The sequence below is a fragment of the Lathyrus oleraceus genome, chromosome 4, assembly GCF_024323335.1.
Source record: "Lathyrus oleraceus cultivar Zhongwan6 chromosome 4, CAAS_Psat_ZW6_1.0, whole genome shotgun sequence".
NCBI lineage: Eukaryota > Viridiplantae > Streptophyta > Magnoliopsida > Fabales > Fabaceae > Lathyrus > Lathyrus oleraceus.
The window spans coordinates 206,479,629-206,551,717 of NC_066582.1; the positions used below are offsets into that span (position 1 = coordinate 206,479,629).

Genomic DNA, 72,089 nt, shown 5'->3' on the forward strand with positions numbered 1-72,089 from the left:
TTTCAATTTTTGAAAATCATGAAGTTCATATGAACACCACAGAATTTCCACTCCTGATTTCTCTCAATCTAGAGATCTAGAATGGAATTGAGTGGTACAGGGGTGATGTACATCACCCCAACTTTCGAATGATGCCTGGATCGTGCATTTTGGTTGCTATTTTAAGTTCTGCATTTTTAGGCTTGGCCAGAGAAGACGGTGGCGATGGCCACCGTCTGGTCTCCAGATTCAATCAGGAGCGTCCATCTTCATTTCTAGATTGAATCTCGTGCATCCATTCTTATGACTTTATTAAAGGCTGAGTGTGTCTCATTTGACTAAGGAGTTTGGTGAACGCGCGCTTCTAGGTCGTGTGATGATCCACGTCAATTAATGAAGGATCATCCAACGCTCCACGCTTTTTCTCTTTTTCTAATTTCTGATTTTATTTTCTTTTATTTCTTTTAATTCTATTTTATTTCAAAAATTCATATCTCTCTCATTATTGATCCAAAAATTATGGGACCAATTTCATTCTTCTCCTTTTAATTTCTACTTTCTAAGAATGATTTTTAATATGTTTTATTTTATCATTTTATATTTTTTAGTAATTTTCTCTTTTCGGTTTATTTTTTATTCATTTAAAATAGTTTTTGATATTCAAAAAATACCAAAATATTTTCTTAACCTCTTTGAATGATGATGGATCTATGAAAAATATTATCATCAATTTATTAATTGATTTGAGATATATTTGAGATTTTAGTTCAATTAAGTTATTTTTATGCATTTTTAATTGATTTAAAATAGTTTCTGACTTTTAAAAATGCTGAAATTTTTTGTCAAACTTTGTTTGACCTTGTTGAACTTGGGATAATTCACTTGGACTTTTCAAAGTTGATTTGAAGTGAGTTTGAAGTTTGACCTTTCTTTATTATTTTAGTTCAAGTTTTATTTTAAATATTAAAAATGCCAAAAATATTTTATTTGTTTATTGACTTCTAATTCTCATTTTGCTTCTGTTTTCTATTGTTTGACCTTGATCTTCTCTATCTTTGGTCAACACTTGTTGATTAATACATACCATTTCCATTATTGCACTTTAATTCTTCATCTTCTTCTTCTTCTTTTTCTTTTTTGATCAATGAATTAAAGATTGGTGGTTAGCATTGATACATGGAGGTTTAATCTTCCTTGATTCAAATCTAATTCATCTTGATCATGGATCAAGTGAATGGCTTTGCATTAAGGATAGATTGCTTCCTAAATCATGCAAAGAACCTAAATCAATACAAGATCATTTCTCATCTTCTTTTTGGCATGGCAAGTTGTTGGAGTTTGATTCACTAATAAAGACCTCTAACTTGTGTTGTTGCCTACATTATTATTGACTGGCCTCAGATAGTTGTGACTTCTACATAAGTCCAATTACGATTGCTTAAGCGCTAAATTTGCCTTATGGCACACTAACTACTAACATTAACCATTAACCATTAACATTTACTTCTTGCACTTTACATTTATGCAATTTACTATTCTTGTACATATTATTTATTTGCTTTTCCCTCTTTGCTCATTTGAGCACATGTTTATGTTAATGCAATTTTCCTTTTGCTCACTTGAGCACATAATTGTGTATATATTATTGTGCTTGTGTGTTTTGTTTTGATTGTTGTGGACCAAATGCAAAGAAATGGACAAATGGACTTAGTTTCTAAGACATTCCTTATGCAAAATTGGAGTAAAAGGACCTTAATGTTGAAGATGGATTAGAAGGACCAAACCTCTAAACTCACTCTTGTCCATTCTTGATTTGCTTCATAAAACTCTTTGATGTGTGTGCGCTTTTGTGCTAGGGGATCCTATGTGAGCTCAAATTGAAGAATCATTGCCATGTTCATCCAAAGTGAAAGATACATGAAACTTTGGGGGTCTTCTAAGAGCTTGTTGATTATGTTGATTGCTTGAGCTTACATTTATTTTTGCTTGCATATTCCAAAGGATGGGAGCTACTTGGATCATCAATATGATCTCAAGAGAGGAACTCCATTTGTGGTCTTCTTTCTTATCCCTCGTCTCTTGTATGATTAACTTTAGCCATTCTTCTTCTTCCCTCCACTCTAACCCAAGCCAAAACTTTTGTGCAAACATTTTAACATCTGTTTTCAAACATTAGAAACCTAAGCCTTATGCTTTTGATTTTCAAACTTTCTTTTCATAACACTTATTTTGAATTGAACTTTAAAGTCAACTTTGACCATATTTTGTAAATGCTTTTCATTGGTAAATATAACCCATTCAAATGTTTTTTTGTGGTTTCAATGGCCACTTTCTCAATCAAAACTTTTTTCATAACCTTTAGCTATTAGGTTTGAGTTATCCTTGAGGTAGATGTAATACTCACCTATATCCTTAGTGATGGACAATGAGTCTTCCATGCTCATTATAGGGTTAACCCCTCACTAGCGTGTTGAAGTTATCCTCACATGGTGGATTTGTGGTTTGAGGTTGAGTTTTCTCCCTTGGATAAAAAAAGAACTTAAGGCTTTTGAACCAATCAATTCACCAACTCATTTTGAGATTTTTACCCCGAACTACGAGGTTTTGATCCTAATCTTTTTTAAGATGGTACGTAGGCAATGGGTTTATCCATCCAAACGCAAAATGTAAATAACTTGTATATTCTCTTCTCATCTCTTCAATCATGTTTGCACAAACAAATTTTCACAAAATACCAACCTTACAACAAATGTGAAAAGGGCTCCCTAGTGTCGCATTACGCGAAAAACCGGCGGGAAACGAAAACAACAGAGCCGCCACCGTGCGTTATTTATCCCAAAAGAGGGAAAGGAAACGCTCAAAGTAAACCTGGGAAAGACATGGTCTCGCGACCAGAGAGAGATGGGATCGGGAGTCGGTTATGCGAAGGGAAGGTATTAGCACCCCTACGCATCCGTCGTACTCGACGGGATCCACGCACAAAAGGAAGGAAAGGTTGCTAGAAACTGCTCAAACATCAAACACAGGCTGAAAGAGACACAGAAAACAAAAGAAACTAACTCGGCAGGATATCGCATCCTGGGCCTACGTAGTCTATCAGGCATAGACATCAGAGTCGACGTAGTTCGGACTAGGGGGAAACGTGCTCGCTAGGATGTCGCATCCTATGCATATGTATCTTCTCGGACTGGAGAAGAATCATAGCACTCGTAGCTCGGCTAACGCACGCCAAACAAAACCCACACAGGAAACCGACTGCCAATCGATGGACTTACGTCAGACTCCACACAAACAGGCAAACATGGAGGTCGAATGCCAATCGCTGGACTTACATCATACTCCGAACCAACAAACACGCACAAAGGAAACCGACTGCCAATCGCTGGACTTATGTCGGACTCCAAGCAAAACAAACCAGACACAGGAAACCGACTGCCAATCGCTGGACTTATGTCAGACTCCTAAACACATAAAGGGGTTACAAAAGAAAAAGGGCGCCCGGAGAGATCAGCTCATCTCCTGCCTACGTACCTCATCTGGTATGAGGATCAGGGCGACGTAGTTCCCCTACGCAGGGACAAAGGACTAGCCTAACCAGATACAAAGGGAAACACAACTAGGGAGACTACGACTCGAGCCTAGATGTTATCATGCATATCATCCCTAAGTTAAGGTTGTTATCTAACTTGCACAGGGAGCAAGCTATCCTAAACAGCACAAACAGTCAAAGCAAACAATCACAAATAGCACACACTATATACAAACAAAGTGGGCTCACACAGGGTTAGGCTTTAGTCAAGGGGTCATGTCAACCTCGACAAACAAGCCACTGTATCAGGGTGAAGTTAGCTCTTAACCCTAACATTGAGAGTTAGGGTGAAGCAGATGAAATGGGAAGTGAAGATAAGACTTCACAGCTCTTATCCCTGGCCTGGGAGAGCTTTAGACAGATGAATGTGTGGGTTCAGAAAGTGGGAACCCTTCTACACATATGACTGACACAACTGTACAAGGATCTTGGGTTAATATCCACAATGCGTCAACACAAGTTGTGTGAGCAAAGGGATGACTCAACTGAATAGCAGGAGATGGATTGCACATCTCTTGTGTTCTGCCAATTGCCTTATCAAAGGTCTTTTCCTGCTTAGGGACAAATATAAACAATCACAAGCATTGCCTCTTAAGGAGGACTTCAGACAGGTGCCTGGCCAAATAACAGGCCAGGTCTTCCAGACTACATGAAGTTAGAGACATTATACCTCAATGCTCAAGCTATCAAGCAAAGCAAAAGCAAGTTCACCAAGGAACTATAGCAACTAAGGTACCTGAAAACAATCCAACATAATCAGTACACAACTCAAACAAAAGAAAGTCAACAGACAGACTAGAAGTCAACAGTACACAAGCAATGCATCAAGCAAAGCACAAGCTCGACTCAAAGGAGCTAATCCACCTACAAAACAACTTAATGTTAATCAACATCAATCCAATATCAATCCAAATGAGCAAATGAATCAAACTCCTCAAGGCCATATGCTTCTTGTCCTGAAAACACAACTCAAACATAAGCACCAACCACTAGGACAAGGCCTAGGGTCAAAGAGGGAGAAATAATTCAAAACAGATCATGAAAATTGGTAAGAATCAAGCTTAATCAATTAAGAACAATTTCCAAGTGATCTCATATCTATATCATACACCAATTTCATTTCACAAAACAAATAGTGCAAAGCATGCAAGTTCAAAGCTCATAGAAGCAAACAGAACGAATCAATCCACATCAACTCAAAAACAATTTAATAAATCCCAAGAAAACTCATGGCTAAACAGCACTCATAACATGATCAGCATACCAAAATTCAATGCATTTAGATAAGTGGAAGCATGGAAAATAAATTCCCTAAGGCAAGGCAAGGCAAAACAAGCTCAAAGGAAGCACCATTTCATACATCAACTTCACTCAAGCATAAAACAGAATCCACACATGATAAATGACTCAAATCAAAGCCACAATTAACTTCAAAGTGTCTAGAATCAATGTGCCAAATTTCAAGCTCATATAATAAACATCAAGCATTTCACAAATCATCTAAATTCAACACTCATCAAAAGTCCAAACATGACCAATCAGCAAAGAAAATCCGAAACAAATTGGAAATGCATTCAAAAATTCCATAAAAATTCACAAGCATTCCTAACATCAATAAGTAGCATCATGCAAAAATTCACATCAATTGGCATTGAAATGGCATGGCAAATAAAATCAGGAAGTCAAGCAAGCAAAGGTGTGACACACATTGTCACACCTACCTTAATCATATCATATCTCAACATCCAGAAATGCTAAAAATACAAACACTATACCAAAATGACCATTAGGATGTCTATTTTAAGCACACAAAATTTCAAGAGTGTTGGATAAAATCTCATCATTTCACAATCAAAATGGCAAGGCATGTCAAGAAAACACATGTATACACAATCCCTAGCCAAAATAAAAATCCATGCGTGCACAATTTCTGGAAAAATCATCAAAAAATACTAGACATCATGAAGATCATCATGCAAAAAATCCCAGCTCAATTGGATTAATATTCATGGACTTATGATTTTTTTTGAATGAAGGAAAAAAATTAAAATCACATGAAAGCATGGTATATGAATGGCATGGCATAAAGAATAAAATGCAAAGCGCTTATGTGAAATTGCTCCAGCGGAGGATCGAACTACGTTAGGATTCAAATTGAGCGCTACTTAAGTGAAACTCTGCGTTTCACTTAAGTCTACATGGCAATTTGAGCGCGCCTGGACCAATCAAATGGACACGTTGGATACAAGTGGACCACTACATGAGCATAAACAAGAAATCCATGCAAATAACGCTCAAACAGAATCAAATCATCTTCTAGAAACGCAAACCCTAATGTTCTTCACGTTCTTCAACAATTTTCCAGATTATGAACAAATGTTCCAGAAACGCAAAATGGATATACCACTAGACTCGTCTTAGCACGCACATCACTAATCTAAACTCGATTTACCCTAACTCTCACTAAAACGCCTGGATCAAGCAAGATAAGATTCACATGCCAAACTTTAAATCACAATAACTTCTTTGTTTCTTGATGAAATTCAATGCTACAAAGCTCAGACTACTCTACATTCAAAGATCTATCAAAAGCATATCACGATTTCATGAATTGTGAGGATCGATTCCTGACCTGAATTGAAGTGCAGAAGTGAGTTTGCTTGTTTCAAGTCCTGTAAGGTCCAAACAGAGGTTCTTCAATGCTTATGTGAGTGAATGAATGAAGAATCGAGGCTCAATTGTCCTTGATGTAGCTCAAATCCGCAACTGCCATGGATGATGCAACTTGATACAGTTCCAAAATATGCACGAAAATGATGGATTCTTGCTTCAATCTTCTTCAGAAATGCTTGTGGATGGTGAATCAATGAAGAACAATGCAAGGTTTGTGCAAAGTTTTGCAGAAAAGTTGAGAGAAAAAGTTTGTGAGATTTTGCAATTGGATCTAGATCTGAACCAAATGAAATGTTAAGCACGAATTCTGTTTTGATTATCCTTATATATGATGGATTAATGAAGTTACTAATCACAATTAACCAAATGCAATAATAATTAGGGAAATGAAGGTGTAATGGCCAATTTGCAATTCACCTTGCATGCATGAAAATGAGTGCTACAGTACACGAGTTTATGTGTTAATTCACCTTGAAATATCATTTTTAGCCAAATGCCAATGTTAGAATGCATGGACAATGCTTATTTTTCAAATTGCAATTTTCCCTCCAAATTCAAATGAAAAATGCAAAAAATTTCTAATAGAGATGCATGGTTTTTGATGTATGTTTTGGATAGCTCATGTTAAAAGAGAAATGTTACAAAAAGAACCACATCAATTGGCCTTATGGTGTGAAAGTTATGCACTTTCGAACTTCAAATTTGCTTGACCAAGATTGATCCATAACTTTTCAACCATACATGAGAAATTCATGTTCTTGGACTTTTTGAAAATGGGAGAACAAGATCTTCAACTTTTATGTTGGACAAAATTTCATTTGAAGCTTTCTTGATGATGTAAACTTGAGGAGAAGACCTTTCCATTTTTGGCAATTTCAAATTACAGGTCACTTACTATTTTTGGAAACCTTTTCATCTGACCTCAAATTCATCATTATTGATCTTTGAAATGTCAAATGAGACTTGTATGGACATGAATGAGGCCTCTCTAACCATCTCCCACCTTCAAATCCATGATTGAATACACAGTTGACTTTGGTTGACTTTCTAGGGTTTCAGATGAATTGCATCTTGACTTATGAGCTTTGGACATCCAACCTTTGGCCGAACCACTTCAAAATGATCCCTAGGTCATATGAACTCAAAGAACCAACCCTAGGGCTTTGCTTCAATAGGAAATGCACTTGCTTGCTTGCACAACTGGATCTCCTGACCAGTCTTGACTGATGACTTGCACTTGGGCAAAGGACAATGCAATGCTATGCAGTGGACAATGTTAATGTTAATGTCCTAAAATGAAAATGTATGTACAAAATGGGAGGTGCAAATTTGAGGTGCTACACCTAGGAGTACCTAGGATGCTTTGGGTGCTTAAAACCTTCCCATTGCATAACCAACCCCCTTACCCCGATCTCTGACATTTTTACTAGTTTTTGATTCTATAAAACTTTTTGGTTTTTATTCGCTTTCTAACCATTCCTTTGGATAAATAGAAGTGCGGTGGCGACTCGACTTGTATGGTTTACCTTAGATTTAGTCAATATCTCTAATGGTAACGAATACCCCGCTACACTCGCTAAGTTGAAAACCTGAAAGGGCGGCTTAGGCAAAAATGAGTGTCTCGGTGTATTGAAACCCGAAAGGGCGATCCAGGAAAAAGTTAGAGACATAAAACAAAAAAGAATTATCTCGATAAATTGAGTACCCCACCTTGGGGAAATTTACGAAAAAATTAGGGATTATGGCAAGTAACTGCATCTTGCTGATCTTCGGTTTTGAAGACATTCTTGAGCACAACGGTTGGTTTTGATTCATTATCCCCATTAGAGTTGCCAAGATCATAGTGGATATGAAGAGTTGGTAAAAGGATTAGTAGTCATTGTACTCAATGTATCCCTTTTCCATGTAAATTACCATTTTCAACTTTGTAAAAATCTATGGAGTCTTGTCATTTATAGGCTACCATTCTATTTAATAAAGTTGGGCTTTTATCCAATTGTTTCTACTCTTATTTATTTCAGCCGAATAGTTTTAAATTTTACTATGATCATTTTGAAATTAAAGTTTTTTAAAATTAAAATCACTTTTCTTAAACATATAAAAGCATGAATTTTAAGCAATCAATTTCATTTAAAAAAGAATATCAACAATGGTTCAAAGCAGTAAGCCCTAAATGTGGAGCGTTATTGGTTCTCCTCGAGCAGTAGGTGCATTTCTCTTTCATCCCTGAAAGAATTGATTCAGCGATCGGCAGTTGTCGAATTTTCTCCGAACATTCTGGTTCGCCATTTCCCCAATAAAAGGTGAGCTGAGTTGATTGATCAGTCCCCTGCAGAGTTGAGTGTTTATTCCCCAGCCGATTTTGGTCTCCAATAACATAAGAGCAAGTTCCCTCAGCAGTTTGTGTAGGTGCGGGAGAACTTCGGTTTCCCCACCAATCGCCATCAGATTCGCTCCTAGTCAGAGTTTCCTCCTGGTTTCTGAGCAGCTACTTGTGTTTATCCTCTGCATGGTTGTCTCCCATTTGATATGGTGTTGACCTAAAATTCCCCGCAAACTCGATAACGATTCTTCTCAGCAAATCTCCTCCTTCCCCAGCTAGGGTTGAGCCTTTGGGATGTTGATCTCTCTTTTCTCCAGCAGTTGTTTCCCTCTTGTGCGGATTGCCCGAGAATTGTATCGATGATTCAAATTTGCGACACCTTTATATCCTTTGCGATTGTTTTGTCAGCATAATCATCTTATATATATATATATATATATATATATATATATATATATATATATATATATATATATATATACTCATATAATTTCATTATTAAATCATCACAATTGTTGATTCACTCCTGCAATTTTTCTTTCTCTGTTATGGTGGTACTTTATCCCCATATAAGTTCGGTGTCTGTCCTCTCTCAATCGTAGAGTGTCAGCCCCTTAAGCAGAAAGATTTTAACCTTTCTTCTTTCCCCATGGAGTTATACCCTCGTGGACGATTATTATTTCAGTTTCCTCCCCAAATGATTATCTGGGTGGAATTATATATATATATATATATATACACACATATACATATACTCATATAATTTCATTATTGCATCATCACAATTGTTGATTCACTCCTGCAATTTTTCTTTCTCTGTTATGGTGGTACTTTATCCCTATACAAGTTCGGTGTCTGTCCTCTCTCAATCGTAGAGTGTCAGCCCCTTAAGCAGAAAGTATTTAACCTTTCTTCTTTCCCCATGGAGTTATTCCCTCGTGGATGATTATTATTTCAGTTTCCTCCCCAAATGATTATCTGGGTGGAATTACTCCCCTTGAGTTATATCCTCATTGGGTTGAGTCTTGATTGACCGTTTCTTTCTAGATCTTACCTAGATAGATGCTTGGGTCCCCTAAGAGTTTATTACCCAGTAACTGGTAATATTCTTCTTAGTTTGCAGTTGTTACTTCTTTCCCAATACCCGGCAAAAGTAACCTTTTTCTCCCCAGCAGATTAATTTTTTATGTTTCCCTAGGAAGTATATCCTTGATATGTTCATCCTAACCGGTGATAGATAACTTCTTTCCCTGTCTGAGTTTATCCTTGATATGTTCATCCTAACCGATGACGGATATTCTCATCTTCGGTATTCTACCCAGTAAAAAGGTAGTTGTAATCCTTATTTTGTTCCCCATAGAGTTAATCCTTGATATGTTCATCCTAACCGATGACGGGTTTTCTTCTCTTTGCGGTCTTTTGCCCAGTAACCTGAAGTTGTAAATCCTGCTTTTTCTTTCCTTGCAGAGTCTACCCTTGATATGTTCCCTTTAACTGGTGACGGGTATTCTCTTTGATGGTATTTTATCCAGCATTCGATAGATGTAATTCCTACTTTTTGGTCAGTTGGTTTATCCTTGGTATGTTCATCCTAACCGATGACGGATATCCTCCTTGACATCCCCAAATAAGTCTATCCTTGATATGTTCATCTTAATCGATGACAGATTTTCTTTCCTTTGAGTCTATCCTTGATATGTTCACTTTAACCGGTGATGGATATTCTCATCTTTGGTCTTCTGCCCACCAACTGGTAGTCGTAAATCCTATTTCTTCAGTTTTTCCCCAGCAAGGCTATTCTTACCCAGTAACCGATAATGAATACTCCCTCCCGGAGATTCCCAATGAGTCATCCTTGATATTTTCATCCTAACCGATGACGGATGTCCTCTCTGTCAGATCTTTATTATCCCCTTGCCCAATAATAGGTAATGGATAATAAATTTATGCTCCTCCTGTGTTGAAGTTTACTTCTTCCTCAGTTGAGTTTAGTGCGCATTTCCTTAGTGAAATCATTTTTCCTGCATGATTCAAGTACTTCAGTTTTATCCTGATCTACTCGTTTCCCCCATGCAGATGTTTTAGTTTCCCCGGCTAATTCTTTCCATTTTTTATGGAATTATTCTAGTCCCCCAGCAGTTTTAAGTCGTAGTCTGGCATACACATAACCCTTGTATCCCCTCGAAGTCTATGTCTCCCCAGTGAGCTTTCCTTACGGAATCTATTATGCTCCTGTGGACATTCGGTGTCTCTGGATTCTTTTCCTTTGTGGCGATATTTCCCCAAAGAGAATTCGTTTTTACTTTCATATCATATGCATCATGAGGTCTCTTAGGGACCAAACTTTATTTCAATATGTTGTTATTTAAGCTCATTCTACTGAGTCGATATGAAGATTTTAACCTTCGCCTCCTCAGTTAGAATGTCCTTAAATAGGGGCAGCTGTAAGACCCCAATTTTAAACCTAAGATCCCTCATGTAATTTCATCATATGCATTAGTATTGGGATCATACATTGGCATCCTCCTTACCCGTCTTTCATTGGGTTTGTTTTGGGAGAGATCACCAAGCACCATGTGATTGTATCATACTTGTATATTATCATTTTACTAACCAAAATACCAAAAATGTGTCTTTGTATTTTCCTAACTCTTTTGTAGGTAGAACATGAGCACCATTGATCTATAAAGTTCATATCTATGGCTTAAGACCCTCACGGCTAAGAGCACAACCAAGGATTGATCCGTAATTTCTATAAGCATCATATATGAGTCCCAAATGTTATTTTGATCAAATATTCTTCAAGAGTTTGGAGTTGGTTGGCCTTGGAAACCCTAGTTTGTCTGGGTATCCTGAGTAACTTCTTCAACAAGCTTCCTCATCAATTGATCAAATTCCTCAAGGTACACTTCAAATTTCATCATATTATGCATATATGATCTACCATGAGCCTAAAAAGTCAAGATAATTGAAAGTTAGCAAGTTGGTTGATGGTGGTTGGCCAGATGAATTCATCTGATCAAAACTGGGTCTCCCTAGACCTTATCTCCTACAATTTTCATCATATTAAAATGATCCCAAGAGTAAGGCTACTCTAAATGACATTCCAAACAACTTTCATGTTAAGGTCTATCACTAATTTTGCTTGGAAAGTCATCTCATATGTTGAAACATTATAGGTCATTTTGTCTAAACCCTAATTTGAAAGTCAACTTCCCAAGGCCATAACTTGCTAAATTTGTATGATATGAAAGATTTACAAGTTTCACAATAAAATTCAAGATGTCTACTTCAAATTTTATGTTTAGAGTTAGACCTAAATCAACTTTTTTGAGCATGTGATATGAGAATACATTATAGGTAATTTTGGACCAATACCATTGAACAAGTGATTTTCCTCAACTTCAAAAATGCATAACTCACTCATTCTAAATCCAAATGATATAAAATTGGTGACCATTTTAAGTTCTTTGAAATATATACAACTTTGATGAAGATACTTTTCTCATTTGGAGCTAACATAAAACGTTAGGCAAGGTGGAATAATGAAGTGTATGACTTGACACTTAGAATATTTTTCAACATGTTGAAATTTCCAAACTTCCACCTCAATATTCACCATGATCCAAGTTCCAAATGGAAAAGTATTCAACATAGGAGTTGTTCCTCTTGATCTAAGATTTCCAAATAGTCCTAATTCATTCATTTTGGAAAATATTTTCTAGGGATGCGCATGGTGTTAACAGGCCTGCATCAGTTGGCAAAATCATAACTTCAATTAATCATTTCACTTTGCCTTGCCATTCAAGATTCATTCAGACTTCGGCATGGTTGTTTTTGGACCTAATTGCATTGCTTCATGGGCCTGCACACGCCCATGCAAACATGTGCATGACATTGCCAAATTTGGAAGCAAATTCAAGTGCCCAAATAATATTCCCAATTGCTATAAATATAGCCCATTTGTGCTCATTTCAAAGGACCCTTGCGCGCCAGCTATGCCTCCACTCTTCAAACCTTCTCAATTCAAAGGAAAACCTGATAATTTTCATTTAAAAATTGAGTTTGAATCTCACTGTTTGGAGATTCAAAGACTCCAGCATCCAAAGCTTTGTACCAATCCTAAACCACTTCTACAAGCTTCTTGAGTGAGATCAAGCACGGATTGAAGCAAGAAAGATCCAGTTCTGCACAACATTGAAGGTATTTTCTATATTTTTTCTTCTCTTCGATTCTCACTCAATTCTCTTGGATCTTTGGTTGTCTAAAGTCCTACCAATGTAGGCAAGAAGATTGAGTTGCTTTGAGGTCAAATCGAAGTAACTCAGTTGACACACCTCAAAATTCAACTCCTCATATCTTTCTATATATTTGGAGTTAGTTAAAATTGAGGCCAAATTCGTGATCTACGTTATTTTTTCTTTCAGATCATGTCCTCCTTTTTCATTTTAGTCATGGTGATGATTGAACCAGTCCGACGAGGTTCGCTTGAGAAGGTGACCGGCCTTTGGCTCCGGAAGTGAGGTGGCACGGTTCAGAGCCATTGATTTGGTTTAAAATGCTTTAATCATAGGCGTTGGTTTGATGACCAGTGTTATAGCATGCTGACTAACTTCCATCATGGAACACGCGTTTGTGACCACTTGATCTGCCACCTCAATTAATGAAGGAGATCAAGTGGTCCACATTTTTTTGTAATTTCTCATTTTCATTTTATTCCTTTGATTTTCATTAATTCATATTAATTTTAATATTGATCCAAAAAATATGAGAGTTTCACCAAAAAAATTTAAATAAAATCCTCTTTCATATTTTGAATTAAAATTATTTTTTGGATTATTATTAATATTTTTCATGATTTAATTGATTTTGTGAATATTTTTAATTGTTTAAAACTACTTTTAAGTTTCCAAAAATTCTAAAAAATATCTCTAAGGTCCTTTGACCTTGTTTAACCGATGATAAATCTCATGGCCATTTCTTTGGTGTTTTGATGAGGTTTTAGGAAATTGACCAACCATATTTAATTTAATGCATTATTTTTAGTATTTATAATGGAATAAATGCCAAATAATTGTGTTGAGCCATTTTGATTGACTTTGTAAGTTTGACTTGTGCTATTGGGCCTTGGTCAAGGTTGATTTGACTTTATTAGATTAAGATCATTGGATTTAGGGGATTGATGGAATGTACATTTCATCTCCCAAAATGAATGAATGATCTTAATTTGGTAAAAGTCCTCATTTGTCCAATTTGAGTTTGATCTATTTCCCCTCCCTCTTCATCTTATTCCCCTTATTTATGCATTCATGTCAGGGACCTATAATGTCTCTATATCCTAAGGCTAGTTGATTGCAAAATCACATAAGTATGGATGAGATTAGGCCCCCACTTTTGCATATTCTTTTTATGTGTGGTATGTTTCATGAGCATAGTTCAGCATACTATGTCTCTAACATGCATTAACATCAAAATTCTATTGTCCGACCTCAAATAGTTGTGACTTGTATATAAGTCCAATTACGATTGCTTAACATAGCGCTAAATTTTCTACACAAAAGGCATAGAATTCTAGTTATTGAGATTGTAAGTCTCCCTTTTTTCATGGTATCGTGTGGAAACTTGGCCTTTTTTCCTTCCTTTGGATGTCTTGGTTCAAGGATTCATGCTTGTGATAAGTGGGTTGAGTGTTCTCCAAAGAATGACTTAAAGCAAAAGCAAAAGCAATACTAACTTCTAACTCATTAACAACTAACATTTAATTTCAAGTCATTTACTTTTTAAGCTTTATTCATTTTCCATTATTCATACCGTTCTAATTGTTTATGTTAATGTCATTTTCACTTTGTCCACTTGGACCATATTTTGTGATATATTTTATTTTTGTTTGTTTGTGTGGTATTTGACCATTAATGTACATAATAAGAACAAAAACCCTAAAAAAAACTTCTTATGTGGACTGTTGGTTTGATCTGAGACTATTGGACTTAGAATTTAGGCAACACTCCCTATGCAAAGGACTTGCCCAATGCCAACTTTTATGAAACCAAGTGCTTGTAATTTGAAACTTCATCTTATACATCATTGAAGATCCCCTTTGAGTTCATCTGCAACATGATCATTATGAAGCTTTTATTTTGAACCTGTGACTATGGCATTGTGGAATTCATCTACTACATGGGCAAATTTGAAGAAGATCATGGAGTTGCTAAGCTTGGATGCAGCCATCTTTATTTGATGCCTTTGCTCTTCAAGTTGATATACTGTGCATTTTTTGTTGCTTGATTCTAATATCCAAGGGAATTTGGGTTTTTATATGACATTCTTGTCTATTGGATTGCAGCCCATTGGTCAGATCTTTTCAACTCTCAACTTCTAAACTTATGCTTAGGATTAGTCTCTTCATCTTCTCCCCACTTCTTATATTTCAAAATATCTCCCTCCTTTTAAGAAAACTTCTTTTTTTGTGTTTGTTGTTTTCCAAACTTTGACCATATTGCAAATTAGAAACTTTGGCCTTATGCCATTGCATTTTCAAACTTTTTTTCTTAATCAAACTTGCAAATATACTTAACTATAGTTGACTTAAAATTTTCAAAAGCCAAAAAGAACTAACTCATTCAAACCATTTTTAGGCCTTTGTGCCTTTCAAACTTTATTTTTGTTAAAAACAATGCATCCACTTTGAAATTTATACCACAAACTACGAGGTTTTGATCCCTCATTTTTATGGTGGTACATAGGTCCAAGTCCGAAGGTCTTATCAAACACAAAAATATAATTAATGAATTATTTTCTTATCCCCCCCCCCCCATTCTATTTTCTTGTAAACATCATTTGTACATAAACACATATGCACACAAAAAAGGGCTCCCTAGGAGTACCTAGGACACTTTGGGTGCTAACACCTTCCCTCTATGTAACCAACCCCCTTACCTATAATCTCTGGCATTTTATTAGTTTTGATTTGAATACATATTATCTTTTGGGTTTCGGTCGTACTTTTCCCTTTTCCCTTGGAAACAATAAAAGCGCGGTGGCGACTCTTGTTTTTTATGTCTAGCTTATCCATAGCTTGATGACGTGAATTTACCGCTACAGTAGGCATAAGATGATAATTGGGAAAAGTGAAGCAACGGTGGAGAGGATCATAAAACTGAACCAACACACTCAAGAGTCCTTCAACTACATCAGTAGAGAATACAAATAGAAGTTTCCCATGACGTTGCTTAAAGTCCAAGGGATCTAATACAAAGGATGATATCTTCCTTGGCTCTTTCAAATCGGGACATATGAAACTGTACTTCTTAGTGTTCCTTTGTTCACAATCCATGGTCTGAAAATATTTGCAAATAAAACCTCAGTTCCTTGGAGTTATTTTTCGTATGCTGAATGTCATGATGCGCATGAATACATGGAAGCAACAATCACAAATAAGGGATCACACACAAGGCAAACAAACAAAGGTTAAGGGATGAATCGAGTCATTGTCAAGATCATTCATCCATTTTGGTGGATTATGGTTTTCACCTTATCAACACCCAAGTTCCATTGATATTGACAAGACTTGATTGGATCAACCAAGAATCATGGGTTTATTGTGAGTCACGAGCATGGAGTCAGGTTAAGAACCATCCCAAAGGAGTGTACTAAGGATAAAAACCTATAGATCATGTTCTAAAAAGTTCCCCGAGTCTTACTTCCATCTATTGGATATTATAGGTTAGGATGACTGACTCATAAACCCATAATATTCTCAAGAGAAACTCGTCTGAGTGTAGTATCGCGTAACAACTGTTATCAAGTTTACAGTTGAATAGTCTCTGCACTACATCCTAAATAGGCCAAGTTATGTTAAATGTTCTACAGTTCTCAGCTTCTCGGACCCCATATCAGAGAAAGTAATGCCTAACTACAGCCGTAAATTCATGATCATCAAGCTATGGATAAGCTAGAGATCAAATAACAAGAGTCGTCACCGCGCTTTTATTGTTTCCAAGGGAAAAGGGAAAAAGTACGAACAAAACCCAAAAGTAAGAAGTTTTCAAATCAAAACTAATAAAATGTCAGAGATTACAAGTAAGGGGGTTGGTTACACAGAGGGAAGGTGTTAGCACCCAAAGTGTCCTAGGTACTCCTAGGGAGCCCTTTTTGTGTGCATATGTATTTGGTACAAAATGATGTTTACAAACAAATGGAATGGGGGGATGATTAAAGAATTCATTAATTATATATTTTTTGTTTGGCAAAACCTTTGGTCTTGTGCCTACGTACCAACATAAAAATGAGGGATCAAAACCTTGTAGTTCGTGATACAAGTTTCAAAATGGATGCATTGCTTTTAATAAAAATTAAGTTTAAAAGGCACAAAGGCCTAAAATTGGTTTGAATGAGATAGCTCTTTTTGGCTTTCTGAAAGTTTAAGTCAAGTATAATTAAGTTTATTTACAAGTTTGATTTAAGAAAAGAAGTTTGAAAATGCAATGGCGTGAGGCCAAAATTTCTATCTTTTTGCAAAATGGTCAAAGTTTAGAACAAAATAAGTTCAAACAAAGAAGATTTTGAAAAGGGAGGGAGAGATTTTGAAATTAAATAAATGGGGAGAAGATGAAGAGACTAATCCTATGCACAAAATTAAAAGTTAAGAGTTGAAAAGATCTGACCAAATGGGTAGCAATCTAATAGACAAGAATGTCAATAGAAACCAAGAATTCCCTTGGACATTTAGAATCAAGCAACACACAAATGCACAATTATATTATCTTGAAGAGAAAAGGCATCAAATAAAGATAGCCACATCCAAGCTTTAGCCATTCTATAATCTTCTTCAAAATTAGCCCATGTAGCAGATGAATTCCATAAGTCACAGGTTCAAAATAACAGCTTCACAATGATCATGTTGCAGATGAATTCAGAGGGATCTTGGATGATGTATCAAATGACGTTTCAAATTGCAAGCACTTGGTTCTCAATAAGTTGGCATTAGCCAAGTCCTTTAGCATAGGAATGTTGCCTAAGTTCTAAGTCCATTTGTCCAAGATCAAGCCAACTGTCCACACAAAAGTTTTTTAGGGTTTTTTGTTGTTATTATGTACATTAATGGTCAAAGACCACATAAACAAACAAAGTATATACAAACAAGATATATCACACAATATGGTCCAAGTGGACAAAGTGAAAATTGCATTAACATAAACAATTAGAATGATATGAACAATGACAAATGAATAAAGACTAGAATTAAATGACATTAAAGTAAATGGCTTGAAATTAAAAGTTAGTTGTTAATAAGTTAGAAGTTCGTATTGTTTTGCTTTTGCTTTTCATTTTAAGACATTCTTTGGAGAACACTCAACCCACTTATCACAAGCATGGATCCTTGAGCCAAGACATCTTCCAAAGGAAGGAAAAAAGGCCAAATTTCCCCACAATACCATGAAAGAGGGGAGACTTACAATCTCACTAACTAGAATGTTATGCCTTTTATGTCACAAATTTAGCGATATGTTAAACAATCGTAATTGGACTTATGTAGAAGTCACAACTATTTGACGACGAGCAATAGAATTTTGGTGTTAATGCATGTTAGAAACATAATATAATGGACTATGCTCATGAAACATACCACACATAAAAGGAATATGCAACAGAGGTGGCCTAATCTCATCCATACTCATGTTAATTTTTCAATCAACTAGCTTTAGGACTTTGAGATATCATAGGTCAAATGAGATGGATGCATAAAGAAGGGGAATGAGATGAAGAGGGAGGGGAATGGATCAAAACTCAAATTGGTCAAAGGAGGACTTTTACCAAATTAATATCATCCATTCATTTTGGGCGATGGAATGTACATTCCATCAATCCCCTAAATCCAATGATATTAACTTGACAAAGTCAAATCAACCTTAACCATGGTCCAACAACAAGAGTCAAACTCAAACAAGTCATCACAATTGGTCAACAAAATCATTTGGCATTTATTCAAATTAAAAATATTAAAATAAGGCATTTAAATTAAATATGGTTTGTCAAATTCCTAAAACCTTATCAAAACACCAAATAAATGGCCATGAGATTTATCATAGGTCAAACAAGGTCAAAAGACCTTGGAGAAAAATTTTCAGAATTTTTAAAGACTTAAAAGTATTTTTAAACAATTAAAAACAAATGCAAAATCAATTAAATCATGAAAAATATTAATAATGATCCAAAAAATAATTCTAATTCAGAATATGAAAGAGGAAATTATTTGAAAATTGTTGGTGAAACTCTCATATTTTTTGGATCAATATTAAAATTAATATGAATTAATGAAAATCAAAGGAATAAAAATTAAAATTAAAAAATCAAAAAAACGTGGACCACTTGATCTCCTTCGTTAATTGAGGTGGAAGATCAAGTGGCCAGAAGCGTGTGTTCCATGGTGCACTGCAGTCAACGCGGCATAGGTTTGGTATTTAAAAGCAACGCACGAGATTAGATCATTTTAAATGGATCCTATGGTTGGAGACGTGCAACCACACGGCCGGAGCTGTAGCTCCGGTCTTCTTCTCTGGTGGACCTCACCCGACTGGTCCACCTTCAACCATCACCAAAATAAAAAAGGATGACATGATCTGAAAGGAAAAATGGCGTAGAGCACGAATCTGACCTCAATTTTAACTAACTCCACATATATAGAAAGATATGAGGAGTTGAATTTTAAGGTGTGTCAACTGAGTTGCTTCGATTTGACCTCTAAGCAACTCAATCTTCTTGCCTACATTGGTAGGACTTCAGACAACCAAAGATCCAAGAGAATTGAATGGAATTCAGAGAGAATTGAAGAGATGAAATTTTCTGGAAAATACCTCCAATGCAGGTCTGGATTCACTTGTTCTTGCTTTGGCTCGTGCTTGATCTTGCTCAGGATGCTTGCAGAAGTAGCTTAGAATGCACAAAAGGTCTTGGATACCTGGAGTTTTGAATCTCAAAACAGTGAGAATTCAACTCAATTTCCAAAGGAAATTCTCTGGATTATCCTCCCTAATGGAAGGGTTAGGTGTTTGGGATCAAAGTTGGCGCGAAGGGGTCTCTAATTCTAAGCATATGGAGCTCTATTTATAGCGGGATCATGTGATATTTGCACCTTCCAAATGACTTTCCAAAATTGGCAATGAGTGATGCATGTGTACATGGGCGTGTACAGGCCTATGAAATCATTCCATTTGATCCATAATTGAGTGTGAATGAGTCTAAAAGCAACTTGGAATCCAAGGCAAATGTATACAGTTGTTTGAAGTTTGATCTTTACCAAATGACAATGCAATGTTCATGCCACGCGCAGCCCTAGTAATTCTTGTCCAAAATGGATGAAATTGGACTTTTTGGAAAGGTTAGATGAAGAGGAACAACTTTCATGTTTAACAATTTTTTATTTGGATCTTGGAACATGAATAATTTTGAGGTGGAAGTTTGGAAATTTCAACATGTTGAAAATTTTTCTAAGTGTCAAGCCATATATCTCAATATTCCACCTTGCTCGACTTTTTATGTGAGCTTCAAATGAGAAACGTGTCTTCATAAAGGTTGTAGATATTTCAAATAACTTCAAAATGGTCACCAATTTCATGTCATTTGAATTTGAAATGATAGAGTTATGCATTTTTGAAGTTTGGAAAAATCATTTGTTCAATGGTATAGGTCAAAAGTGACCTATAATGTAACCTCATATCACATGCTCGAAAAAAGTTGAATTTGCTCTCACTCAAAAAATCAAAGATGAAGTAGACATCTTGAATTTTATTGTGCAACTTGTAAATCTTTCATCTCATAAATATTGAGAAAGTTATGGCCTTGGGAAGTTGACTTTCAAATTAGGGTTTAGACAAAATGACCTATAATGTTTCAACATAGAAAATGATTTTCCAAGAAATAAATAATAGCTCTAGGTATCAACACGAAAGTTGTTTGGAATGTCATTTAGAGTAACTTTCATCTTGGAATAATTTTCATATGGTGAAAATTGTAGGAGATAGGGTCTAGGGAGACCCAGTTTTTATCAGATGAATTCATCTGGCCAACCACCATCAACCAACTTGCTAACCTTAAATTATCTTGACTTTCTTGGCTCATGGTAGATCATATATGCATAATATGATGAATTTTTAAGTGTCCCTTAATAAATTTGATCAATTGGTGAGGTAGCTTGTTGGAGAAGTTACTCAAGATACCTAGTCAAACTAGGGTTTCCAAGACAAATCACCCTCAAACTCTTGAAGAACTTGATAGATCAATGGAGATCATGCCCTTCCTACAAAAGAGTTAGGCAAATTCAAATACATATTTTTGTATTTTTGTTATTAAAATGATAATATACAAGTATGATACAATCACATAGTGCTTGGTGATCTCTCCCAAAACAAACCCAATGAAAGAGGGGTAAGGAGAATGCTAAGGTATGATCCCAATGCTAATGCTTATGATGAAATTGCATGAGGGATCATAGGGTCAAAGTTGGGGTTTTACACTAACCACAAATAACTTGTGTGACATTCATAACTCCAAAAGGGTCTCCACTGAGTAGATGGGTCTCAAGCCAACTTGTTAAGGACTACTCCACACAAGTCGAACATGACTATACCATCCTCCTATCTTAATTGCACTCGTGTTAGGGTTAGAACTTATCTCACCACTCAGAGATCACCAAGCACAACAAGAATATTATATAATACAAACAAATATACAAACATTAAATACACACCTATATACACATAAAAAAGTAGGCTAAACCCACTGAGGACTACTCCATAACAGAGTCGCCACTTAATTTATGTAGCGGTAAATTCATGACCATTAAGCTATGGATAAACTTAACGTGAATAAAACCAGATTCGCCATCGCGCTTTTATTGTTTCCAAAGGAAAAGGGAAAAGTACGAAAAAAACCCAAAAGACAAGAAGTTTTCAAATCAAAACTAATAAAATGCCAAAGATTACAGGTAAGGGGGTTGGTTACACAAAGGGAAGGTGTTAGCACCCAAAGTATCCTAGGTACTCCTAGGGAGCCCTTTTTTATGTGTGTGTGTGTGTGTGTGTTTTTAGTATCAAAGATGTTTGCTGAAAATAGAGTGTGAGGATGAGAAAAGAATTCATTAATTATATTTTTTTGTTTGACAAGACCTTCAGACTTGTCCCTATGTACCAACATAAAAATGAGGGATCAAAACCTCGTAGTTCGTGGTATCAATTTCAAAATGAGTGGATTTCTTTTAATCAAAAGTTAAGTTTAAAAGAGGCACAAAGGGCCTAAAGAGTTTGAATGAGTGTTAGTTCTTTTTGTCTTTTGAAATTTTAAGTCAATATGATTAAATTCATTTACAAGTTTGATGTAAGAAAAGTGTTTAAAAATTTAATGGCATAAGGCTAAAGTTTCTAGTTTGAAATAAAGTCTAAGTTTAGAAATCACAAGCAAAGAAGATTTTGAAAAGAGGGAGAGATTTGAAATTTAAGAAATCGAAGGAGATGAAGAGACTAATCCTAAGCAAAAATTTAAAAGTTAAGAGTTGAAAAGATCTGACCAATGGGATGCAATCCAATAGATAAGAATATCATATAGAAACCCACTTTACCCTTGGAATTTAAATCAATCAATACCAATACACAAGTAGCAAGATGAAGAGCAAGGCATCAAACGAAGATATCCACATCCCAGCTAGCAACTTCACAGTCTTCTTCTTAGTTTTCCCATGTATCAGATGACATGCTCCTTGAAGGGCTCAAAATAAGGCATTAGACATAGGTTCAAAGTAACATTTGCATCAAGACCATGTAGTAGATGAACTCATGTGGATCTCAATACTTGCATCAAATGAAAGCTCAATTCACAAGAACTTGGTTTCAGAAATGTTGGCATTGGCCAATTCCTTTTGCATAGGGAATGTTGTCTAATTCTAAGTCCAAAAGCTCAGATCAAATCCAACAGTCCACACAAGCATTTTTTAGGATTTTTGTTATTTATTAAGTATTTTAAGGTCCTAAGACCACAAACACAAACAAGATACACAAAACAATATATACAATCACAATTCATGGCTCAAGTGAGCAAAATGAAAATGACATAAACACAAACAAGTAAAATGATATGTAAAATGACAAATGATAAATGGCTTGAATTTAAATGGAATAATGTAAATGACTTAAAATTAAAAGTAATTAAAATTATTGTTAGTCAAATGTTAGTTGATTAGATGTTAGTGGAGTTTTGCTTTTCAATTGTTTAAGTCATTCTTTGGAGAACACTTAACCCTCTATTCACAAGCATGGATCCTTGAACCAAGACATCTTCCGAAGGAAGGAAAAAAGGCCAAGTTTCCACACAATACCATGAAAGGGGGGAGACGTACAATCTCACTTACTAGAATGATATGCCTTTTGGTCAAAATTTAGCGCTATGTTAAGCAATCGGAATTGCACTTATGTAGAAGTCACAACTATCTGAAGTTGGGCAATAACTTTTTTGGTGTTAATGCATGTTAGAGATATGGTATAATGCACCATACTCCTAAAACATACCACACACAAAAATAAAATGATCAAAGGATGGACCTAATCTCATCCATACTTATATTGGTTCATCTAACACAAAGTTATTGATGAACTAATTAGCCTTAGGATATTGAGACTTCATTGGTCAATGAGAGGGATGGGATATAATGGAATTGGATATGAAGAGGGAAGGGAAATGAGACAAACACAAATTGGTCATGGGAGGAATTTTATCAAATTAAAATCATTCATTCATTTTGCGAGATGAAATATACATTTCATCAATCCCCTAAATCCAATGATTTTAATCCAACAAAAGTCAAATCAACCTTGACCAAGGCCGAAACACATGGTCAAACTTCACAAGTCAATAAAAATGGTTCAAAATAATTTCTACACAATTAAACAATTAAAAGTAAAATTAAAATGCATTAAAATAAATTATGTTTGATCAAAAGCCTAAAACCTCTTCAAAAAACCAAATAAATGGCCTAGAGATTTATCATAGGTCAAACAAGGTCAAATCACCCTGGAGAAAAAATATCATTATTTTTGAAAAGTCAGAAGTATTTTTAAATAATTAAAAATATGCACAAAAACAATTAAATCATGAAAAATATCAATATTAACCCAAAAACTAATTTTAATTCAAAAAATGAAAGAGAAAAATATTTGATTTTTTTTTTGTGAAAGTCTCATATTTTTTGGATTAATTCAGAAAATGAAATTACTATGAATTAATTAAAATTAAGCAATTAAACGAAATAAACAGAAATTCAAAAAATGAGAACCATCTGATCTCCCTCATTAGTTGAGGTGGCAGATCAGATGGATGAAAATTCGCGTTCCACATGTTCCATGGTCAGTTGAACCACACGCATGGTAATGAAAAGCAACGCACGAGATTAAAACGTTTTAAAAGGATCATGTGGCTGGGAAATAAGACAACTCATCACCGGAGCCAGAGCTCCGGTCTTCTTCTCCGGTGGACCTCACCGGACTGGTCCACCATCAACCATCACCAAAATGAAAAATCAAGACATGGATTTTAAAAAAATGCTTAGGAGCTCAAATTTGGCCTCAATTTTTTCCAATTCCAAGCATATGAAAAGATACAGGGACTTGAATTTTGAGGATCATGAACTGAGTTGCTTCGATTTGACCTCAAAGAAACTCAACCTTGTTGCCTACATTGGTAGGGCTTCAGCAAATCAACTTACACCCATGCATAAATTCCTCAATTTTAATCCAAATGAGATTATCTTGGATGTTTTGGAAAGGTGAGATCAAGGGGAACAACTTTAATGTTGAACACTTTTTCATTTGAAGCTTGGATCATGATGAATTTTGAGGTGGAAGTTTGGGAAATCAAACAAATTTGAAAATTTTCTAAGTCCCAAGTCAAATGTTCACTTCTTCCACCTTGAATAACTTTTTTTATCAACTTAAAATAAGAAAATTTCCTTCATAAATGTTGTATCTCTTTCAAACCTATTCAATTTGGTCACAAATTGGACCTCATTTGGATTTTTCATGAAGGAGTTATGCATTTTAGAAGTTGAGGAAAATCACTTGTTCAATGGTATTGGCCCAAAATGATCTATAATGTTTCCTCTTGGCACATGTATTTCCAAGTTGAATTTTCGCTTCCTCCAAACATAAAAGTTGAATTAGACATCTTAAGTTTGATGATGAAATTTTAATGGATTTCATCTCATAAATATTGAGCAAGTTATGGTCTTGGGAAGTTGACCTCCAAACTAGGGTTTAGACAAAATGACCTATAATATTTCACCATAAAAAAATGTCTTTCCAAGACAAGCTAGCCCTTTACTTCAACATTAAAGTTGTTTGAAATTTCATTTGGAGTAACTTTTCTCTTGTAATAATTTTCATATGACAAAAATTGTAGGTGATAGGGTCTAGGGAACCCCAATTTTGACTAGTTGACTTCCTCTGGTCAACCACCATGATCCATCTTGTTAGCTTGACATTATCTTGACTTTTGGGACTCATGGAGGATCACATATGCATAATATTATGTAATGTGAAGTATCCCTCGAAGTATTTGATCAATTGTTGAAAAAACTTGTTGAAGAAGTCACACAAGATACCCAGATGAATTAGGGTTTCCAAGGCAAACAAACTCCAAACTCTTGATGATTTCTTGATCAAAATGACATGTGAATATCATGAGGATCCATATATGATGCCTAGACCCATATTAGACCAATATTGATTTATCTCCTTACATTGGGGGTCTCAAACCCTATATGTCAGCTTGATAGAGCATAAGTGAACATACACACTACCTACAAAAGAGTTAAACTATACAATGATATATTTTTGGTATCTTGGTTAGTAAATAGAGAAAAAAAAGTATGATACAATCAAATGTGTTTGGTGATCTCTCCCAATGCAAACCCAATGAATGAGGGGTAAGGAGGATGCCAAGGTGTGATCCAAATGCCAATGCATATGATGAGATAGCATGAGGGATCTTAGGGTCAAAATTGGGGTCTTACAGTTAGCAGAATCAAAAATTATGTCATAAACATATATTTAACAGATCATAAGGTTGTTTCTGGTGTTTTTACAAAAGTGTGTCGAGTCGACTTTGCCTCTGGGAGCTTGTTGGGAAGGAACTTGGTCTTTCATACCATGCTCTGGGAGCTTGTTTTAGACCATAAAGGGATTTTTTCAGTTTAAAAATGTGCTCTGGAAATTTTGAGTTTTCAAAACCAGGAGGTTGATGAACATACATTTCTTCAAAAATATATCCATTCAGAAATGCACTTTTGACATCCCTCTGATATAGTTTGATGGAGTAATTTATAGCAAAAGATACAAGTAAACAGATAGATGCTAACCTGGTGACTGGAGAAAAGGTTTCATTAAAGTCAATACCTTCTTGTTGACTGTAACCTTATGTCACCAGTCGTGCTTTGTTTTTGACCACTTCACCTTTTTCATTGTGTTTGTTTCTGTACACCCATTTGGTTCCAATTACGTGGGTTCCCTTGGGTTTTGGTACAAGATTCCATACATTTTTGTTTGCAAATTGATCAAGTACTTCTTTCATTTCCATAATCCATTCTTTTTCTTGAAGTGCTTCTTCACAGGATGTTGGCTCTATCAGAGTTGCTATTCTTAGAAGTGTTTCTTTAGAACCTTTGAATGTTGATCTTATTCTGTCAAGTTCGTCTTTGTTTCCCAGAATCAATTATTCATATACATTATGTCTAGTTCTTGATCTTTTCTAATTTAATGTGACTTCAGGTGCTTCTGAAGTTCCCTTTTCCGCTTCTTCAGATTCTTTAGCCTTTTCCTCAGAGCCTGCAAGTGTTATCTCCAATTCTGCGAAATTCTCAACTAGCTTTGACTTTTCAGAGTCAATCTTATCATCGAATCTGACATGTATTGATTCTTCCATAATTAATGTTTATGTATTGTATACTCTATAGCCTTTAGAGTGCTATAAGTATCCCAACATAATGCATTTTTGTGCTTTAGAATCAAACTTGTTCAGATTATCTTTAGTATTTAGGATAAAGCAAGAACATCCAAAGGGATGAAAATAGAAAATGTTGGGTTTTCTTCCCTTACACAGTTCATAAGTATTCTTCTCCAGAATAGGTCTAATGGAGATTCTATTCTGAATATAACACATTGTATTTACCACTTTAGAAGTGCTTAGCTACATTTATTTCATTTATCATGGTTCTAGCCATTTCTTGAAGAGTCTTATTCTTCCTTTCTACAACTCCATTTTGTTGTGGAGTTTTATGACAGGAGAAATCATGGGATATTCCATTAGAATTAAATATTTCTTCAAAAAAAATGTTTTCAAATTCCCCACCGTGATCACTTCTGACTCTGATGATTTTATAGTCAAATTTATTTTGCACTTTTGAGCAGAAACTAGTAAACACAGTGTGTGACTCATTCTTGTGTTTTAGGAATTTTACCGATGTCCAACAACTAAAATAATCAACAATGACAAGTCCATACTTCTTGCCATTTACTGAGGTTGTCGTAACAGGTCCAAACAAGTCAATGTGAAGAAGTTCCAGAGGTTTAGAGGTAGAAACAACATTTTTATTTTTGAAAGTTATTTTAGAAAATTTTCGCTTCTGACATGCCTCACAAAGAGCATCTGAAGAGAACTTCAGCTTAGGTAAGCCTTTGACTAACTCAAGTTTATTTAGCTGAGAAATCCTCCTCATGCTAATGTGGCTCAAGCGTCAATGCTATACCTATTGCTCTGCATTTATAGACATTAAACATTTTACATTTTTATCTTTTAGATCTGAAAACTTAATTTTGTAAATGGTGTTCTTCCTTTTACCGTTGAAAATAATTGTGCCATTTTTCTGATTAATAGCTTTGCACATTTTTTGATTAAAGATTATATCATAACCGTTATTACTTAATTGTCCTTCTACATAAAGAACATCAGAAATAGAGGGAAGAGATCTATTACCAACCATTCTAGATCCTCTGATTCTTCCTTTCTGATTTTCTCCAAAGCCTATGAAGCCAGCGTTTTTAAGTTCCAGGCTTTGGAACATATGCTTTCTTCCCTTCATGTGTCGCGAGCATCCAGAGTCCAGGTACCATGATTAGTGTTTTAACTCTGTTGCACGGGATATATGCAACATATACTATTTTATCTTTTGGTACCCATAATCTTTTGGGTTCTTTATTATTAGTTCTCCCAGAGTTTCTGGAAACTTTGGGTTTTCTGGCATTTTTAAAACTTTGTGTTTGTGCATGTGTGTAATGATATGAAAAAGGATATTTAGGCTTATCCTCTGTAGGAGGTATTTGATCATCTTCATCAAGTCATCTAATTCCTCTTTTCTTATTTTGACTAACACCATAAATCATAGAAGCCATTTTGCTTCTTTCAAGCCTATTTTTCAGAAATTTCTGAAACGCCTTTTCATATTTAAATATGATGGTGTAAGAAGTTGGTGGAGCTTTGGAAAGAGCTTCTTCAACTTTTAAACATTTTTTGGTTGAAAATTCAATTTCTTTATTGAGGACAAAAATGTTTCCTTTAAGTTCAGAAACTTATATCTCAAGCTTATCACAATCTTCAACAGTTTCTTCATGGACCCTTTTTAGGATCTTGAATTTCTATCAAAGCTTCTGATAGGAGCTTGGAGATTATGATAAACAGGATTCTAGATCAGAGCAAGAGAGATCAGAAAATACCTCTTCAAATTCAGATTCTCTTTCGGATGAACTTCTAGATGTGGTAGCCACGAATGCAACATTTTCCTGTTCCATTTCAAAGTCTGATTCTTTGGCGTCAGATTCAGAGTCATCCCAGGTAGCCATGAGTCCCTTCTTAGTTTCGAAGGAGTTTTTCTTGAATCCTTCTTTTCTGGAACTACCTTTCTTGAGCTTTGGACATTCGTTTCTATAGTGTCCTGGTTCTTTACATTCATAGAAAGTTACCTCTTTGTTTGGTCTGTTTCTGGAGGTTGATTCTGAACGATCTCCCTTTTGTCTGGGCCTTCTGAAGTTGTTATTCATTTTTCTCCAGATTTGTTTGACTCATCTTGATAAAAGAGATAACTCTTCTTCGTCACCAGAATCGTCCTTTTCTGAATTATCGTTGTCTTCGTCTTCATCTTGAAAGGCGTTGTTCCTTTCTAGCTTTCATCTTTTTGATTTGGACTTCAGAGCCATTGATTTGATTTTCTTTTGAGGTTCGTCTTCCTCTAGCTCTATCTCATGACTCCTGAGGGAGCTGATGAGTTCTTCCAGGCTTATGTTGTTCAGATCTTTTGATAGGTTCAAGGGAGTGACCATAGGTCTCCATTTCTTTGGCAGACTTCTGACAATCTTTTTGACATGATCAGCAGTTGTGTATCCTTTGTCTAGAACCTGAGTCCTATAATTAAAGTTTGAAATCTAGAAAACATTACCTCTACAGCTTCATCATCCTCCATTCTGAAGGCTTCATATTTTTGGATTAGGGTCAGAGCCTTGGTCTCTTTGACTTGATTGTTGCCTTCGTGAGTCATCTTTAGGGAATCAAATATTTTTTTAGTTGTTTCCCTGTTGGTGATATTTTCATATTCATTGTAGGATATAGCATTCAACAGAATCCTTCTGGCTTTATGATGATTTTTGAAGTCACGCTTCAGATCACCACTAATTTTATTTCTAGCAATGAAAACCACAGGAGAAGATACAGGTGGTTCATAACCATTTGTAACAATGTCCCATAAGTCAGTGTCATAACCTAGGAAGAAGATTTGGATTCTGTCCTTTCAATAATCAAATTTCTCTCCATCGAAGACTGGAGGTTTAGCATTGTAGCTATCTCTTTCATTGGTGGTTGTCATTGTTTTTCTCATGCTGAATCTCTCTACATTGTTAAGTGTTTGATTTGAAAATCAATAACAGAGTCAAAGCTCTGATACTAATTGAAGGTAGATAAAAACAAGAAAGGGGGGTTTGGATTTTATTCACAGATAATACAAACTTTTGGAGTTTCTACACCCACACAAATTAAAGACAAACAACACATAAGTTATCCTGGTTCACTTGAAATTCAAATCTACTCTAGTCCACCCTACCAAGGTGATTTCTCCTTCAATAAGGACTTAATCCAATACTCTAGAAAGATTACAACAATGTCTAAGAGTACACTGATCTCTTAGACCTCTCAAGTCTACAGACTTCACAAGTCACTTGAGGAACTTTATAACAACTATTTTAGAAATACAAGAAGGTGTTTAGTGCTTCTTGATAAGCGATATGAACACAGTAAGAACAATAGAAACTCACACTAAAAGCAACAACTCGTGTGATAACGTAAAACAAGAATTTTGAGAGTGATTGAATTTTGACGTTCATAATTCTTGAAGGGTAGCTTCGTGTCTTGGTATGATGATGATTAGACCTTTTAATAGTGATTGGAGATGATACCGTTGAATGTAGCATTGATGCTGATATCTTGTCAATAATGGGACTTAATGCCGTTAATTTTCTTGTCCTTTCTATAGCAGTTTAGGAGAGTATTAAATGTTTATCCATATTGAGATTCATACCATATTTGGAAAACTTTTCTATTAAGTTCTTGATTCTGTTCTATTGGCCGTGATTTAGAGTGCGTGGAATCCAGATACTTTTCTTAGATCTTGTATTCTTCAGATAGTTGACTGTAGAGTCTTCTTCATAAGTTCTTGACTTATCTATGACTAGACATCCTTCTGATGTAAGGATTAACAGAATTTTCATGTGTGAGATCCTTCAGATGCAGAGTTCCATAGTCTTCAGATGGAAGATGTTGTAGACATCGTTGTGTTCAGAGTCAGAGCGAGTACCTTTAACTCTAAGTTAGTTGTTCTGGAATTTTGTGAAGTCAGATGTTGTTTCATCAGATACATATTTTTCGTTAGAGTCCTGCACACTTAGAGAATTTTATTAGGGTACCAAAATTTTTCATCCTTTGTTATCATCAAAACTTAGAGCTACATTGAAAAATCAAAATCTTGTTCTAACAAGTTGGATTTAACTCATTAGGTTTCATCCTTTTAGTATTAATGTTATAAATAGGCATTTCAAGATCAAGGACATATAGTCCATTGTTCATTTGTGCAATACCATAGAATATATCATTCAAATAAATGGAGCAACAATTGTTCTTTATTATGAATGAAAAACCAAACTTGTCTAAACAAGAAACGGAAATAATATTCCTGCTAATTGCAGGTATATAATAACAGTTCTCTAACTGAATTATTAAACCACTAGATAAAGTCAATATAGGAGTTCCTACAGCTAAAGGAACAACCTTTGTTCCATTTCCATCTCGTAGGTCAACTTCACCTTTTGTCAAATCTCTACTCCTTTTTATCCCTTGCACATTGGTACAAATGTGAGAACCGCATCCAGTATCTAATACCCATGATGCAGAAGTAGATATATTAATTTCAATAACAAAAATACCTTAAGTTGAAGTCTCAACTCAATTCTTCTTATCTTTCAAGTACTTTGGGTAGTTTCTCTTCCAGTGTCCGGTGTTACCGCAATGGAAACAAGTACCATCCTTTGATATGCCTCCACTAGGCTTCAAAGTAGGAGAAGTGGGTTTGGATTTGGCAACTTCCTTGCCTTTCCCTTTACCACCCTGCTTGGTGGGCCTTTTATTCTGTTTCTTTCCATTTCCGATAATCAGAATGGACTTCCCTTTTGACTTCAGATTCTGATCAGCAGTTCTTAACATGCCTAGCATTTTAGGAAGAGTTTTGTCCATATCATTCATGTTGAAATTAAGGACAAATTGACTGAAGCTCTCTGGAAACGATTGTAAGATCAAATCATTCGCAAGTTCCTTTCCGAGGGGAAAACCTAACCTCTCAAGGTTCTCCACATACCCAGTCATCTTGAGCACATGGGGACCTATAGGGGCTCCCTCAGCTAACTTTCCTTGAAAAAGGGTTTTTGAAACTTCAAACCTTTCATGCCTTTCATGCTCTTGATAGAGCATCTTCAGGTGTTTGATCATATCAAACGCTACCATGTTCTCGTGTTTCTTTTGCAACTCCGAGTTCATGCTAGCTAGCATAAGGCAAGCAGCTTCATTAGCATCATCGACGTGCTTCTTATAAGCATCTCTTTCTTCCTTAGGTGTAGAAATAGGAGGTTCCTCTTCAGGAACAGGTTCCTCCAAGACATACATCTTTTTATCATGCTTGAGGATAATCTTCAGATTTTGGTGTCAATCCAGAAAATTTGTCCCATCCAATTTTTCCTTATCATGGATTGATCATAAAATATTGTTAGAGGTGTTTGTTGTCATGGTAATCTACATGAAAATATGAAAATATAAGTATCATTAAAATAACATATTCAATTAGGCCTTTAATTAAATATGCCCCCACTATTTTACTCAAAATAAATGACCATCACCATTTGATTCGGAAAATCCCGTTGGAAGATTTTCTAGTGGGTTGAGATCCACATTTCACTTTGTTTTAAGCCCGTGTAGGCGGATTACACAAAACTAGGTTATTTAGGTAGGAACTCGTTCCAATTGTATCTAATATAACTCTCGAATATTTTAGTTGGTTGAATAACTCCTTATTCCAATCCATCATATGGATCATTTCAAACTCTTGCTTCTAAACGTATATAATCTTATTATAATTTGTTAAGTTTGACCCTTTGTTTTAGCAATTGGATATTACAATTATCCCATCGCACCTTACTAATATAGAACATGCATCTCGCATAGGCGAAACCTACATTATTCGATATTAGTCTTGATTCGTGCTAAAACTTGGAAAGCATAAACTTAACATTTAACTTGAGGAAATTTGCAATTATTTTGATCTCACCGGCTTATTTATCATATAAATTGTCTCTCACATGCATCAACATACATTCACATGCATAAACAAACATATAAAATGAAATAGTTAGGGCGCCTAGCGCAGTTGTTCTCCCAAGCCAATGAGAGAACCTAAGTTAACCTAATAATGATCTAAGTTTCGCCAAGCAAGACCTTCAAGGTTTTCCTCCTTTGATATTGTATTATTATCTTTCTTCATAACATTACATTACATAAAAGAAACTCTTTTTATATACACGGAGTGAGATGAGAAAAGAAGTTACATTAAGAAATTAAAAGACAGGCACGACACGCAAGTCGTAGTTTAAAATCCCAAAAACAAAATAAAGTAAAACTAAGGCCATAACTGATCACCATAAGAAAATAATAATAAACACATTATTATTATTATTAATTTAAATTTTGTTAATTAAATAAACCAAATTAAATTTCAACGACTGATCACACTACGCAGAGTTAGCCGGGTGTTTCGCTAACCGTTCAACGGACGGGGGTCAAGGGGGAAGCGCCCCCTGCGAGGTTGTTAGGGCCAGCACCCTGACGCAAAATTTTAATGAACAATTCATTTGAAACCGACGTTGTTTTTCGCATCAACACTTGTACCGTAATCGTATAACCCTTTGACATCACAACCCTTGTATCGTTATGAACCCTAATACATCAATTTCATACCATCAAACACACCTCGATTGATAATTCAGTATGATTGATTAACATGTCATTGCTTCACCATAATAATGTCGGATTCTGAAGCAAATGACCATTCATCGCACAAAGGAATAACAATCATTAAGTGTTTGAATGAACGAAATAGAAACAATATATCATATATACCATATTTTGCATTAGACTTACTTATATCATATATATAAATTGATCAATCTCGTTTGTGTAACCTATGAACGATCGATGTATCACTGCTTCACCATACTAACGTTGGATTCCAAAGCATAGTCAACATCAATCATCCAAATCGTACACACATGATGCCAAATTTAATTACTCATTTATTATTTAATTCATTCTGCCTTTTAATTGTATTAATACATAAAATACAGAAAATAAACAACTATCATATGCATGGTTTTGTAAGTGGCTCTGATACCACTGAAGGAAAATTAAGATCCAAAATGCAGCAGATTTTTTTTTCCTTTAGTGATCCTTACAATTGGGCATGATCAGTGATAGAAACCATTACCTCTTGTGGAAATTGAAACCTTTGATGCATATCTAAGGAGTGATCATGAGCGCTGAAAGCTGACAACGCCTCTCCTCAGTCCACACGAACGGATTCCTTCAATCTTAGTGTTAGCTGCTACGAATGAAGGCTTTAAGGGTGTGTGTGTGTGTGTGTGTGTGTGTGTGTGTGTGTGCGTGTGTGTGTGTGTGTGAGTGTGTGTGTGTGTGTGTGTATGTGTGTGTGTGTATGTGTGTATGTGTGTGAGCGTGTGTGTATGTGTACGTGTGTGTGTGTGTGTGTTTGTGTGTATGTGTGTGTGTATGTGTGTGTGTGTGTGTGTGTGTGTGTGTGTGAGAGAGAGAGAGAGAGAGAGAGAGAAATGAAATGAAATTTCATCAAGTGAAATGCTTATGCACAAGGGTTCTATTTATAGAACCACTTGTGTGAGCTGCAAGCTAAAAATCCCACTTAAGTGTATGTGGCCAATATCTTATGGTTACCGAAAATCACTTAAGCGTGTGGTACCTTACCACATTTGGTATTCTAATTAAGTGCACCGTACCTTATGATGTTCTACAATTCATTTAAGTGCGTTGTACCTTACGGTGTTCCTTATTTACTCTATCTCTCATGAATTCGTCCTTTTGTGTGTGACTTTGTTGGTTTTTATGATATTGGTAATTATATTAAATCACATATTTAACATAATAAACAGTGAGCGGTATCTAGCAACACATCACTACTACCCAAGACACGAAAATGTAATGTGATCTGACAAATCCTTTTTTGTATGATAATACTTGTGTGTACAATTACCCTTTTTCCCTTATGTCTATATTGAATATAAGGCATAGACCGTGTCATCCTTGTCTAGTTCAATATTAGGCTCTTAGACATTTATCATGTTACGCATGATGGGCAAATTCCATCTAGGTGACTCATGTCCCTTACCATGCTTTGTGGAGTACCCACCAACTGTCTTTATGGACATCCAGTTACGGACAATGTTTGATCAGAAATAAAGCACTCGACTCTACACCTAGGGTCCATAGTAGTTTCAGGCCGAAGGGTGGTATACACCACTATCACCATGATAATGACTCATGACACTTTGCATAAGTTCTTCATACCTATGTTTAAGACTTGATAACTCTTTATCCATGATCCATGAGATGTGATCATCAGTCTATATACATAATAGTCTTAATGTTTTAATGTTATCCCACTTCATAATAAAGCTCGACTACAGATACTTTAAGAATAATGTCCTTATGTTTAGTGGGATCTCACGATTAAGTCACACTTGATACATTAAACAGACTAGCTATTCTAGGGACTTTATTAAACAAACATAATAAAGAAAAAACCTTTTAGTATTAATAAATAATTTGATACAAGTATTCAAAAGTATTGGCCTCTAGGGCTTACACCAACATGAGGAACTCAGGACCAATCGATTGGTCCTTGTTATGTTCTCAAATAATTCCCTCTATAACATGGAAATTTCCCACTTACGACATATTTGTTCACTTCTAACAACCAATCCACTTACAAGATTACTAGCACACGTCAATAAACATCACACAACATATATGTTCTTGTTTCCCCAAGTCCATGATTCTCATAATCAAACAACAACAACATTGTAAGACCCTAATTTTGACCCTAATATCCCTCATGCAATTTCATCATATGCATTAGCATTGGGATCATACCTTGGCATCCTCCTTACCCCTTTTCATTGGGTTTGTTTTGGGAGAGATCACCAAGAACTTTGTGATTGTATCATACTTGTATTTTATCATTTTACTAACCAAAATACCAAAAATATGTCTTTTCATTTGCCTAACTCTTTTGTAGGTAGGGCATGATGTCCATTGATCTATCAAGTTCATATCTAGGGTTTGAGACCCTCATGACAAAGAGCACAACCATGAATTTGTCCAAGAATTTTTATGAGCATCATATATGAGTTCCAATGGTTTCTACATGTTATATTGATCAAGTTTTCTTCAAGAGTTTGAGGGTGATTTGCCTTGGAAACCCTAGTTTGACTGGGTATCTTGAGTAACTTCTCCAACAAGCTACATTGCCATTTGATCAAATCTCTCAAGTGACACTTCAAAATTCATCATCTTATGCATATATGATCTACCATGAGCCTATAAAGTAAAGAGAATTGAAGGTTAGCAAGTTGGTTGATGGTGGTTGGCCAGATGAATTCATCTGATCAAAATTGGGTCTTCCTAGACTCATCTCCTAGAATTTTCACCATATGAAAATGATTCTAAGGTTAAACTTACTCTAAATAACATTCCAAACAACTTTCATGTTGAGACCTAGAGCTAGTTTTGCTTGGAAAATCATTTTCTATGTTGAAATATTATAGGTCATTTTTATGAGATGAAATATTTCCAAGTTGAACAATAAAATTAAATATGTCTACTTAAACTTTTATGTTTGTAGTGAGATCTAATTCAACTTTTATGAGCATGTGATATGAGGCTACATTATAGGTCACTTTTGACCTATACCATTGAACAAGTGATTTTTCCAAACTTCAAAAATGCATAACTCTATCATTTCAAATCCAAATGATATGAAATTGGTGAACATTTCGAAGGTCTTTGAAATAGGTACAACTTTGATGAATACACTTTTCTCATTTGAAGCTCACATAAAAAGCTCCAAATGGAAAAGTATTGAATATGAAAGTTGTTCCTCTTGATCCTACCTTTCCAAAAAGTCCAAGTTCATCCATTTTGGACAAGAATTGCTAGGGCTGCGCATGGCATGAACATGGTATCATCATTTGGCAAATATCAAACTTCAAGTCTTCACACACACTTGCCTTGCAATCCAAGTTGATTTCAGACCCTCTCACACTCATTTGTGGAACTTAAGCAATGATCTCATGGGTCTGTACACGCCCATGCACCCATGCATCATCAATTGCCAATTTTGGAAAGTGAATTTGAAGGTACAATTATCACTTGCTACGCTATAAATAGAGCCCCTTCTGCTCAGAATTGAACACACCTTGCGCGCCAGATTTGCCCCCCATTGAAACCCTCTCATTCCAAAGGAAAACCTGATAAATTTCAACTTGAAATTTGTGTTTGAAACTCAATTGTTGGAGATTCAAAAATCCAGGATCCAAAGCCTTGCAACCTCATCAATCACTTCCTGCTAGCTTCTCAAGTGTGATCAGATTATGTTTGGAGCAAGCAACCTCAAGAATTGCACTGCATTGAAGGTAATTTTCATAAAACTTCATCTCTTTGATTCTCTCTCAATCTTGCTCAATTCTCTTGATTCTTTGGTTGTCTGAAGTCCTACCAATGTAGGCAAGAAGATTGAGTTGCTTAGAGGTCAAATCGAAGTAACTCAGTTGACATACCTCAAATTTAAACTCCTCATATCTTTCTATATGTGAGGAGTTAGTTAAAATTGAGGTGATATTCGTGATCTACGCCAATTTTCCTTTCAGATCATGTCCTACTTTTTTATTATGGTGATGGTTGAAGGTGGACCAGTCCGGTGAGGTCCACCGGAGAAGAAGACCGGAGCTACAGCTCCGGCCGTGTGTTGACACGTCTCCAACCATAGGATCCATTTAAATTGTTTTAATCTTGAGCGTTGTTTCTAATTACCACGTGTGCTGCTCAGTTGACTAGAGACCACATGGAACGCGCGCTGGTGGCCACTTGATCTGCCACCTCAATTAATGAGGGAGATCAAGTGGTCCATGTTTTTTCTGATTATTTTAATTTCCTTTTAATTGCTTTATTTTCATTAATTCATATTAATTTTAATATTGATCCAAAAAATATGAGAGTTTCACCAAAAAAATTCAAATATTTTCCTCTTTCATATTCTAAATTAAAATTATTTTTTGGATCATTATTAATATTTTTCATGATTTAATTTATTTTTCATTTGTTTTTAATTGTTTAAAAATACTTTTAAGTCTTTGAAAATTCTGAAATTTTTTCTCTAAGGTCCTTTGACCTTGTTTGACCTATGATAAATCTCATGGCCATTTATTTGGTGTTTTCATGAGGTTTTAGGAATTTGACAAACCATATTTAATTTAAATGCATTATTTTAGTATTTTTAATTGGAATAAATTCCAAATAATTTTGTTGACCAATTGTGATGACTTATTGGTGTTTGATTATTGTTGTTGGGCCTTGATCAAGGTTGATTTGACTTTGTCAAATTAATATCATTGGACTTAGAGGATTGATGGAATGTACATTCCATCTCCCAAAATGAATGAATGATATTAATTTGGTAAAAGTCCTCCTTTGATCAATTTGAGTTTTCATCTATTCCCCTCCCTCTTCATATCATTCTTCTTCTTTATGTATTCATCTCATTTGACCTATGATATCTCAAAGTCCTAAAGCTAGTTGATTGAAAAATTAACATGAGTATGGATGAGATTATGCCACACCTTTTGCATATTCTTTTTGTGCGTGGTATGTTTCATGAGCATAGTTCATAATACTATGTCACTAACATGCATTAACACCAAAATTCTATTTCCCGAACTCAAATAGTTGTGACTTCTACATAAGTCCAATTACGATTGCTTAACATAGCGCTAAATTTGTGACATAAAAGGCATATCATTCTAGTTAGTGAGATTGTAAGTCTCCCCTCTTTCATGGTATTGTGTAGAAACTTGGCCTTTTTTCCTTCCTTTGGAAGATGTCTTGGTTCAAGGATCCATGGTTGTGATAAGTGGGTTGAGTGTTCTCCAAAGAATGTCTAAGAATGAAAAGCAAAAACAAAATAATACTAAATTCTAACCTATTAACTACTAACTTTTAATTTCAAGCCCTTTACTTTAATGTCATTTAATTCTAGCTTTTATACATTTGCCGTTGTTCATATCATTCTAATTGTTTATGTTAATGCAATTTTCACGTTGTCCATTTGGACCATATTGTGTGATATATTTTATTTGTGTATACTTTGCTTGTTTGTGTGGTCTTTGACCATTAATGTACATAATAACAACAAAAACCCTAAAAAAATTGTGTGGACTGTTGGCTTGATCTTGGACAAATGGACTTAGAACTTAGGCAACACTCATATGCTAAAGGACTTGGCCAATGCCAACTTATTGAGAAACCAAGTGCTTGCAATTTGAGACTTCATCTGATACATCATTGAAGATCACTCTAAGTTCATCTGCAACATGATCATTGTGAAGCCGTTATTTTGAACCTGTGACTTGTGGAACTCATCTGTTATATGGGCTACATTGAAGAAGATCATGGAAGGGATAAGCTTGGATATGGCTATATTTATTTGATGTCTTGCTCTTCAAGATAATATAATTATGCATTTATGTGTTGCTTAATTCTAAAAGTCCAAGGGAATTCTGGATTTCTATTGACATTCTTGTCTATTGGATTGCTACCCATTTGGTCAGATCTTTTCAACTCTAAACTTTTAATTTTGTACATAGGATTAGTCTTTTCATTTTCTCCCCATTTCTTTAATTTCAAAATCTCTCCCTCCTTTTTAAAAACCTTCTTTGATTGAACTTATTTTGTTCTAAACTTTGACCACTTTTGCAAAAAGGACAGAAACTTTGGCCTTATGCCATTGCATTTTCAAACGTCTTTTCTTAAATCAAACTTGTAAATAAACTTAACTATACTTGACTTAAACTCTCAAAAAGCCAAAAATAACTAACTCATTTAAACCATTTTTAGGCCTTTATGCCTTTCAAACTTAATTTTTGTTAAAAGAAATACATCCACTTTGAAATTTGCATCACGAACTACGAGGTTTTGATCCCTCATTTTTATGTTGGTACGTAGGCACAAGACCGAAGGTCTTGCCAAATACAAAAATATAATTAATGAATTCTTTTCCCATCCCCCCATTCTATTTGTCTGTAAACATCACTTTGTACAAAATACATATGCACACAAAAAGGGCTCCCTAGGAGTACCTAAGACACTTTTGGTGCTAACACCTTCCCTCTGTGTAACCAAACCCCTTACCTGTAATCTCTGACATTTTATTAGTTTTGATTGTAAAACTTCTTACTTTTGGGTTTTGTTCGTACTTTTCCCCTTTTCTCTTGGAAATAATAAAAGCGCGGTGGCGACTTTTGTTATTTGATCTCTAGCTTATCCATAAATTGTTGATCATGAATTTACCGCTACAAACATCATTAAATCACTAGCATACAATACACATATGAAACATATATAGCATCAACATCATCCATGGAGGTTTTCATGATTAAGATAGTACACTCATCATATTTTCTTTAACCATTCTAACTATTTTATGGTGAGATGAAATGAAGATGATGATTCCAAGTTCTTCTTGTTCTTCCAAGTTCTTCCCTTCTTCTTCTTTCCCACAAGGTTTTATCTTCTTTCTCTTTATGCTTCATATCTTCTCTCTTTTCTTTTTCTGATAAGTGTTGGAAATGAATATTAGTTAGAGAAATACATTACAATAAGTGATGGTATTGTCAAGTGAGAAAGCTATATATATATATATATATATATATATATATATATATATATATATATATATATATATATATATATATATATATATATATATATATATATATATATATATATATATATATATATATATATATAATGTATGGATAGAAATGAAAGGGATAGTAGAAAAATATATCAAGTGGTACCACACTTTAATATTTGTTCTACTAGAGTAATTGACTCATTATTAATATTATTGAAATGTCCATTTTTGTATCAATTAATAAAAGGTTAGTTCTAAATAATATTAATTAAGTCAATTGGAGCTCATTAGTTACTATATTTATCCCAACTAATAACTTTCAGAGCACAAAGGAACTCAGTTGATCTCAACTGATATGAATTGGAGTATTTAAGGAAACACGGGGTATTGCAGAGAGGATCAAAGTCTGCTTAACACGCCTAGTTTGTTCTCCCATGAGATATGCAAGCTCATACTACAAGTCGTCTTTGATATATATCCTCGCTCAACGTGCCTTCAAGTTGTATGAGCGAGAAGATAATTTATTGGCCATGAAGTAACTTATCCCTTAAGTTATTGTAAGACCCTAATTTTGATCCTAAGATCCCTCATGGCATCATAACACTGCATTTACATTGCCTCAAGGATCATAAGCAACCTGGCTCCTTACCTTTGGGGAGGTGTCTCTTGTGAGTGGTTTGAGATCACCAAGCTTACTTGAATTGTATATCATTGCTTTTCTCATTTGATTTACTAACCAAAAGCACAAAAATATGTCGCTAACATCTCTTACTTGTAGCTTGAGCAGTCACAAGATCAAAAGCTTCTAGGAGATCCTATGTGCATTGATATGGTCAAGAGAAGATGAAAGCAAGCATCTATATGGTTCTAAAAGATCTCATCCATCAAATATGACTCCCAAGTATCTTAATTCACCATTTTTATCAAAGCAAATCAAAGGGCTTGAGGTTTGTTTCCCAAGGAAACCCTAATTCATATGTTCATCAACTGTGCCTTGCTCTTGAAGCAACCTCAACCCATGGTCAAATGCAATCAAGGGAGGTTCTTTAATTCATTATTTCATGCATATTTGAACTTATTTGAGTATCCTCAACCATCAATTCATCAAGATATGAGTTTTGGACTTGAGAAGTTGGTCAGTCAATTCATCTGACTATTTTGAAATACACTGAGACCTAACTTTTGATGTGTTAGTCAAATGGAGATGACCCCAAGAGTAAAAATGTTCTTATGGACAATATGAACAACTTTCATGTTCATCAAAAATTGATTTGAAGCTTGGCAGGTCATCATCCATTCCAAGACATTATAGGTCATTTTGACTGAAACCCTAATTTAGGGTCAACTTCCCAAGAACATAACTCATTCATTTTTCATGATTTGTAGGTGATACCAAGTGCTTTGGAAAGCTTAAGATGTCTACTTCAAATGTTATGTTATCTTAAAATAAATACATGTGATAATGCAAAACATTATAGGTCACTTTGGACCAAATGCATTGAAATGTGAAAATGTCCAACTTCAAGTGCCCATAACTTCTTCATCAAAAATACAAATGATTCAAAATTTAAGTCCAAATTGATTGTCTTGAAAAGATCTACAACTTTCATGTTGAAGGTTTTATCATTTGGAGCTTGCATCATTGAGACAGAAGGGCTTGAACTTTGGCCAATTTTGAAAATTCCACATATGCATGTTTTGCACCCTACACTTCAAGTTCAATTTTCATTAATTTCCAAGGCCCAAATGGAGTTTTGATCAACATGACATTTGTTCCTTATGCAACAAGCTTTCCAACCATTACTCATACGGTTGCATTTTAATTTTGGACATGGTATTTTCGAAGGCTTGAACATTATGGCATATTTTGGAAAATCATTCAAATTTGCATTGCATGATCCATTAATACACAATCTGCACGTCCAAATTGCTTCTATCATACATCACCTGCCAAAACCAAGTGGAATTGGGCCCTCCATGCTCCTGTACAGGCCCATGCATGGAGGCCCTTTCGATTCATGCAATGAGTTGTTCATGCATTTCAGCTTGCCTTGCCTATAAATACATTGCCATTTCTCTTCATTTCACTAACCTGAAGGCGCCCCAAATGCTGTGCAATTGAAACCTCACCCTCACACCAAAGGAACTCTCTCTTTTTCTCTCAATTTCCAGATATATAATTCAGTTGCCTCGACTGTTTTCTTAGATCTAAAAGTTCCTAAACCTCATCACCTTGATTCATAGAGTGTACTGCAAGCTTTAGCACCAAGGAATTGTGAATCCAAGCTCTGCAAATCAGAGGTTTACTTCTGATTTTAATTTCTTCGAATCAACTCATATATTGTGTGTTCCTTGTTGTTGTTGTGTTGTCTGAAGTCCTCTTCATAGAGGCAATCATTTCATGCTTTGAATTTTCAAAATCAACAAGTTTCAGTTCAACTCCATGAAATTCGACCTCTGATTTATCTCTCAATAGGAATCTAGAGTGGATTTGGTTGGTACATGGGTGATGTATATCACCCCACCTTTCATTTGGTATCTGGATCGTGGCTTTTCGTGCACATTTATTTCTCTGTAATTTTTGGACTTCGCCAGAGCTGGCCGGAGAAGACGGTGGCGCTGGCCACCGTCTGGTCTCCAGATCAAATCTGGACCGTGCATTTCTGTTTCCAGATCAGATCTCATCCACTCAATGTTATGACCTTTTAATAGGCAGCGTGTTTTGCATTGACTTGGATGTATGGTGGATGCGCGCCTGAGAACCGTCTGATGCTTCAGCTCAACTAATGAGCTTGGATCCAACGCGTGTGGATTTTCCTGATTTTTTATTTCTGATTTTAATTTTCTTTTATTTCTTTTAATTCCATTTCATTTCTAAAATTCATATCTCTCTCATTATTTGTCCAAAAAATATGAGACCAATTGCATTATTTCTCTTTTAATTCCTTGTTTCTAAAAATGTTTTTTAATATTTTTTATTTTATCATTTGATATTTTTCATGAATTTTCTCTTTTCTGGTCATTTTTATTTCATTTTAAATAGTTTTTGACATCCCAAAATTACAAAAATATTTTTCCAACCTCTTTGAATGATGATAGATCTATGAAAAATATTCTCATCAATTTATTAATTGATTTGAGATTTATTTGAGATTTTAATTCAATTAGGTTATTTTTATGCATTTTTAATTGATTTAAAATAGTTTCTGACTTTTAAAAATGCTGAATTTTTTTGTCAATCTTTGTTTGACGTTGTTGAACTTGGGATAATTCACTAGGACTTTTCAAAGTTGATTTGAAGTGAATTTGAAGTTTGACCTTTCTTTATTATTTTAATTCAAGTTTATTTTAAATATTAAAAATGCCAAAAATATTTTTATTTGTTTCTTGACTTCTAATCTTCATCTTGCTTCTGTTTTCTATTGTTTGACCTTGATCTTCTCTATCTTTGGTCAATGCTTGTTGATTAACACATACCATTTCCATTAATGCACTTTAATTCTTCTTCTTCTTCTTTTTCTTCTTTTCTTTTTTGATCAATGAGTTAAAGATTGGTGATTAGCATTGATACATGGAGGTTTAATCTTCCTTGATTCAAATCTAATTCATCTTGATCATGGGTTATACCCTCCGCTCCTCCTAATCAAATTTATAGATTTGGTAAGATAGATGTTTTTGCTGTTAAAACTCTAGAGCAAACAATTCAAATTTCTAAAGAAAAACAGACAATCAAAGTGTTAACTAAAAAAGATTTGAAACCTTTTAAAAATTATAATTTTATCCATATTGGATTGGTTCAAATTGCTTTAAAACCGTTAACATTATTAGGTTTAAATTCTAGCATAATGGCTTATGTTAGAGATGGTAGATGTAAGGATTTCAAACAATCTTTAGCCGCTATGGTAGAGACAAGTCTGTGTCATGGACTAGTTTACTTTGATGTCTCACCAAATTTAACTATATCTTTATCTGATAAGAATTTATTAGATGATATTCAGTTAACTGTTCATACTGATGGTTACAATTTCAAACCTGGAAGTGAAATCATAGCAATATGCTATAGAATCTACTATAAGGTTCTTACTACGCTTAATCCCAAAGCAAAACAATTAGCGTTCCCTGGAACTACTACTTTGGTTCAAACCAATTTGTTAACTTCCAATGTTGCAACCAATAGATTGATAAAATGGGATGAAATAAACTTCCCAGAGACATGGTCTCTTCCCTAGGAAATAGATCCTAAACCTATCCTTAATAGGGATATAGATCAAATAATTCAAACTACTAAAGGAGATCTAGAAATAAACTTCACTCCTAAAAGAATAATTAGGATACCCAGATCTCTATCTGCTAGACACTCAGTTAGTGGATTTTTCACAACTTCTAGCCAATTACCTAGAACTTCTACTTCTCAAACAAGGGAAGAGATACAGGTCGTTGAGAATATAAGACTTAGAGAAAATAGAATTCCCCCAGGAGTTTATCAAAAACCTAATACTCCAAGAGTAGAATCACCTACTCCGTCAGACATGGATTTCCAGTTATAATGTTAGATTGCTCCCCTGGTAGCAAGATGAGACAACTCATCGATGATGAGTTTCAACATGAGAGATATACTCAATTCAGAGAATGGTTTTTTTTTAATTCACAACCCGAATTAGCTCAATTTAAAGATGAGTACTACACTCAAATGACCCTTGTGCAGGATTTCATTCCTTTTGTAAAATGGTTTCTTAACTATTTCATAAGTAAAAAACAAGAAAAAAAATCCTTGTTTTACAAAGACCTTAGGAAAATGTTAGAGGAGAGAAAATGGAAGCTCCTTTTCCCCCTGAACAAATGATAAGTTTGAGTCAAAATACTGAAGCTACCCCTTACCTTAACCTTCAGTTACAAAGAGTTGAACAAAATCAAGTTACTCTTAAGGAATTAAATTTCGTCATCAGGTCTCAGAATTATACCAATGCTTATCTTGTTTGCTTAGGAGAATAATTTATCTCTATGGAAAAAGATCTATTATCCATAAAAAATCTTTTAGAAAAACAAATAGCACGTCAAGATATCATTATTGACCTCATAAATAAACCTAAGGACCAGATGTCCACATCCACTATTTCGGATGTTCCTATAGTACAACCTCATGTTTCCATAGAGGGATTTAAAATGGAAACCAATGGTCAAGAATTTGTTCGTATTTTAGAATAAAAGTTAAAAGGTCTTAATATCACAGTTATGTCCCATGAAGATTATTCTGAGGATAATAACGAAAACCATATTGACCAATTATCTGATATGTTTGCTAATTTAGACATTAGTAACCTTGAAATTAATAATACTAATAATATAAACCCTTTTTATTCTCCTAGGCCTATAGAAAAGTATTATTATAAATGCCACTCACCGCAAGATTTGCTCTTTGAGGAACCTGAACCATTCCAGAATTCTTATTCAGGAAAAGCCATTTATGAATGGAATGTTGATGGTCTTAATGACAAACAGATTATAGATACAATCCATAGGATGATCATGCATTCTACTGTTTGCAAGCAACATGGAAATTTAGATAGTTCTATAGCATCCTTTATAACCACAGGATTTGTTGGCCAACTTAGAGGCTGTTGGGATCATTATCTCCCCAAATCTCAGAAATTAGAAATTCTTAATCATAAGAAAATCATTAAGATCGAGCCAGGAACCAGTAGAAGCACTACTTTGGCTACGACTACCACGGGAGAAGAAGATGCAGTGTATAGTTTGTGTCTCGTAATCTTACAACATTTTGTAGGAACCAATGTCCCTATTGGAGAAAAAATCCAGACACTTCTCCAAAACCTTAGGTGTCCTTCTCTTACCCACTTTAGATGGTGTAAGGATACTTTTCTTTCAAGAGTTTATCAATTAAACAATCCCAATTCTTTGCATTGGAAAGCAAAATTTGTTGATGGATTACCCCATTTCTTTTCTGAAAAGGTTAGACAATCTTTAAGACAGAAAAATGATGGGATAAATATAAATTATTCTGACCTTACTTATGGTCATATAATTAGAGCTTGTGTTAATGAAGGATTAACTTTATGTAATGACATAAACCTTAGAAATCAACTTAAAAAGCAAAAGCTTTCGGAGAAACACCAACTTCGGGAATTTTGCGAACAATTTGCTTTTATTCTTGGAAAATCTCCAGATAATAATAAGAAGAAAAAAGGAAAAAAATTCCGCAATAAACCGTATAAGGATAAGTCAAAAACTTCTTATAGAAATTCTTATAAGAATAAGAAAAAGGGTCACTACAATAAAGGTAGACCTAAAGAAAAATCTTTTGACCCTAAAGGTAAAAGAAAAGCCAAAAAGTTTGACATAACGCGTCATAAATGTGGCAAACAAGGTCATTATGCCAACCAATGTTGGACTAAAAAAGCTCTTAATGAGATAGAAGATGAACAATTGCGTTCTCAATTAGAAAAAGTTTTACTTCTCAATTCTGATTCTAAAAATTATTCTTCATAAGAGGATATTAATATGATTTATGAATCCTCTACTGAATGTTCTTCTGAATATTCTGACAGTAATGATTGTCAATGTAATCAATTAGATTACTGGAAATCAATTATTGATATGAATGGGTTAAATGTTATAACCTCATAACAAGACGAAGCTATAAAAGCTAAAGAATCTATTTCTAATAGAGAACTAAAAAGAAAAATGCTTGAGATCTTAATACAAGAAAACTCTAAAAAAGATTTTCCTGTTATTACAGTAGCACCTTACCAATTAAGTGTGGTTTTGTCTAGATTTCGACAGTCTAACATCCGTGAAACTCCTCTTTCTATTATGGATTTAAATAGAGAAATAAATCTCTTAAAGAATGAGATATCTCAGATTAAAAGAGAAAACTATGGTTTATCTCAAAGACTCACTTTGTTAGAATCTAGTAATTCCAAGGCTGAAGAGATATCTTCAACTAGCAATCCTTCACATAATGAAGAACTCCTTTATCTCATTGATAGAGTGACCTCTCAAAAATGGTTTGTTAGAATAACTTTAGTTATTAACAGAAATTTCATATTAGAAAATGAATTTGCCCTTATTGATAGTGGCGCTGATTTAAACTGCCTTCAAGAAGGAATTATTCCCACTAAATACTTTGATAAATCCACACAATCTCTTACCCAAGCTGGAGGAGATAAACTCACGGTTAATTATAAGTTGTCTAATGCTTATATATGTAACAAAGATATTTGTTTACCTACTCATTTTATTCTTGTAAAAAATTTAACTCATTGAATCATATTAGGAACTCCTTTTCTGCATAAAATTATGCCTTTAATTAATGTTGATCAAAAGGGAATTACCTCCGTTATCAATAACAAAATAATTACTTTTGAATTTATTACTGATCCTCATACTAGAATGATTAATGAAGTTAAAGATATTCTTCTTAAAAAAGAAAAAAAATTGTTTTCTTAAAGAAGAAGTAGATTTATTAAACATTACTTCTCAACTTAAGAAACCTGAAATTCAAAATCAAATTAAATTAATTGATAAACAGTTAGAGATGAAATCTGCAATGATTTACCTAATGCCTTTTGGGATAGATAGAAACATGTTATTTCTTTACCTTATCTTGATGACTTTAATGAAACATGTTATTTCTTTCCCAACAAAGCTAGGCCTGCTCAAATGAATCAGGAGTATTTAGATTTATGCAAAAAGGAGATAGAATCTCTTTTAGAGAAAAATTTAATAAGAAAATCCAAATCTCCTTGGAGCTGCACAACTTTTTATGTTAATAATGTTGCCGAAAGGGAACGTGGGGTCCCTAGACTTGTTATAAATTACAAACCTCTTAATAAAGTGTTAAAATGGATTAGATATCCTATTCCTAATAAAAAATATCTTTTAGATAGAGTAAACAATGCTTTAATCTTCTCTAAATTTGATATGAATTCTGGTTATCTGCAAATTCAGATTAATGAATCTGATAAGTATAAAACAACCTTTACTGTTCCTTTTGGACATTATGAATGGAGTTGCCTTCCTTTTGGCCTTAAAAATTCCCCTTATGAATTTCAAAATATTATGAATGATATTTTTAATCCTTATACTGAATTTATAATTGTTTATATTGATGATGTCTTAGTTTTTTCTAAAACGATAGATCAACATGTTAAACATTTAAATATATTCAAAGGATTAGTTAAACATAATGGATTAGTTATATCTGCTCCTAAAATGAAATTTTTCAAACAAAACTTAGATTTTTAGGACATGAAATTGACCAAGGAACTATAATTCCTATACAAAGAAGTATTGAATTCGCTTCTAAATTCCCCAATATTATTACAGATAAAAAACAATTACAAAGGTTTCTTGGTAGTCTCAATTATATAGCCATATTACATGCTAGGCTTAAAAAGAATCCTGGCCCTTGGACTGATAAACATTCTCAGGCAGTCCAAAGAATTAAAAATGAAGTTAAATGTTTGCCTTGTTTATCCCTTGCTAACCCTAAATATTTCAAAATTGTTGAAACGGATGCTTCCGACTTAGACTATGGAGGAATCCTTAAACAAATTATACCCGATACATCAAAAGAAGTTTTAGTCAGATTTACCTCTGGAAAATGGAATCCTGCCTAATCAAAATATTCTACTATCAAAAAAGAGATGTTCTCTATTACAAAATGCATTTCAAAATTTCAAGATGATCTTCTTAATAATAAATTTTTATTAAAAATTGATTGTAGCTCAGCTAAATCAATTATTGAAAAAGATGTTAAAAATCTTGTTGCTAAGCAAATTTTTGCTAGCTGGCAATCTCAATTATCTATGTTTGAATTTGACATTCAACACATTAAAGATGAAAATAATTCACTTGCTGATTATTTAACTCGTGAATTCTTGCAGGGAAAAAAGGATGACTCAGTATAGAGGAAGAGGCCGCGGTTATGGCCATGGTGGAAGGGGGAGTAACAATATGTTATCCCAGCCAGAATCAAACATTCCTCTAATAGGGGATTGGACTACAGTTTACAAAGGTAGAAAAATGCAACAATTACTTGCATCTTTATCTAAAATGGAAGATATTCCTTCCTCCTCCTCTAATAAAAGTAAATCATACAAAGAAGTTGCGGTTAATAACCCACCTCAAGAGCAATTGGGTTATTTTGAAAATTCCGTAACTTAAAAAATCATGTATATTGATGAAGAAGATATCAAAATCAATCCAAATGATGGATGGTCTATCAAAACTAGATACCTCGAATTAAGAGGATAACTAGGCCTACATGGAAAATCTAGGCCTCACCTAGAAATTCTTCTAACCCTTACCGAATCGGTAACATTTACTCACCATTACCAGAATAATAATCCTGAAAGTTTTATAAACTTCAGTAAATGTCACATTAATAAAATCATGTTACCAAGAGAATGAGGTCTTAATCCAAATGGTGAAAAGGCAATAAGAATTGCAGAAGGAAAGTATATTTACTTTAATTACTTGGACTATGTCCAAGCTTTTACTCAAGCTTTTTATTATCAAAATCCCAAGAATAAGCATTCTTGGTTTTTCTCTATTAATCCAGAGATGATTAATAGACCTATACCAAACTGGTTTTATGAATGGTGGACTAAATTTGGTCCGTCTTTGGAAATACTACCCAAAGAATTACTTGATTTATACAATCCCTGGTGTGACAATAGCCCACTTATTGCAAATATTTTATCTGATAATTTAATCACCGGACAATGTCCATTTTGGTTCTTTACCAAATTTCAGATTCCAAGGATATGGAGATGGTCAATCACCATATCTCAAGATAAATTCAACATACCCATTTTAGAAATAAATTTCTTCTATAAATGGTGGAACAAAATGAGTTCCGAAGAAGTCCAGAAAATAGTAAATTTAATTCAAACAGCTATAGCTGAACACCAAACTAATAAGGTCAAAGAGCAAAGCTCCCAACAAATGTCTATGGGAAATCTGAAGAACTTCTTCCAGAGAAAATATCCAAATGAATCAGAAGACAAAATCATGGTTAGAACTTTGGACCATATGAAAAACCAATTCTTCTCCACTTTTCCAGCGAAAGCATCAAAAGATGAGGATTCATCTATGAAGACCAGCTCTTCCATGGGATCAATTGATTCCCATAACTTTGACTGTTTGGCAGGAGAAGCCCAAGCAGAGGACCCAACTGCAGAGGATTTCTGGGACGCAATGATTCAATCCATGGCCCAGAAAGCAAAGAGAAAGCAAAAAAAAAATAAGAATCAATAATCAAAGGCAGAAGATAAGAAAGAATCCTGTCTTGTTTGCCATTTCAAAGCAATAATGAAAAAGAATCAATAAACAAAAGCAAAAGACAAGGTTAATGGAATAAGAATCTTGTCAAAAGCAAAAGACAAGGTTAATGGAATAAGAATCTTGTCAAAAGCAAAAGACAAGGTTAATGGAATAAGAATCTTGTCAAAATAAAAAGTTGCCAAAAGCAAAAGATAAGAAAGAATCTTATCTTCTTATCTTAAGGGAATAAGAATCTCTTGTCTTTAGGCATAAAAGTATGCACTTAATTTTATTTTGTAAAAGTTTTTTGTTTTTTATGAATGTTTAGTAGTTCACCTACTATTGTAGGTGGATGTTACCGGCTTAAATAGTAAGCCTTTGCTTCCCTATATAAGGGGATTTAAGGTTCTTTTGTAAAAATGTTTTTGTAAGATAAGTTTGAAAGAAAATTCTCTATACTTCTCTTGACTTATATACCATTTCTTTACTTTCTTATACATATTTCGATTTACCACAATTAATATACAGCAGAAGCAGGATCGAAATATGTATAAGAAAGTATAGAGAATAGGAAAGAAGTCTAGAGAAGTATAGAGAATTTTCTTTCAAACTTGTCTTTCAAAACTTATTTCTGAAAAACTTGATTACAAAAGAAACTTAAATCCCCTTATATAGGGAAGCAAAGGCTTACTATTAAAGTCGGTAACATCTACCTGCAATAGTAGGTGAACTAATAAAAAACAAAAAACTTTTACAAAAGAAAATTAAGTGCATACATTTATGCCTAAAGACTAAAGATTCTTATTCCCTTAAGATAAGAAGATAAGATTCTTTCTTATCTTTTGCTTTTGACAAGATTCTTATTCCATTAACCTTGTCGTTTGCTTTTGATAAGATCCTTATTCCATTAACCTTGTCTTTTGCTTTTGTCTATTGATTCTTTTTCATTATTGCTTTGAAATGGAAAACAAGATAGGATTCCTCCTTATCTTTTGCCTTTGATTATTGATTCTTATTTTTTGCTTTCTCTTTTGCTATCTGGGCCATGGATTGAATCATTGCGTCCCAGAAATCCTCTGCAGTTGGGTCCTCTGCTTGGGCTTCTACTGCCAAACAGTCAAAGTTGTGGGAATCAATTGATCCCATGGAAGAGCTGGTCTTCATAGATGAATCCTCATCTTTTGATGCTTTTTCTGGAAAAATGGAGAAGAATTGGTTTTACATATGGTCCAAAGTTCTAACCATGATTTTGTCTTCTGATTCATTTGGATATTTTCTCTGGAAGAAGTTCTTCAGATTTCCCATAGACATTTGTTGGGAGCTTTGCTCTTTGACCTTATTAGTTTGGTCTTCAGCTATAGCTGTTTGAATTAAATTTACTATTTTCTGGACTTTTTCGGAACTCATTTTGTTCCACCATTTATAGAAGAAATTTATTTCTAAAATGGGTATGTTGAATTTATCTTGAGATATGGTGATTGACCATCTCCATATCCATGGAATCTGAAATTTGGTAAAAAACCAAAATGGAAATTGTCCGGTGATTAAATTATCAGATAAAATATTTGCAATAAGTGGGCTATTGTCACAATATGGATTGTATAAATCAAGTAATTCTTTGGGTAGTATTTCCAAAGACGGACCAAAAGTTAGTCCACCATTCATAAAACCAATTTGGTATAGGTCTATTAATCATCTCTGGATTAATAGAGAAAAACCAAGAATGCTTGTTCTTGGGATTTTGATAATAAAAAGCTTGAGTAAAAGCTTGGACATAGTCCCAGTAATTAAAGTAAATATACTTTCCTTATGCAATTCTTATTGCCTTTTCACCATTTGGATTAAGACCCCCTTCTCTTGGTAACAGGATTTTATTAACGTGACATTTACTGAAGTTTATAAAACTTTCAGGATTTTTATTCTGGTAATGGTGAGTAAATGTTACCGATTCGGTAACGGTTAGAAGAATTTCTAGGTGAGACCTAGATTTTCCATGTAGGCCTGGGTATCCTCTTGATTCGAGGTATCTAGTTTTGATAGACCATCCATCATTTGGACTGATTTTGATATCTTCTTCATCAATATACATGATTTTTTCAGTTACTGGATTTTCACAATAATCCAATCGCTCTTGAGGTGGGTTATTAACCGCAACTTCTTTTCTAAGATTTACTTTTATTAGAGGAGGAGGAAGGAATATCTTCCTTTTTATATAAAGATGAAGGTAATTGTTGCATTTTTCTACCTTTGTAAACTTTAGTCCAATCCCCTATTAGAGGAATGTTTGATTATGGCTGGGGTAACATATTGTTACTTCCCCTTCCACCACGACCATAATCGCGGCCTCTTCCCCTATACGGGGACATCATTTTTTTCCCTGCAAGAATTCACGAGTTAAATAATCAGCAAGTCAATTATTTTCACCTTTAATGTGTTGAATGTCAAATTCAAACATAGATAATTGAGATTGTCAGCTAGCAAAAATTTGCTTAGCAACAAGATTTTTAACATCTTTTTCAATAATTGATTTAGTTGAGCTACAATCAATTTTTAATAAAAATTTCTTATTAAGAAGATCATCTTGAAATTTTGAAATGCATTTTATAATAGAGAGCATCTCTTTTTTGATAATAGAATATTTTGATTGGGCAGGATTCCATTTTCCAGAGGTAAATCTGACTAAAACTTTTTTTGATGTATCAGGTATAATTTGTTTAAGGATTCCTCCATAGCCTAAGTCAGAAGCATCAGTTTAAACAATTTTGAAATATTTACGGTTAGCAAGGGATAAACAAGGCAAACATTTAACTTTATTTTTAATTTTTTGGACTGCCTGAGAATGTTTATCAGTCCAAGGGCCATGATTCTTTTTAAGCCTAGCATGTAATATGGCAGTATCTTTTGCAAGATTTTCATAATAATCTGCTATATAATTAAGACTACCAAGAAACCTTTGTAATTGTTTTTTATCTGTAATAATATTGGGGAATTTAGAAGCGAATTAAATACTTCTTTGTATAGGAATTATAGTTCCTTGGTCAATTTCATGACCTAAAAATCTAACTTTTGTTTGAAAAAGTTTCATTTTAGGAGCAGATATAACTAATCCATTATGTTTAACTAATCCTTTGAATATTTTTAAATGTTTAACATGTTGATCTATAGTTTTCGAAAAAACTAAGACATCATCAATATAAACAATTATAAATTCAGTATAAGGATTAAAAATATCATTCATAATATTTTGAAATTCATAAGGGGCATTTTTAAGGCCAAAAGGAAGGCAACTCCATTCATAATGTCCAAAAGGAACAGTAAAGGTTGTTTTATACTTATCAGATTCATTAATCTGAATTTGCAGATAACGAGAATTCATATCAAATTTAGAGAAGATTAAAGCATTGTTTACTCTCTCTAAAAGATATTTTTTATTAGGAATAGGATATCTAATCCATTTTAACACTTTATTAAGAGGTTTGTAATTTATAACAAGTCTAGGGACCCCACGTTCCCTTTCGGCAGCATTATTAACATAAAAAGTTGTGCAGCTCCAAGGAGATTTGGATTTTCTTATTAAATTTTTCTCTAAAAGAGATTTTATATCCTTTTTGCATAAATCCAAATACTCTTGATTCATTTGAGTAGGCCTAGCTTTAGTGGGAATTTGACTTTCATTAAATTCATCAAGCTAAGGTAAAGAAATAACATGTTTCTTTCTATCCCAAAAGGCATTAGGTAAATCATTGCAGATTTCATCTCTAAACTGTTGATCAATTAATTTAATTTGATTTTGAATTTTAGGTTTCTCAAGTTGAGAAGTAGTGTTTAATAAATCTACTTCTTCTTTAAGAAAACAAATTTGTTTTCTTTTTTAAGAAGAATATCTTTAACTTCATTAATCATCCTAGTATGAGGATCAGTAATAAGTTCAAAAGTAATTCTTTTGTTATTGGTAATGGAGGTAATTCCCTTTTGATCAACATTAATTAGAGGCATAATTTTATGCAGAAAAGGAGTTCTTAATATGATTCTATGAGTTAAAATTTTTACAAGAATAAAATGAGTAGCGGATCAAAAACGAGTATTTTTGACAAAACGTAGTTAGCGACAAATTGACTCAGATTATCGTTCTCACAAGGATTCTTGAATGAATTAACCAATGATAGTAACGATTAATGGGGTTTTGGTTGGTTTAGGATTCAATTAAAAAAAATAGATTAAAATAAGTGATTATTGAAATAAGTTGTAGCAACAATTTACTGATTCGGTCTTTGCCTATCATCGACTATCGTAATTCCAACCGCAGATTAACTATTCCTATTCGATTATAATATCAACTGACAAGCGCAATTGATAGTATAAGTTGTATGTTCCTATCATCCGAATTAAGCAAACGGGATTAAGTTTCATGAATTAAGCAAACATGAATTAAACGGACTCGATAACGAATTAAGCAAACGAAATCGTGACTATAGTTAGGATCACACAACAATCGGATTAAATCAATATAGCATATGTAAATCGGATTAAGAAAACAAAATACATATATTAATATTGAAAGGAATAAAAAACCTGAATAAGAATTACTAAAATCTCAAGGTATCGGAACCCGCATACAGCAAATTGTTTGGATCGATTAGTTCTCCATGAGAATTCTTGCCAAAGCTTTCTAGTCTTTCGTGAATAGTCGTCCTAATGTTATGCGGCTGCTAGGTATATGGAAAACACGGAATTTGGTTTACAAGCCAACTGGATCAAAAACATAACCCAGGCTCAAAACTAATGACCCAAAACTTAAATAAAACTAATGTTGCAACTTCAACGAATTTTCTGGCCCTGCTACAGTCTGATTCAGCTCTCGACTTCTGAACAAAAGTTGTAGATCTTTTACTTAGCTTTCCATCGACTGGTAGCACGTCTCAATCCGATACTTCTAGCTCAAGATATGATTTTTCTCGCGAAAGCTGCTAATGCTGAAAATTAAATACGAAAATTAAATAAGTGCAAAAATAACATAAATTATGAAAACACATTAAAACATAAAAATAATCAAAGCAAATCGAAGAAATGCTTAAGTACAAACATGAAAGAACGTGCATCAAAATGCACTGATCAAATTCCCCCACACTTGAACTTTTGCACTCCGAGCAAAATGAAAAACAAAATAAAACACAGACACATCAACGGTTACTCATTCTAGGCTACAAGTCATCTTCGGTTAAGTTTGCTTCGATAGATACTAATCTTGCACACTAAGGACATTATAAGAACACTAATCCACAGTTATGCATACATAAACCTCCTGAATACACAAATCAACTCGAATCATGTTATTATGTTAAAGCCTAACTTACTCATCCTTCTTTTTGCTCTTTTTCATTCAGGCGCAATCACATTAAGCCCGTTATCTCCACACACCCATAGTAAGGCGACCGGTTAGTGGCTCTGATCCTTTTTACATGGGATTCTAGTACTTACGTGGCATAACCCTTTGCTTATTCAGTTGTAGTTGCGGGGGATCGGACCGTAATCCGCCCTACCAAGTTCAGTACCAGAAACCGCTGAACCAACTGACAACTAGTCTTATTTTCAATTTTTTTTTAAGGTTCTACATCCGTTGGGTTAAGTGACCGGGTGAGGGTCACCAAACTTAGAAGGTGCATTCCCTTTTCTTTCTCTTTTTTTTCTTTTTCGGAACACTCACTTATATTCATCGGCTTCCCTGCGTAGAGTGTGTGTGAGATGGTGCTGACTGCTGAAATAAACTACTCAAAAGCTGTCAGAGGATGAGAATGTAAGGCTAAAACATAATAAAAATCCAACTCAATTTCCATATGCAGGAGACTTACGGTGTTAAAACAATACCGATCTTGTGATCTTTTCCCAAGTCTCTACAAACCAACCTCAAATTATTCTATAGCCACTTTCAACAAAAATGCAATTTTTTTTTTTAGAAAGAAAACAAAAACAAAACAAAACAAAACAAAGAACAAAAACAAAGAAAATAAAGTATTCCCTCCCCCACACTTAAAATATGCATTGTCCTCAATGAAAGAAACAAACATAAAATAAGAGAGAGAAGAGAGAGGAAAGAACACACCCGAGTAGTCAAGGAGGATAGGTGATCACATAAGCAGCCTTTCCCAAAGAGATATATTCTACATTTTCTTCTTCCAAAGTGGGGCTGTCATGGAATAGCTTTGGGTAATGTCCATTGAACTTGAAGTTTTTATTAGTATCTTCGCCTTTTATTCCAGGATCAAAGAATCTTCTAAAAGTAAAAGTGTCAAATGGACACGTGAAGGTGATCTGATCTGGAATGTCAGTCAATGTCCAACCAAATGCCTTTTTATGCTTCCTTAAAACCTGCAAAAGCTTATTTTCTTGATCGAAATCAAGGTTAGAAGAAATTATAGCCGGTAGTTTTTCATTCATCTCTAAATAAGCATATTTCATATCTTCAGGAAGTTGCTTCAGCTCGAGGGAAGGTGGCTGCTCAATAGAAGGAGTGTTTGGGGCAGCCGGGATGTCAAGAGCTTTATCTGCATGAACAACTTTATTTGCAACCTCATCTGCAGTAAGAATATCAACTTGCAAGGCAGCCTCAATTTCAGCACAAACAGAGCAAATTTTAGTTTCAGTACAAATATCACAAGAATAAACATTATCAAAACCAGACAATGGTGGAAAATCAGATGCAAACAAATCACTACAAGTATCATCAACAATTTCAGAAATCAAATCTATTTGAAAAACAGAATGTTCTTCCAAGGGTTGTTGGTTTGATCCTTGAGCTTGCTGCATGGCATTCACCAAAGTGGCAAGTTGCCCAATTTGTGTTTGCAAAGTCTTTAAAGTAGAATCTACTTGTTGTTGAAACTGGAGATTATTTGCAGCCATTTGTTTGACAATATCTTCTAGTGAAGGTCCAGAAGATGCTGAGCACACAACCTCAACTTCCTTCAGATGCTCATGCGGATCCTCACCTGCAAGACCACTAAACCTTGAAAACAAGTGTATTAAACCAGATTTCAATTCAAAAGGAATGTCAGCTTCAGGATATTCAACACACATGTCATTGTAATTCACATCAGGGACAGCTAACTGCCTTAAAGTTCTTTGGTCAGCCATAGTAAAAAACAAACACAATGAAGGAAAACGATTAAAATAAATTTAGAAAAATAAACTAACACCGAAATTAATCTAATGACGTCAATTAAGAATTTTGACAATTTTTCAGATTTTTTTAAAACTACCAAAACCGAAAATAAATCATAAAAAATAGAAAAATAAGGAATTTCGGTTTTTTAGGGAGGCATCCACTATTTATTCCATAAACAGAGGCTTTTGATCCTTGATTTTTTCCTAATAAATCGACAAAAAATCGGAATAATCTGAGACGATTTATTTAAAAACAGATTTTTTTTTAAATCGCAAAAGACCCGAACGCAAGGAAGTTAAGGCAAAAAATGCTAAAAAAAACAACACCTATGACTATAAAGATGATTAATATAATCAAGAAACCCCGGCAACGGCGCCAATTTGATCCGCTGTCGCGCGCGGATCAAAAACGAGTATTTTTGACAAAACGTAGTTAGCAACAAATTGACTCGGATTACCGTTCTCACAAGGATTCTTGAATGAATTAACCAATGATAGTAACGATTAACGGGGTTTTGGTTGGTTTAGGATTCAATTAAAAAATAGATTAAAATAAGTGATTATTGAAATAAGTTGTAGCAACAATTTACTGATTCGGTCTTTGCCTATCATCGACTATCGTAATTCCAAACCGCAGATTAATTATTCCTATTCCATTATAATATCAACTGACAAGCGCAATTGATAGTATAAGTTGTATGTTCCTATTATCCGAATTAAGCAAACGGGATTAAGTTTCATGAATTAAGCAAACATGAATTAAACGGACTCGATAACGAATTAAGCAAACGAAATCGTGACTATAGTTAGGATCACACAACAATCGGATTAAATCAATATAGCATATGTAAATCGGATTAAGCAAACAAAATACATATATTAATATTGAAAGGAATAAAAAACCTGAATAAGAATTACTAAAATCTCAAGGTATCGGAACCCGAATACAGCAAATTGTTTGGATCGATTAGTTCTCCATGAGAATTCTTGCCAAAGCTTTCAAGTCTTTCGTGAATAGTCGTCCTAATGTTATGCGGCTGCTAGGTATATGGAAAACAAGGAATTTGGTTTACAACTCAACTTGATCGAAAACATAACCCAAGCCCAAAACTAATGACCCAAAACTTAAATAAAACTAATGCTGCAACTTCAACGAATTTTCTGGCCCTGCTACAGTCTGATTCAGCTCTCGACTTCTGAACAAAAGTTGTAGATCTTTTTCTTAGCTTTCCATCGACTGATAGCACGTCTCAATCCGATACTCCTAGCTCAAGATATGATTTTTCTCGCGAAAGTTGCTAATGCTGAAAATTAAATACGAAAATTGAATAAATGCAAAAATAACATAAATTATGAAAACACATTAAAACATAAAAATAATCAAAGCAAATCGAAGAAATGCTTAAGTACAAACATGAAAGAACTTGCATCAAAATGCACTGATCATAGGTAAACAAATATCTTTATTACAAATATAAGCATTAGACAACTTATAATTAACCGTGAGTTTATCTCCTCCAGCTTGGGTAAGAGATTATTGGTTTTATCAAAGTATTTAGTGAGAATAATTCCTTCTTGAAGGCAGTTTAAATCAGCGCCACTATCAATAAGGGCAACTTCATTTTCTGATATGAAATTTCTGTTAATAACTAAAGTTATTCTAACAAAACACTTTTGAGAGGTCACTCTATCAATGAGAGAAAGGAACTCATCACTATGTGAAGGATTACTAGTTGAAGATATCTCTTCAACCTTGGAATTACTAGATTCTAACAAAGTGAGTCTTTGAGATAAACCATAGTTTTCTCTTTTAATCTGAGATATCTCATTCTTTAAGAGATATATTTCTATATTTAAATCCATAATAGAAACAGGAGTTTCACGGATGTTAGACTGACGAAATCTAGACAAAACCTCACTTAATTGGTAAGGTGCTTCTGTAATAAGAGGAAAATCTTTTTTAGAGTTTTCTTGTATTAAGACCTCAAGCATTTTTCTTTCTAGTTCTCTATTAGAAATAGATTCTATAGTTTTTATAGCTTCGTCTTGTTCTGAGGTTAAAACATTTAACCCATTCATATCAATAATTGATTTCCAGTAATCTAATTGATTACATTGACAATTATTACTGTCAGAATTTTCAGAAGAGCATTCAGTAGAGGATTCATAAATCGCATTAATATCCTCTTCTGAAGAATAATTTTCAGAATCAGAATTGAGAAGTAAAACTTTTTCTAATTGAGAACGCAATTGTTCATCTTATATCTCATTAAGAGCTTTTTTAGTCCAACATTGGTTGGCATAATGACCATGTTTGCCACATTTATGACACGTTATGTCAAGCTTTTTGGCTTTTCTTTTACCTTTAGGGTCAAAATATTTTTCTTTACGTCTACCTTTATTGTAGTGACCCTTTTTCTTATTCTTATAAGAATTTTTATAAGAAGTTTTTGACTTATCCTTATAAGGTTTATTGTGGAAAATTTTTCCTTTTTTCTTATTATTATTATCTGGAGATTTTCCAAGATCAAAAGCAAATTGTTCGCAAAATTCACCAAGTTGGTGTTTCTCTGAAAGCTTTTGCTTTTTAAGTTGATTTCTAAGCTTTATGTCATTACATAAAGTTAATCCTTCATTAATGCAAGTGCTAATTATACGACCATAAGTAAGGTCAGAATAAATTATATTTATCCCATCATTTTTCTGTCTTAAAGATTGTCTAACCTTTTCAGAAAAGAAATGGGGTAATCCATCAACAAATTTTGTTTTCCAATGCAAAGAATTGGGATTGTTTAATTGATAAACTCTTGAAAGAAAAGTATTCTTACACCATATAAAGTGGGTAAGAAAAGGACACTTAAGGTTTTGGAGAAGTGTCTGGATTTTTTCTTCAATAGGGACATTGGTTCCTACAAAATGTTGTAAGATGAAGAGACACAGAGTATACACTGCATCTTCTTCTACCGTGGTAGTCGTAGCCAAAGTAGTGCTTCTACTGGTTCCTGGCTCGATCTTAATGATTTTCTTATGATTAAGAATTTCTAATTTCTGAGATTCGAGGAGATAATGATCCCACCAGCCTCTAAGTTGGCCAACAATTCATGCGGTTATAAAGGATGATATAGAACTATCTGAATTTCCATGTTGCTCGCAAACAGTAGAATACATGATCATCCTATGGATTGTATCTATAATCTGTTTGTCATTAAGACCATCAACATTCCATTCATAAATGGCTTTTCCTGAATAAGAATTCTGGAATAGTTCAGGTTCCTCAAAGAGCAAATCTTGCGATGAGGGGCGTTTGTAATAATACTTTTCTTTAGGCCTAGGAGAATAAACCGGGTTTATATTATTAGTATTATTAATGTCAAGGTTACTAATGTCTAAATTAGCAAACATATCAGATAATTGGTCAATATGGTTTTTGTTATTATCCTCAGAATAATCTTCATGGGACATAACTGTGATATTAAGACCTTTTAACTTTTGTTCTAAAGTTCGAACAAATTCTTGACCATTGGTTTCCATTTTAAATCCCTCTATGGAAACAGGAGGTTGTACTATAGGAACATCCGAAATAGTGGATGTGGACATCTGGTCCTTAGGTTTATTTATGAGGTCAATAATGATATCTTGACGTGCTATTTGTTTTCCTAAAAGGTTTTTTTTATGGATAATAGATCTTTTTCCATAGAGATAAATTATTCTCCTAAGCAAACAAGATAAGCATTGGTATAATTCTGAGACCTGATGACGGAATTTAATTCCTTAAGAGTAACTTGATTTTGTTCAACTCTTTGTAACTGAAGGTTAAGGTAAGGGGTAGCTTCAGTATTTTGACTCAAACTTATCGTTTGTTCAGGGGGAAAAGGAGCTTCCATTTTCTATCCTCTAAAATTTTCCCAAGGTCTTTTTTAAAACAAGGATTTCTTCTTGTTTTTTACTTATGAAATAGTTAACAAACCATTTCACGAAAGGAATGAAATCCTGCGCAAGGTTCATTTGAGTGTAGTACTCATCTTTAAATTGAGCTAATTCGGGTTTTGAATTTTTAAAAAAAAACCATTCTCTGAATTGAGTATATCTCTCATGTTGAAACTCATCATTGATGAGTTGTCAAATCTTGCTACCAGGGGAGTAATCTAACATTATATCTGGAAATCCATGTCTGACGGAGTAGGTGATTCTACTCTTGGAGTATTAGGTTTTTGATAAATTCCTTGGGGAATTTTGTTTTCGCTAACTCTTATATTCTCAACGACCTCTATCTCTTCTCTTTTTTGAGAAGTAGAAGTTCTAGGTAATTGGCTAGAAGTTGTGAAAAATTCACTAACTGAGTTTCTAGCAGATAGAGATCTGGGTATCCTAATTATTCTTTTAGGAGTGAAGTTTATTTCTAGATCTCCTTCAGTAGTTTGAATTATTTGATCTATATCCCTATTAAGGATAGGTTCAGGATCTATTTCCTGGGGAAGAGACCATGTCTCTAGGAAGTTTATTTCATCCCATTTTATCAATCTATTGGTTGCAACATTGGAATTTAACAAATTGGTTTGAACCAAAGTAGTAGTTCCAGGGAACGCTAATTGTTTTGCTTTGCGATTAAGCGTAGTAAGAACCTTATAGTAGATTCTATAGCATATTGCTATGATTTCACTTCCAGGTTTGAAATTGTAACCATCAGTATGAACAGTTAACTGAATAGCATCTAATAAATTCTTATCAGATAAAGATAGAGTTAAATTTGGTGAGACATCAAAGTAAACTGGTCCACAACACAGACTTGTCTCTACCATAGCGGCTAAAGATTGTTTGAAATCCTTACATCTACCATCTCTAACATAAGCCATTATGCAAGAATTTAAGCCTAATAATGTTAACGGTTTTAAAGCAATTTGAACCAATCCAATATTGATAAAATTATAATTTTTAAAAGGTTTCAAATCTTTTTTAGTTAACAGTTTGATTGTCTGTTTTTCTTTAGAAATTTGAATTGTTTGCTCTAGAGTTTTAACAGCAAAATGAGCAAAAACATCTATCTTACCAAATCTATAAATTTGATTAGGAGGAACGGAACCCATCTGTTAAGTTTATCCAGATTTCTTGGATATTCTACAAGTTCTTCATTTTTGATCAAATTGTTTTGATGATTATCATCATCAGTATCCATAAAAGAAACAGGCTAAGAATGTTGTGATTGGTTGATATACAAAGCTAAATCTAAATAGATAACTTGGACTCATCACATAATATTAACCGAAACAGCAACCTATTAAAAGTCATCTACGCAAACAACGAATTGTTTAACTATCAACCGAAAGGGATAGAAGGATTTCTCCCAAATCAAAGATGTCAAAATGTTTTCAGCAAAAATTTTCCTTTTTAGAATAATCAACAACTCCCTTCCCCGGGAAAAATATGTACTTAACAGAAAACACTAAAAACAGTTTTTGTTATAAAAACACTTTTAAAAGGTTGTTTGGTTATCTGTTAATAAAAAGTAATGAGGAAAAGTTACCTACTTAGTTTTATCTAAGCGTAATCAACCTATCACAACATAAATTTAGCCACAAATTGTCATAACAATTTGTGTAACAAAAAACTTACCGAAGATTTGGCAACCAGGTGATGATACCACAATTAGTAGACAGCAGAAGCAGGATCGAAATATGTATAAGAAAGTAAAGTAATGGTAGAAAAGTCTAGAGAAGTATAGAGAATTTTCTTTCAAACTTATCTTACATCAACTTATTTTTCAAAAACTTTATTACAAAAGAAACTTAAATCCCCTTATATAGGGAAGCAAAGGCTTACTATTTAAGCCGGTAACATCTGCCTACAATAGTTGGTGAACTAATAAAAAACAAACAACTTTTACAAAAGAAAATTAAGTGCATAAATTTATGCCTAAAGGCTAAAGATTATTATTCCCTTAAGATAAGAAGATAAGATTCTTTCTTATCTTTTGCTTTTGGCACCGTTTTCTTTTGACAAGATTCTTATTCCATTAACCTTGTCTTTTGCTTTTGACAAGATTCTTATTCCATTAACCTTGTCTTTTGCTTTTGTCTATTGATTATTTTTCATTATTGCTTTGAAATGGCAAACAAGATAGGATTCCTCCTTATCTTCTGCCTTTGATTATTGATTCTTATTTTTTGCTTTTGCTTTTGCTTTCTGGGCCATGGATTGAATCATCGTGTCCCAGAAATCCTCTGCAGTTGGGTCCTCTGCTTGGGCTTCTCCTGCCAAACAGTCAAAGTTATGGGAATCAATTGATCCCACGAAAGAGTTGGTCTTCATAGATGAATCCTCATCTTTTGATGTTTTCGCTGGAATAGTGGAGAAGAATTGGTTTTTCATATGGTCCAAAGTTCTAACCATGATTTCGTCTTCTGATTCATTTGGATATTTTCTCTGGAAGAAGTTCTTCAGATTTCCTAGAGACATTTGTTGGGATTTTCTCTTTGACCTTATTACTTTGGTCTTCAGCTATAGCTGTTTGAATTAAATTTCCTATTTTTGGACTTCTTCAGAACTCATTTTGTTCCACCATTTATAGAAGAAATTTCTTCTAAAATGGGTATGTTGAATTTATCTTGAGATATGGTGATTGACCATTTCCATATCCATGGAATCTGAAATTTGGTAAAGAACCAAAATGAACATTGTCCGGTGATTAAATTATCAGATAAAATATTTGCAATAAGTGGGCTATTGTCACACCAGAGATTGTATAAATCAAGTCATTCTTTGGGTAGTATTTCCAAAGACGGACCAAATTTAGTCCACCATTCATAAAACCAATTTGGTATAGGTCTATTAATCACCCTGGATTAATAGAGAAAAACCAAGAATGCTTATTCTTGGAATTTTGATAATAAAAAGCTTGAGTAAAAGCTTGGACATAGTCCCAGTAATTAAAGTAAATATACTTTCCTTCTGCAATTCTTATTGCCTTTTCACCATTTGGATTAAGACCCCATTCTCTTGGTAACAGGATTTTATTAATGTGACATTTACTGAAGTTTATAAAACTTTCAGGATTATTATTCTGGTAATGGTGAGTAAATGTTACCGATTCGATAACGGTTAGAAGAATTTCTAGGTGAGGCCTAGATTTTCCATGTAGGCATGGATATCCACTTAATTCAAGGTATCTAGTTTTGATAGACCATCCATCATTTGGATTGATTTTGATATCTTCTTCATCAATATACATGATTTTTTCAGTTACTGGATTTTCAAAATAATCCAATTGCTCTTGAGGTAGGTTATTAACCGCAACTTATTTGTAAGATGTACTTTTATTAGAGGATGAGGAAGGAATATCTTCCTTTTTAGATAAAGATGCAGGTAATTGTTGCATTTTTCTACCTTTGTAAACTGCAGTTCAATCCCCTATTAAAGGAATGTTTGATTCTGGCTGGGGTAACATATTGTTACTCCCCCTTCCACGACGGCCATAACCGCGGCCTCTTCCCCTATACGGGGTCATCATTTTTTCCCTGCAAGAATTCACGAGTTAAATAATCAGCAAGTGAATTCTTTTCACCTTTAATGTGTTGAATGTCAAATTCAAACATAGATAATTGAGATTGCCAGCTAGGAAAAATTTGCTTAGCAACAAGATTTTTAACATCTTTTTCAATAATTGATTTAGCTGAGTTACAATCAATTTTTAATAAAAATTTCTTATTAAGAAGATCATCTTGAAATTTTGAAATGCATTTTATAATAGAGAGCACCTCTTTTTTATAGTAGAATATTTTGATTGGGCATGATTCCATTTTCCAGAGGTAAATCTGACTAAAACTTCTTTTGATGTATCAGGTATAATTTGTTTAAGGATTCCTCCATAACCTAATTCAGAAGCATCCTTTTCAACAATTTTGAAATATTTAGGGTTAGCAAGGGATAAACAAGGAAAACATTTAACTTTATTTTTAATTTTTTCGACTGCCTTAGAATGTTAATCAGTCCAAGGGCCAGGATTCTTTTTAAGCCTAGCATGTAATATGGCAGTATCTTTTGCAAGATTTTCATAATAATCTGCTATATAATTAAGACTACCAAGAAACCTTTGTAATTATTTTTTATCTGTAATAATATTGGGGAATTTATAAGCGAATTCAATACTTCTTTGTATAAGAATTATAGTTCCTTGGTCAATTTCATGACCTAAAAATCTAACTTTTGTTTGTAAAAGTTTCATCTTAGGAGCAGATATAACTAATCCATTATGTTTAACTAATCCTTTGAATATTTTTAAATGTTTAACATGTTGATCTATAGTTTTAGAAAAAACTAAGACATCATCACATTAAACAATTATAAATTCAGTATAAGGATTAAAAATATCATTCATAATATCAGATTCATTAATTTGAATTTGCCAATAACCAGAATTCATATCAAATTTAGAGAAGATTAAAGCATTGTTTAATCTATCTAAAAGATATTTTTTATTACGAATAGGATATCTAATCCATTTTAACACTTTATTAAGAGGTTTGTAATTTATAACAAGTCTAGGGACCCCGTGTTCCCTTTCGGCAGCATTATTAACATAAAAAGTTGTGCAGCTCCAAGGAGATTTGGATTTTCTTATTAAATTTTTCTATAAAAGAGTTTCTATCTCCTTTTTGCATAAAACCAAATACTCGTGATTCATTTGAGCAGGCCTAGCTTTAGTGGGAATTTGACTTTCATTAAAGTCATCAAGATAAAGGTAAAGAAATAACATGTTTCTTTCTATCCCAAAAGGCATTAGGTAAATCATTGCAGATTTCATCTCTAAACTGTTGATCAATTAATTTAATTTGATTTTGAATTTCAGGTTTCTTAAGTTGAGAAGTAATGTTTAATAAATCTACTTCTTCTTTAAGAAAACAAATTTGTTTTCTTTTTTAAGAAGAATATATTTAACTTCATTAATCGTCCTAGTATGAGGATCAGTAATAAGTTCAAAAGTAATTCTTTTGTTATTGATAATGGAGGTAATTCTCTTTTGATCAACATTAATTAGAGGCATAATTTTATGCAGAAAAGGAGTTCCTAATATGATTCTATGAGTTAAATTTTTTACAAAAATAAAATGAGTAGGTAAACAAATATCTTTGTTACAGATATAAGCATTAGACAACTTATAATTAACCGTGAGTTTATCTCCTCCAGCTTGGGTAAGAGATTGTGTGGTTTTATCAAAGTATTTAGTGGGAATAATTCCTTCTTGAAGGCAGTTTAAATCAGCGCCACTATCAATAAGAGCAACTTCATTTTCTAATATGAAATTTCTGTTAATTAATAAAGTTATTCTAACAAACCATTTTTGAGAGGTCACTCTATCAATGAGAGAAAAGAATTCATCATTATGTGAAGGATTACTAGTTGAAGATATCTCTTCAACCTTGGAATTACTAGATTCTAATAAAGTGAGTCTTTGAGATAAACCATAGTTTTCTCTTCTAATCTGAGATATCTCATTCTTTAAGAGATTTATTTCTCTATATAAATCCATAATAGAAACAGGAGTTTCACGGATGTTAGACTGTCAAAATCTAGACAAAACCTCACTTAATTGGTAAGGTGCTTCTGTAATAAGAGGAAAATCTTTTTTAGAGTTTTCTTGTATTAAGACCTCAAGCATTTTTCTTTTTAGTTCTCTATTAGAAATAAATTCTATAGCTTTTATAGCTTCGTCTTATTTTGAGGTTATAACATTTAACCCATTCATATCAACAATTGATTTCCTGTAATCTAATTGATTACATTGACAATCATTACTGTCAGAATATTCAGAAGAGCATTCAGTAGAGGATTCATAAATCATATTAATACCCTCTTCTAAAAAATAATTTTCAGAATCAGAATTGAGAAGTAAAACTTTTTCTAATTGAGAATGCAATTGTTCATCTTATATCTCATTAAGAGCTTTTTTAGTCCAACATTGGTTGGCATAATGACCATGTTTGCCACATTTATGACACGTTATGCCAAGCTTTTTGGCTTTTCTTTAACCTTTAGGGTCAAAATATTTTTCTTTAGGTCTACCTTTATTTTAGTGACCCTTTTTCTTATTCTTATAAGAATTTTTATAAGAAGTTTTTGACTTATCCTTATAAGGTTTATTGCGGAAAATTTTTCCTTTTTTCTTATTGTTATTATCTGGAGATTTTCCAAGATCAAAAGCAAATTGTTCGCAAAATTCACCAAGTTGGTGTTTCTCTGAAAGCGTTTGCTTTTAAAGTTGATTTCTAAGCTTTATGTCATTACATAAAGTTAATTCTTCATTAACACAAGTGCTAATTATATGACCATAAGTAAGGTCAGAATAATTTATATTTATCCCATCATTTTTCTGTCTTAAAGATTGTCTAACCTTTTCAGAAAAGAAATGGGGTAATCCATCAATAAATTTTGCTTTCCAATGCAAAGAATTGGGATTGTTTAATTGATAAACTCTTGAAAGAAAAGTATCCTTACACCATCTAAAGTGGGTAAGAGAAGGACACCTAAGGTTTAGGAGAAGTGTCTGGATTTTTTCTCCAATAGGGACATTGGTTCCTACAAAATGTTGTAAGATTACGAGACACAGACTATACACTGCATCTTCTTCTCCCGTGGTAGTCGTAGCCAAAGTAGTGCTTGTACTGGTTCCTGGCTGGATCTTAATGATTTTCTTATGATTAAGAATTTCTAATTTCTGAGATTCGGGGAGATAATGATCCCAGCAGCCTCTAAGTTGGCCAACAAATCCTGTGGTTATAAAGGATGCTATAGAACTATCTGATGTTCCATGTTGCTTGCAAACAGTAGAATACATGATCATCCTATGGATTGTATCTATAATCTGTTAGTCATTAAGACCATCAACATTCCATTCATAAATGGCTTTTCCTGAATATGAATTCTAGAATGGTTCAAGTTCCCCAAAGAGCAAATCTTGCGGTGAGGGGCGTTTGTAATAATACTTTTCTATAGGCCTAGGAGAATAAACATGGTTTATATTATTAGTATTATAAATGTCAAGGTTACTAATGTCTAAATTAGCAAACATATCAGATAATTGGTCAATATGGTTTTTGTTATTATCCTCAGAATAATCTTCATGGGACATAATTGTGATATTAAGACCTTTTAACTTTTGTTCTAAAATACGAACAAATTCTTGACCATTGGTTTCCATTTTAAATCCCTCTATGGAAACAGGAGGTTGTACCATAGGAACATCCGAAATAGTGGATGTGGACATCTGGTCCTTAGGTTTATTTATGAGGTCAATAATGATATCTTGACGTGCTATTTGTTTTTCTAAAACACTTTTTATGGATAATAGATCTTTTTCCATAGAGATAAATTGTTCTCCTAAGCAAAAAAGATAAGCATTGGTATAATTATGAGACCTTATGACGGAATTTAATTCCTTTAGAGTAAATTGATTTTGTTTAACTCTTTGTAATTGAAGGTTAAGGTAAGGGGTAGCTTCAGTATTTTGACTCAAACTTATCGTTTGTTCAGGGGGAAAAGGAGCTTCCATTTTCTCTCCTCTAACATTTTCCCAAGGTCTTTGTAAAACAAGGATTTCTTCTTGTTTTTAACTTATGAAATATTTAACAAACCATTTCACGAAAGGAATGAAATCCTGCGCAAGGTTCATTTGAGTGTAGTACTCGTCTTTAAATTAAGCTAATTCGGGTTTTGATTTTTTTTTTAAAAACCATTCTCTGAATTGAGTATATCTCTCGTGTTGAAACCCATCGTTGATGAGTTGTCTCATCTTGCTACCAGGGGAGTAATCTAACATTATAACTAGAAATCCATGTCTGACGGAGTAGGTGATTCTACTCTTGGAGTATTAGGTTTTTGATAGATTCCTTGGGGAATTCTATTTTCACTAAGTCTTATATTCTCAACGACCTCTATCTCTTGTCTTGTTTGAGAAGTAAAAGTTCTAGGTAATTGGCTAGAAGCTGTGAAAAATTCACTAACTAAGTGTCTAGCAGATAGAGATCTGGGTATCCTAATTATTCTTTTAGGAGTGAAGTTTATTTCTAGATCTCCTTCAGTAGTTTGAATTATTTGATCTATATCCCTATTAAGGATCTATTTCCTGGGGAAGAGACCATGTCTATGGGAAGTTTATTGCATCCCATTTTATCAATCTATTGGTTGCAACATTGGAAGCTAACAAATTGGTTTGAACCAAAGTAGTAGTTCCAGGGAACGCTAATTGTTTTGTTTTGGGATTAAGCATAGTAAGAACCTTATAGTAGATTCTATAGCATATTGCTATGATTTCACTTCCAGGTTTGAATTGCAACCATCAGTATGAACAGTTAATTGAATAGCATCTAATGAGTTCTTCTCAGATAAAGATAAAGTTAAATTTGGTGAGATATCAAAGTAAACTGGTCCATGACACAGACTTGTCTCTACCATAGCGGCTAAAGATTGTTTGAAATCCTTATATCTACCATCTCTAACATAAGCCATTATGCTAGAATTTAAACCTAATAATGTTAATGGTTTTAAAGCAATTTGAACCAATCCAATATGGATAAAATTATAATTTTTAAAAGGTTTCAAATCTTTTTTAGTTAACAGTTTGATTGTCTGTTTTTCTTTAGAAATTTGAATTGTTTGCTCTAGAGTTTTAACAGCAAAACGAGCAAAAACATCTATCTTACCAAATCTATAAATTTGATTAGGAGGAACGGAGGGTATAACCCATTTGTTGAGTTTATCTAGATTTCTTGGATTTTCTACAAGTTCTTCATTTTTGATCAAATTGTTTTGATGATTATCATCATCAGAATCCATAAAAGAAATAGGCTAAGAATGTTGTGATTGGTTGATACAAAAAGCTAAATCTAAATAGATAACTTGGACTCATCACATAATATTAACCGAAACAGCAACCTATTAAAAGTCATCTAGGCAAAAAACAAATTGTTTAAATATGTTACCCCAGCCAGAATCAAACATTCCTCTAATAGGGGATTGGACTACAGTTTACAAAGGTAGAAAAATGCAACAATTACCTGCATCTTTATCTAAAAAGGAAGATATTCCTTCCTCCTCCTCTAATAAAAGTACATCTTACAAAGAAGTTGCGGTTAATAACCCACCTCAAGAGCAATTGGATTATTTTGAAAATCCAGTAACTGAAAAAATCATGTATATTAATTGTGGTATCATCACCTGGTTGCCAAATCTACGATAATTTTTTTATTACACAAATTGTTATGACAATTTGTGGCTAAATTTATGTTGTGATAGGTTGATTACGCTTAGATAAAACTAAGTAGGTATCTTTTCCTCATTACTTTTTATTAACAGATAACCAAACAACCTTTTAAAAGTGTTTTTAAAACAAAAAATGTTTTTAGTGTTTTCTATTAAGTACATCTTTTTCCCGGGGAAGGGAGTTGTTGATGATTCTAAAAAGGAAAATTTTTGTTGAAAACATTTTGACATCTTTGATTTGGGAGAAATCCTTCTATCCCTTTGGGTTGATAGTTAAACAATTCGTTATTTGCCTAGATGACTTTTAATAGGTTGTTGTTTCGGTTAATATTATGTGATGAGTCCAAGTTATCTATTTAGATTTAGCTTTGTGTATCAACTAATCACAACATTCTTAGCCTGTTTCTTTTATTGATTCTGATGATGATAATCATCAAAACAATTTGATCAAAAATGAAGAACTTGTAGAATATCCAAGAAATCTGGATAAACTCAACAGATGGGTTATACCCTCCGTTCCTCCTAATCAAATTTATAGATTTGGTAAGATAGATGTTTTTGCTGTAAAAACTCTAGAGCAAACAATTCAAATTTCTAAAGAAAAACAGACAATCAAACTGTTAACTAAAAAAGATTTGAAACCTTTTAAAAATTATAATTTTATCCATATTGGATTGGTTCAAATTGCTTTAAAACCATTAACATTATTAGGTTTAAATTCTAGCATAATGGCTTATGTTAGAGATGGTAGATGTAAGGATTTCCAACAATCTTTAGTCGCTATGGTAGAGACAAGTCTGTGTCATGGACCAGTTTACTTTGATATCTCACCAAATTTAACTCTATCCTTATCTGATAAGAACTCATTAGATGCTATTCAATTAACTGTTCATACTGATGGTTGCAATTCAAACCTGGAAGTGAAATCATAGCAATATGCTATAGAATCTACTATAAGGTTCTTACTATGCTTAATCCCAAAACAAAATAATCATCTTTCCCTGGTGTAGTGTTGAGACAGTTTTTAAGTGTCGGGTTTTGTTATCGTATCCACAGAGATTGTAAGATATCACTGTCGTTCAATGGTTGAATTAATCTTAACTTAATGTAACACTAGGGTTTTTGTTTTAATCAAGTTATCTTGCATACAAAGTAATTAATTGCGGTAAAAGTTATGTTTTGATTAATATGAGAAATATTGTCAAAGTTAG

At 33.8% G+C, this 72,089-nt stretch overlaps 2 protein-coding genes across 2 annotated transcripts; both read left to right on the forward strand.

Moving 5' to 3' along the window:
- Positions 1–45,411: 45,411 nt before the first annotated feature.
- On the forward strand, positions 45,412–46,686 carry LOC127136686 (uncharacterized). The gene has a single exon (XM_051063218.1). It carries the CDS (start codon positions 45,412–45,414, stop codon positions 46,684–46,686), a length of 1,275 nt encoding a protein of 424 aa, XP_050919175.1.
- A 1,173-nt stretch (positions 46,687–47,859) lies between these two features.
- Positions 47,860–51,030, forward strand: LOC127136687 (uncharacterized). The gene is made up of 5 exons (XM_051063219.1): positions 47,860–48,164; positions 48,926–48,991; positions 49,086–49,356; positions 50,815–50,871; positions 50,995–51,030. The coding sequence occupies exons 1-5, from the start codon at positions 47,860–47,862 to the stop codon at positions 51,028–51,030; spliced, it is 735 nt and encodes a 244-aa protein (XP_050919176.1).
- The last annotated feature ends 21,059 nt before the right edge of the window (positions 51,031–72,089 follow it).

What these genes read in the sequence shown, in the direction of transcription:
- LOC127136686 (XM_051063218.1), top strand. Translation starts at nt 45,412, where the DNA reads ATGTCCCATGAAGATTATTCTGAGGATAATAACGAAAACCATATTGAC.
- LOC127136687 (XM_051063219.1), top strand. Translation starts at nt 47,860, where the DNA reads ATGAATCAGGAGTATTTAGATTTATGCAAAAAGGAGATAGAATCTCTT. An exon ending in CAGATTAATGAATCTGATAA is followed by an intron (nt 48,165 to 48,925) that starts GTATAAAACAAC and finishes AATTGATTGTAG; the next exon opens with CTCAGCTAAATCAATTATTG. An exon ending in CCTATATAAGGGGATTTAAG is followed by an intron (nt 50,872 to 50,994) that starts GTTCTTTTGTAA and finishes ATTAATATACAG; the next exon opens with CAGAAGCAGGATCGAAATAT.